The following is a 64,615-nucleotide window of genomic DNA, read 5'->3' as shown; positions in this document are numbered from 1 at the left end:
GTTTTCTTGAGCTTCTCTTTTGGTTTGTTTCCGATGTGGGACATCACAAAGACACAAATGTAATACTAGATGCACTGATAGTGATATAGTGATAGACAGCAAAGAGAACAAAGCCCAATTTCTAGTCTGACCTTGAAATAGAAATTAACATAATAAGCCCAAGTCCCATCTTAGAGAGAACAAACACTACTACCTTAGATTCCAGAACATGGCAACCAGTCAACCACCGTCATAGAGTTAGAAACAATACCCATAAGTTCCACTTCAACTTTCACGCTTGCACTTACCACTATACACGATGCACAAAATCAATCCTTCTTTCCACCTTGCACCTTCATCCAAAACAAAACAAAACCAATTAACACAACAAATTCTTCCAATTGAAGACCGTATGAGACAAGAGATGAAGAATTGAAAATGTCGAGGTAGGTACAGATGCTCGACGACCATCTCAATAGAGTTCTTCAGGATTCACGAAATCTTTTGGTTGGAGGAGATAACTTTGATTCTTGTGATTCTCTGTTTGCTTGTTCGAACTGTCTTGCATTCCCTTGATTTGGCTTTTGTTTTTCATATTATGCTCAAATTTGTTGGATCTTCTTAAGTGTTATCGGGTAACCCAGAACCTGACCCGACAAACCCAATGACCCAGGACTCAATAACCCTGTGTTGCATTAATGGGGTTACCAGACGGGTCATTCTTCTGTCAAAAAACATCATATTAGTATCCACAAACGATGTTATCATGATTTTGACAAACGATGCTTATGGGCTTGGTAGTGATAGTCATCCATAGGATTAGTATCCATAAACCCTTCATAACGACATGACATGCCATGTCAAGTGATGACAAAGCAACAATTCAAATAAACAAAAATTTCAAAATTCAAAAAATAAAATATTAAAACAAAACCTAATCTTCTCTATCTACAATTCTACTCTCTTATCTCTTTCTCCCTCTCTCTCTCTCTCCATGACTCCATCTCCTCTTTCTCTCTCCATCAACATCCTCTCTCCCTCTCTCACGACCACCAATGGATCTCCTCTGTCCGACCACCAATCGGACCACCATTGCCGTCAAAAGAAGCGTTTGGCCACCAAGAGCAAGCCCAAGCACCATTTGCGGTCAACCGTCGCTAGTTTTGCCAGAAATCCACCATGAAGCCGAAGGTGACCGTGAACAAAAAAATCGATTCGGCTGATTTCTGTGTCGATTTGACAATCCGACACCACCAATGAACTCCCCTAGGTGAGGAGCAACTGATTTCGATGTTGGTTTGATTTTCGTTTTATCTTAGGAGTTGGGCTTCATGTTTTGCTCCCTCTGTTTGTTGTGTTTGTTGGTTTTTAGTGAGTGATTTGATTGTTCTTTTGTTGGTTTATGATGGTGACTAGTTTTGCGGTGTTAATTTCAGTGTCAATCTTGCTTCTCTACCTTTTTTTTGGGTTATGTAACATTGCAGTGTGTTATTAAATTATCACGACTACCAATGTAATTATAATTCTGGTGAAATAATGGTAACCTTTATTAAGCTTATTATGCTATGAAAATGACATAAAATACAAGATTTCTTTGGTAAACAATATAGTGTCTGCATAAATACACTGTCAATTGCTCTCTATAATACTCGTATGAGATAAATACACTGTCAAATACACAGTGTAATAACCAACTAAGAAAAATACACTGTCATATGCACAGTGTAATAACCTATTAGGAAAAAATACAGAGCTAGAAGGTAAAATATGTGCAGGAGAGAGAAGCATAAAAGTACAATAAAAAAAGCAAAAAGTACCATCTAAAAAATTTTATGAGGGAGAGGCGGGAAACCTCTCCTCTATGTGGCATGCCACATAGATTATGAAACTTATGGATACCAATTTTTATGGATCTATATCATTTTCCTCAAAAGTGACATCTAGTCACATGCTAACACATGGTGCCGTGAGACCCACCAATAATTAAGAGCATCCAATCATCAACGAACACTTGGCAAGGGTAAAGGGAATTTATTCATTTTGTAGATGTTCTGGTGATATTTGAGTTGAAATCTAAGGGTTTAGTTGTAATACCCCATCCTAATAAAAGAAAAAAATTAATAAATAGACAAAAAAAATATGAACTTAATTTATGAAATAAATAAAAATGAGGGTAAAAAGAAATATCAAAAGGGTTTAAAGGATATTTAAAATCAATTTGGGGTCCAAAAATAGAAAGAGAGAAAAATATTGAGATTTATTATTTAAAAAAGACAAAAGAAACGGGTGAAGGCTTGACATTCACCCGGTAGTTTCATTTTACAAAAGAGAAAAAGGGCTTTTTCCCTTTTCTCCCTCCACCACTCAAACAGAATGAACATACCCCATTCCGGCGAGCCTCCAACAAGTTTTTCGGCCGACAAAAGTCTTCCTTAAGTGGAGTCTACACCCACTTCATTTACTTACAAAAAAAGGAAGGGATTGAGGTAAAAGCTTTGAATCTAGGGTTTGTGGGTCAAATGGGTTGTGGGGCTTTTGGTTCAAATTGAGTTTTTCTTTATCTAATAGCTCAAATTAGACTTTAATCATATTGTATTACTAGGTTCAAGTGTGGGTTTTGAACAAATTTAAGAGGAGAGTTTGATTCCTTAATTTGGTGGCACTAACAAGTTTCAAGGTAATAGTTATGATTCCAATAGTTCTAATTAAGGTTGGGTTGACATGAAAGGTAAAATGTGGATTTCTAAAATGTGATAATTGAATAGATTGGTGAACATGAAAATTTAATGGAGCTTATTTCATGTAATAGGTTAGTGAATTCAAGTGGAGCATACATTGCGTTTGTGGGGGGAATTTACGATTTTGCTTTGACGTAGGGATTTTCTCCATTCCTTGTTATCTTCGAACTTCAGAAAAAGCCTTGAATATTTCCTGCTCTCGAATACTATTCGTTTGACTTGGTAAGCTTCTTTGGGTCACTCTTTGCTTGTTCCAAAGAAGGTCGTAGCCCTATTTTTATTTCTCTCGTTGATACTTATGCATTATACCCTGGAAATGTCAAGCTTGATTGACATGTTTGAAGTACTCTTCATGAAATATTGATGGATGTGGACATTGCATTATATTTTGTGCATTATTAGTGGCATGGTGGATCACAGGGTATAGACTCGGGAGTTTCATGTTAGGTGTTGGTGGATTGGGGGTTATTGTGATTTTGAGCCAAGAGAGTTCCTTGTGATTGGGTCTCTTGTGCGGAATTATGTGATTTTTGGCCTGAGAGGGTGCCATGTGATTGGGACTCTTGAGATGATATCAGGTCAAGAGGGTGCTCTGTGTGATCGGGACTCTTGCCTGATATGTGTCGTTCTCTAGTATTACCGGTGATTCGAGTGTTCTGATGCTTGTAAATGCTCGAGAACGATGAGATACTGTTGGTTTATCATTGGAGATGAGTTTGGAGGTTCGGTTGGGTGACCGAGTGCATATTTCCTCATTGACATATTACTGCATTTACTTTATTTAAACTTTAACCTTTATTTATACTCTTTATATCCTTACTGGGCATTCGGCTCAAACCTTAGATATTTATATCCTATCAGGTGAGTTTATTTCTGATGGGAGTCCTTCAGATCAACAGGAGGGGGCATGATCGTGGTGGCCTGGACTATTGACTTACTTGTATTTTGGACATTGTTTGTGTCATGTTTAGTTTGATTTGATGGTTTTACGCATTGTAAGCATGTATTCCTGGATTTTAGTTTGAGGACCATGAGGGTGCCCTAGATGGTTGGGACTCTTGTGTTGGATGGTATAGAGATAGTTGTGGGCTTGAGGGCTTTGGTTTGGATTCCGTTTGGATATGGTATTATGTTGAGATTTTCTTTATGTTGTTTTTTTCTTATGTGGTTGTGGGCAATCCCGTTTTCCTATGTAAGGAAGCTTCCTTTACTTGGAAGAGTGTTGATGTAAGACTTACTAAGTTGTTGTAATACAAGATAGGTTACAGTCTTGCTTTCTCTGTTTTTCTAGTCACGATAGCTTGAAAACTTCTATTTGAAAGTGTTCTTTTTTGCTTATACAAGAAGCAACTAGGTTCTACAAATTGATTGTGGTATCAGAGCTTTCAAGTTCTTACCAGACCTGTGACGAAGATCGGAGATGTCGAGCAACTCGAGCCTACCAACTCCACCAATGTTCAAGGGAGAGGGGTACGATTTTTGGGCCGTACGGATGGAGGCACTTCTCAATGCTCATGATCTATGGAACTCTGTTGAGAAGGGTTATGAGCTAGTTGAACTTGCTGATGATGCCATCGTGGCTCAGATCAAGGCACAGAAGGACTCACAGACAAGGAATTTTAAAGCACTGTCTTACATTTATGCTGCAGTCACGGAGGAAATTTTCTCGAGGATTGTTGGCCTCAAGACAGCCAAGCAAGCCTAGGAGCAATTGAAGGAGGAGGTTTAAGGGCAGTGAAAGGGTAAGGTCTGTCAAACTTCTCACTCTCAAAAGAGAGTTTGAACTGTAGAGAATGAGGGAGAGTGAGTCTATAAAGGAGTATTATGATAAGTTGAGTAATCTGGTGAATCAGATGCGTTTGTATGGGGAGGATATTACTGACCAGAGGGTAGTAGAGAAGATGTTGATCAGTTTGCCAGAGAAATTTGAAGCAAAAGTCTCTGCCATTGAGGAGTCCTGTGATCTCACTAAGCTTACTGTGTCTGAGTTATGCAGTAAGCTGCAAGCTCAAGAGCAGAGAGCCTCATTGAGGAATGATGAAGTGACTAAAGGAGCATTTCAGGCTAGGCATAAAGGGGGAAGCAAGGTTCATTCTTCAAAGATAACAAGAAATACAATCAGGACAAATCAAGGAAGGGCAAGAGTGTAAATTCTGGTGAACAAACTCAAAAAAAGGGTAACTATCCTCCTTGTGGAACTTGTAGTATGACCAATCATCTGGAGAAGGACTGTAGATATAAGGGCAAGTCTCTAGTTCAGTGTTGGTTTTGTAAGAAAACTGGTCATATTGAGAAAAATTGTAAACAGAAGCAGCAGTCTTCTGGGCAGCAACCTTAGCAGCAAACAAATTTTACAGTGGCTGTACAAGTCACATGGCCAAGGACATTGATATGTTTACTTCTCTAGATAAGTCTGTGAAGACCAAGGTGACGATTGGTAATGGTGATGTAGTAGTAGCTTAGGGGAAGGGGACAGTTGTTGTTAGCACTAAAAGAGGTACAAAGTTTATATCAGATGTTCTGTATATTCCTAGCTTACTCAACAATTTACTTAGTGTGCCTCAAATGATTAAGAAGAGGTATACTGTGTCCTTTAAGGACTTATGTTGCACTATTTATAATCCTGAAAATGTTGAGGTAGCTAAGCTTCCTATGATTGGGAATAGTTTTTCCCTACAATGCTCACCTGCAATGCAAACCACTTGTGCTGCAAAGGTTGAAGATACTTGGTTGTGGCACAAGAGGTATGGACATTTTAACTATACTGCTTTGAAGTCAGTTATGGAGAAGGGCCTAGTGAGGGACTTGGCAGATATTGGGGATGCAAATGGGGTGTGTGAAGCTTGTCAGCTTGGCAAGTTACACAGGAAGTCTTTTCCAGCCAACTCAGCATGGAGAGCCACTAAAAAGCTAGAACTGATACACACAGATGTGTGTGGTCTCATGAGTGTTGATTCTTTTTAGTCAAAATAGATATTTCATCTTATTCATTGATGACTTCACAAGGATGTGCTGGGTGTATTTTTTGAGCAGTAAGTCTCAAGTTTTCAATGTCTTCAAGAAGTTTAAAGCTCTTGTGGAGAATCAATGTGGTCTGAAGATCAAGACTCTGAGATCTGACAATGGGAAAGAATATTCTTCCACAAACTTTCAGGAGTTTTGTGATGATGTAGGAATAGCTCATCAGTTCACAGTGAGCTACACTCCAAAGTTAATGGGGTCTCTAAGAGAAAAAATAGAACTGTCATGGAGATGGCTAGATGCATGATTATGGAGAAGAAGCTGCCTAAAATATTCTGGGCTAAGACAGTATATACATCTGTATATCTTCTTAATAGACTACCATCCAAGTCTGTTAAAGGTAAAACACCAATTGAAGCTTGGTTTGGCTCCAAACCATCTGCAAAATATTTGAAAATTTTTGGTTCTATGTGTTATACTCATGTGCCATCTGTGAAGAGAACCAAATTGGATGAGAAAGCTAAAAAGGGCATTTTTATAGGCTATTCAAGTCAAGCCAAGGGATATAGGGTGTATAATTTGCAAACTAAGAAGATTGTGGTCAGTAAGGATCTCATTGTTGATGAAGATGCATACTGGGACTGGGATTGTGAAAGAGTTGTGGGGTCTTCTCAGCTCAAACAAGTCTCAGTGAATTCAGAACATGTTTATGGTGAGAACCAAGACAAAGTAGTCTCTGACACAACTGATGAGTCTTCTGTTGGAAAGACTATAACCTTATCTGACATCTATGAAAGTTGTAATATGATGGTGGCAGAACCTTCATGTTTTGAGGAAGCTTGCAAGTATGAAGAATGGCAGCTGGCTATGCATGATGAGATTGATATGATTAATAAAAATTCTACTTGGCAACTTACCTCAAAGCCTCCAAATCGGAATGTGATTGGAGTAAAGTGGGTCTATAAGACCAAATTAAACCCTGATGGGTCTGTGAACAAGCATAAAGCAAGGCTTGTTGTTAAAGGTTATGCTCAACTTCTAGGTATTGACTATGGGGACACTTTCTCTCCTGTGACAAGGCATGATACTATCAAGTTATTGATTGTCTTGGCAGCTCAGAAGGGTTGAAAGATATTTCATTTGGACATTAAGTCAGCTTTTTTGAATGGAGTGCTGGAAGAAGAGATTTTTGTTGAACAACCTCAGGGGTTTATTGTTCCAGGGAAGGAGGACATGGTTTATAAGCTATACAAGGCTCTTTATGGGTTGAAACAGGCTCCTAGAGCATGGTATAGTAGAATTGACACATACTTGCTGGTTCATGGTTTTAGGACGAGTGTGAATGAGCCTACACTGTATATCAAAAGTGGTGAGCAGTGGTTGGTGATCTCTTTATATATGGATGATTTCTTTATTACAGGCAGTTGTCTTGCTGCTGTTCAATCCTTCGAGGATGAGATGAAAGTGGAATTTGAAATGTCTGACTTAGGAGAAATGTCATATTTCCTAGGTATGGATATCTCTCAGACTAATGGTGGCATCTTTCTATCTCAAAGAAAGTATGCACTAGACATGTTGAAGAAGTTTAGCAACTGCCACTAGCCTGACTTGATGTACCCTATGAGTTTGCTCTCCAGATTTATGAAGACCCCTAGTCTTAATCATCATGGTGCTGCTAAAAGAGTACTTAAGTATTTGAAGGGCACCCTTGACTTTCGCTTATGGATTGAGAAGAATGAAGGGAGGACTCTAGTAGGGTATACTGACAGTGACTGGGCTGGGAGTGTTGATGATTGTAAGAGTACCTCAGGATTTGTTTTCACTCTTGGCTCAAGTGCTTTTTCATGGAATTCAAGAAAACAGGAAGTTGTAGCTCAGTCAACAGCTGAAGCTGAATATGTGGTTGCTGCTGGAGCTACTAATCAAGCAGTCTGGCTTAGGAAGGTGCTGGATGATTTGGGGTTTGTATTGGATAATGCTACTGAGCTATATTGTGACAGTAAGTCAGCTACAGCCATTGCTGAAAATCCAGTACAACATGGAAGAACAAAGCACATGAAAGTGAAGCTTCATGCAATACAAGAAGCAGAGAAGGATGGTGAGGTGAAGCTTGTGTTTTGCAAGTCTGAAGACTAGCTTGCTGATATCTTTACCAAAGCTCTGCCCAAGATCAAGTTTGAAATGCTAAGGACAAGGTTAGGGCTTGTCAAGCAAAACCTTAAGGAGGAGTGTTAGTGACGTAAGGTTTTACTAACATGTAATACGGTGCTCTTTTGTTTGTACTGTTGGGGTCAACATTATTGGTGAAAGTTGACCATACTACATTTAGTAAGTCTTCTTTATGTTGTTTTTTTCTTATGTGGTTGTGGGCAATCCCGTTTTCCTATGTAAGGAAGCTTCCTTTACTTGAAAGAGTGTTGCTGTAAGACTTGCTAAGTTGCTGTAATACAAGATAGGTTACAGTCTTGCTTTATCTGTTTTTTCTAGTCACGAAAACTTGAAAACTTCTGTTTGAAAGTGTTCTTTATTGCTTATACAAGAAGCAACTAGGTTCTACAAATTAACAGAATGCTTGGAGTAGTACGGTTAAGGAGATCAAGAATCGTCTAGGTGCTTTTATATCTTGGCAAGTTAATCATGTTAGGAGGTCTGGTAATGAAGTTGCCCACCGTTTCGCAAGGGAGGCTTTAAAGATTGGTGATGAAACTGTTTGGATTGAGGAAGGCCCAACGTTCCTAATGCAGGCTGTCAAGAAGGATCAAAGATTCATTCGTCAAGCCTAATTCTTTGGTTCTTTTATTGTAGCTGTTTCTTTTTTCCTTTGTTGTAGTTCTTATCTGATGGATTTTTCCTGTTTTGTTTTTTCTCGAAGGTGATACTTCGTACTGTGTGGGGGTTGAGCTTCTCTCCCCCATGTGTAAGTGTTTCTTGCAAGTTTTATGGAAGTGTTGTCCCATGAATTTTTCCTGGTCTTTCAAAAAAAAAAGAAACAAAGAATGAATGGGCATGGTTTGACCATATGGTATATCCTTCTCTTTTCTTGTTTGAATCTGAATATCATATGATTTTCCATAAGATATAAAGGCTGAATTAATAAGAACACAAGAAAACATTAAAATATGTCATTTTTAAAATATCAAACCCATATTCAACTTCTAATTAGTCTTATTTTACAACTTGATTAAAAGACAACCCTTTTTGCTTAATTTTTTTCCTAAACAAATACTTGTATACCAAGAACTATAGAAATTACACTCTCATTGATTGGCCAGTTTGGTGCAACAACTTGTTAATTTGAGGCTTCAACTAAGTAATCAAAGCCCATTGAATCCAATACCATTTTTCCTGAATCAAAACTAATCTACCAACCTCAAACAACTCTCTCTCAAAATCCCCTTTAAGTTTCCTATAAAAAGAATCCCATTCTTTTTCTTACTTTCTTACCACCATTCATCAATAGAGATGGAGCTCCTCAAACCTACTGCCATATTCATCTGCTTAGGAATTCTGCTTCTGTCTGCTTCTGCATTTTCCTTGGCAAATGCAAAGACACAGTACCATGAATTTGTTGTATGTGCCAATCCATTTTATAATTACTATTCTTAAGAAAGTACTCTTTAGTCCTTCTTATGCTTATATAGTTATATGTGTGTACGTATAGGTGCAAGCAACGTCAGTGAAGAGGCTGTGCAACACCCACAACAGCATTACAGTGAATGGGATGTTCCCAGGACCAACCTTGGAGGTCAACAATGGAGACACTCTAGTCGTCAATGTCGCTAACAAAGCTCACTATAACATCACCATTCACTGGTACTAACACTTAAATATTTCAGTGTCTCATACTTAGCCGATATGAAAAACTAATCACATGTGTATATATATACATTTTGCTGACAGGCATGGTGTCCGCCAGATTAGAACGGCGTGGGCAGATGGACCGGAATTTGTGACACAATGTCCAATTAGACCTGGAGGGAGTTACACATACAGATTTAGAATTCAAGGACAGGAAGGAACATTGTGGTGGCATGCACATAGTTCTTGGCTTAGAGCTACTGTCTATGGAGCTCTAATTATTCGTCCGAAAAATGGAACCTCTTATCCTTTCCCTAAGCCAAGGAGAGAAACACCACTTCTTCTTGGTATGTTATGATTTTCACCAAATGACTGCAGGAATAACATATGGTCTTTATTTTTATATAAATGAATTTGAAAAGTTGTGTGATTCTTTCATCTGGAATGGGCTTTAATGATGTATGCTTATTAGGGGAATGGTGGGATGCAAACCCAATGGATGTTGTGAGGGAGTCAACAAGAACTGGTGGATCTCCAAATATTTCTGATGCATATACCATCAATGGACAACCTGGGGATCTTTACAACTGCTCAAGCAAAGGTTTGTGAACTGAACTGTTTTATCCTTCTATGGATGGGCCGGGCCATGATCCTGATGGGCCAAAGCCCACCAAGGTCCATTTTGAGCCCATTTCGGAATATGCAAACAGAGTCCCCTGCATGCTGCAAAATGCTCTGCTTGTATGTGATATGTGAAGGAGATGACATCCATGATTTGATTGCTATGCAGACACTTCCATAGTTCCGATTGACTTTGGCGAGACCAATCTCCTCCGAATCATCAACGCAGGATTGAACCAGCCACTCTTCTTCACCGTCGCAAACCACAGGCTCACAGTTGTTGGTGCTGATGCCTCCTACATCAAGCCCTTCACCACCTCAGTTGTGGTGTTAGGACCTGGCCAAACTACTGATGTTTTGATCACTGGAGATCAGCCACCAGGACGATACTACATCGCAGCACGCGCCTACCACACTGCGCTAAACGTGCCCTTTGACAACACAACAACAACTGCAATACTTGAGTACAAAGCTGCACCTTGTGCTGCCAAAGAGGGACTAACAGCGACACCAATTAGGCCTACTCTTCCTGCTTACAATGACACAGCAACAGTCACTGCCTTCACTACAAGTTTTCGGAGCATCGAGAAAGTGGAAGTTCCAACTGAAATTGATGAGAGTCTCTTCTTAACAATTGGTCTAGGACTCGATAATTGTCCCCCAAATTATCCATCAAGCCGGTGCCAGGGACCGAATAGTACTCGCTTCACTTCTAGTATGAGCAATGTGTCCTTTGTGCTTCCTTCAAACTTCTCCCTATTACAAGCACATCACCATGGCATTCCAGGAGTTTTCACTTCTGATTTTCCAGCAAACCCACAGGTGACATTCGATTACACCGGAAACGTTAGCCAATCACTCTGGCAACCTATTAGAGGCACTAAATTGTACAGGCTGAAGTTTGGTTCAAGAGTGCAGATTGTGCTGCAAGGCACAAGTATTGTCACTCCTGAAAACCACCCAATTCACCTCCACGGATACGACTTCTACATCATCGCTGAAGGGTTTGGAAATTTCAATCCCAGGAATGATACAGGCAAGTTTAATCTTGTTGATCCACCAATGAGGAACACAGTAGGTGTGCCTGCAAATGGGTGGGCAGTCATTCGATTCGTCGCTGACAATCCTGGTAGAATCATCACTCAGAAACTCAATATTTGGTTTCATTTCTTTGATCATGAATTTTGGAAATTTATGATCACTTCACTTGTGTTTTGTCATGTACAGGTGTGTGGATAATGCACTGTCACTTGGATGTTCATATTACATGGGGTTTGGCCATGGCTTTCTTGGTAGAGAATGGACATGAAGAAACACAGACTCTAGAGGAACCTCCAGCAGACATGCCTCTATGTTAATTAACTCAAGAAATGTCTGTTAAATTACATTATTATTGAAATTCATGTACTCCAACAAGTTTTCATCATTGTTTTTTCACATGTGATGTAATGTTCTTCAATATTTAGTGTAAAAGCAATTTTCCAAGAACTACTTCTCTTCTAATTCATGTAATTGATAAAGATCACACATATTGAGTAAGAATTAAAGACACAGCAATTGAGCTAAGATAACATCTGGGTTACTACTTGCTTGGATAGAAAATAGGCATGTATGGAGACTATTTTATGGTATAACAAACAGAAACACTAACGCACTCTAATATATTTGATTCAAGTGTTGTCTATCTTTGATTAACTTAACTATGCTAACCATCCTTACAATGTTTGGTTACCGGATTTTGCTTCCTAAGAGGTGATGTAGAACATGTTAGCAAAAAGTTTTTTTTACGTCTTTTGGATCATTCGAAATCAAAAATAAAAATCTTACAACTTTGAATTGCATGAAATTTGAGAGACCGACTCAAAACATCGATTCGCATCTAACCAATGTTATTCACTAGCTCCATTATTTTTGGGACAAAATCCATCACTCAGGCCTTCAATTTAGCAGTATTGTCATTTTAGGAATATTTTGTTTTGGTTACATCTTTTTAATTAGAAGTCTGAATCACGTTTCGTTGATTCTAATTTGTTTAGGATTTTTAGTAGTAATTTGTGGGCCTAACCCCAATTTGTCATTTTTGATATAATTGTCAATTTTAAGGTTTCTTTATTTTTGTTTAGATAAGTCTGTAATCCCGTTAGGCTAGGCATCTTTGAATAAAATCAGTCTGCCTTTCTAGTTTCTAGAGCCTTCTCTTCTATGTTTTATTGACGCAGTTCATACCTTTGATCCATTTACGTTCTAGGTCAAGAGGAGATGTTGACGGAAAGAAATCAAGGGGAAAAAAATTAAGGAAAGAATTGTTATGTGCAAAATTTTGACCAGCCCTTGATTAATTGATAGGCTAAACCATGCTTTGAAAGTTCATTATCCCTGATGAAAAGACAAATTATCCTTAAGCACCTCAAACTGAGTAGCTCCTCCTGCTCCTACATTAACGTCTCCACACTGTTGCATAACTAGGATTGACATAGTCCCCCCACAAAAATCAGACGAAGTAAGTGCATCACCAATCACTCCAAGCTCAACATGCTCAACCCACTCAACCATCTCTTGCTCAAACTTGGACTTGAACCCTCGTCGCCTTCCCACCATAACTAGGTCATACTTGTTCTTAACAGATCGAATCACTTCCATTAGTTCTACACTGTCCTTGGCTTCAACTTCTTTGCACACGACGCATGCATTGCTGCTAGTCATTTGCTTGAATTCATCCATCAAAATATCGTCCAGGATTGTCTCACTTTCGCTATAGGGCGCCTCTTGATTGGTGTCTTCTGTTGTGATGATTCTTAGTACGGTGATGCTCACATTAGGGTGTGTTGACATCCTTGCAGCTAACGATAAGGCCTCGCGATCATCAACACCACCTATAAAGAGTACTGCAATATTGCAGGAGAACTGTACTAACTGCAGTGGCCGATGGAAACCCCTATCAACCAAAATCGCAACAGTGCACGGTGCATACAAGAGCACATTCTTGTTGAAATTTCGTATTGCATTTGCATGCTTTACTTCTTGATTATCGTGGAAAGGTACGATGATGAGAGGAATCAGCTTATCTTCAGCAAATCCACAAATGCTTTCGTGCATGGTCTTGTATGGAGCAATCATTGTATAGGAATGTGTCTCCACTGGACCTCGAGAGCATTTCGTATAGTTGGCGAATGCTTTGGCAATGTGATTGGAGATGCTTCGCTTGAATTTTGTTTTGCTTTCCTGGACGAGGACCGGTGCTGCTCGGCCAATGAGGTCAACTAGATGGAAGGCATAGACACAGATGGGGCTGATGTAAGTGGGATTGGAGGTTTCAAGGAGAGTGATGATGCTGTGGACATTGTCTTCATTGTGAATGCAAGAGAGGACTCGGAGTTCTTCATTGCGACGAGTTGTCTGGAGCGTTTTTGTTCGTTTTTTGTATGAACAAGACAGGCTTTGTATCGCCTGACGATTGTATAACATCTCTACCATGGGAGTTAAAATCGCTGTCAGCACCATTTCTGATAGCGCTAGCGTGTCTAGTGACTGGGAGTCTATCACCTGTATAATAAACAACTGAGAAGTGAGAACGACAAGCACACTACCATCGCGAATTGTAGAAATACCAATGAACAAATGTACTAGGAGGGGATAGCATAAAGATTTGTCTAACCTTATTCTGTCTTGCATTTCCTAAAGCAAGAATGTGAGGAACACCCTTAATGCTCAAGATGAGACCAAGCAAGAAGGCATTCCTAATGCTGATAGTGAAGAACAGTGAAGCCACCATAGCTCCTACCATCTTCCCTAGAACTCCTGCTACAACTATTAATTGCCAAGATGCAAATTGCTTCCAATCAGTTATCAAAGTCACGTTGAGATGATAACCGACCTGGACATAGAACATTGGCAGAAAGAATTCCATGATCAGAAGCTCAGATTTTTCTACTATTGTAGCACCCAGAGGCGGTCCCTCTGGTACAAGTAATCCTGTAATTAAAGCGCCCTGAACAAACGTCCCCCCAATTAATTCACTCATCAATGACATTAACAAAGCAGTGATTGTCACTAAAATTACATAAACTTCTTTCACTGGCTTCCCTTCTGGAGTTCTCTTGACAATGTATTTTGCCGCTGGCCTAACGACCCCAATTGCCAAAACAATAAATCCAATAGTTGCTAGGCAAGCAGCAAATACTTCACTGGAACTGGATTGCATAACAATGACAGTCATGACCATGCACAACCATAAGAACATTTCATTGGTCATTGATGCAGACATGGCTAGTTGGCCGAGTTCGGAATTCAGGAGATTGAGTTCTTGAAGGGCGTAAGCAGTAGCAGGAAAGAACGTTGCACATAGCAGACTTGTGAATATGAGTATCAAGGGTGTTGCAGGAGCTATATGGATGAAGGGTTGGAGGATCGTACAGAATACAATCGTGACCAACAGAGACAATAAAAGGCAAGACACGCCAACTCTCCAAGCATTCCTCGCTGTCTCGAGGACCATAGCAGTGTTCATTTTTACACCTGTGATGAATATGAAGAACAATGCTCCAATTGCTGATACTGAATTCAATAGGACAGCCTCTTTGTGTGGAAATATTTTGTCCATCAAGGGCTTGTGTCGCCCCAACACTGATGGTCCTAAGATTATTCCACCCTGTAAAAGGAATACGATACATCAGGCGGGACGTGACAAAATTGCGACAAAATTTTCATTTCACTTCAATACATTTATCTCTCAGTTTTGAACTTCAACCTACGCCTCATTTCTTAAGTTCGAGTATCCATTCGTCCAGTATATGAAACCAAAAACATCCAACTGATCACTAAAGCATATAAATCCTTGCAATTGTAAAGTAACTAATTACAGACAATTCCTCAAAAGGATTCGTACCCACAAATGAACCATGAATGATCATGACTAAACTATACCAGAGAATGTATGAACACAGAGATTATGCATTTTGAAGACCTAAACATATCTATTTGAACAATAAAAATTGTAATTAGGCTTCTCTAAATTTAGAAGGGTTAGTTGAGCATGAAATGCATTCAATCTAAAAATTAAAGAATCAGAGAATCAGTTAAAAAAAAGTTACCAGAAGATAGCAAACGAATCTTGGTTGTCTCAAAGGCCTGAGAAGTAAATAAACGATTCTGGGGACAACAAAGGCTAAAATGACCTGCAACATGAAGACAGGTTGAATGTAATCCAATGGGTTTACTCCATGCCAGATACCTCTCACATTATACATTTCCTTGTCATAGTTTATGCAAATCATCGCCGGTACATTGGCCCCAAACACGCCGGAAGCCGTTATGTTTGCCATTTTGTGTCAGGAAATGAAACCCCAATTCAATGCTGCCTCTCAACCGTGTCATGAACTTCTCAGAATTAGGAAATTCTGAAGAAGAACATGAAGCTTCGATTGAAAGACGAGACAATTTGGGGTGAGAGGAAGATATAGAGGAAGCACAAGGGGCTGGTCAAGCTTTTGACAGATATGAAATTTTATTTCAAGTTTTTTTTTTTTTTTTAAAAAAAAAAGTTGACTTGGAATGGGATTTAACGTTAAAACATTATGAGTTGTTAATTATCTTATAATTAACTATAGATAGCTTTATTAATCTCGTCACACCATGTTTGCAAAACAAGAAGTGGCAGAAATAATCCATATGTGCCATTAAATATTCATTATTAACAATTTATTTTTCTTTACATCTCTTAACCCATAAAGAAAGAGTGGGAATACAACTCATTAGAAGATAGATTAATGACTCAAATTAGTCACCCCATGCCATGCACCCATTAAATATTCATTATTAACAATTTATTTTTCTTTACATCTCTTAACCCATAAAGAAAGAGTGGGAATACAACTCATTAGAAGATAGATTAATGACTCAAATTAGTCACCCCATGCCATGCACCCATCGGGATGTGTTTTGTTGATATAACTGCGTATTGTGATGATGTAATTGAGTTAACAAAATATATTAGTTAAATGATATAAATTTGATGATTTGATTTGTAATAAAAGTGAGACTCAATATTAATTTTGATATGAATGTGTCGTTGTAAAGTAAAGTGAAACCCCAAGTAAATCAATATATAGACATGACAACTCCCATGTCATACCAATTGACCGAATAAAAATGAATCAACATAAAAACATGGTTGTAACATCATTTTTTCTATTAGTTCATCAAAAATCACCTTTTCACCATCCATTCCCTCGTAAACGCACACCATGAAAGTGACCAAAGGGTCATTTGAGGTCATCTTGACATGGTAGATGGAATCAGATGATGACACGTGGAGTCCAAGCAGCGCTCAAACGTGTGTGTTAAAAGGACACGTATTTATTCCACCATATATGTTCATTATCTTGCTTTTATTTATTTGCTTAAAATAATATAAATATTTATTTTTTACTAAAACTAATCCTAGAGAGGGTATGTTTAAGTAAAGACAAGATTTAAATATCTCAAGACCACTTAGCGACTGTCTCCATCTCAATCAAAGCCGTACTTCCCCGAACATTCTAGATGCATCAAGTTGCGACTTTGACCAGATATTTTCCATACAACTAGAACCACATCCAATGGCGGATTTTGTAATTTTCATTGGATGCAAGGATAAAAGTGTCAGATAGTACTTGAACAGAAAGAAATCAGCTATTATTCAAGGTCCACGTGTCACTGGTTTTTTCATAAGGAAATATCTAGAGAAGGCTATAAATATCTCTCACACCTCTTCTCGTTAGAGGATCTTGATTTTTCCTGAGAGTCCCGCTCACGGCTATCTAGGATATTCTCGAAGCGCACACAAGATAAAAGAAAACCCCTACCTGAGTGTCGATTGATCTTCTTTCAAAACTGTTTGAGATACGAAATACAAAGATTACGTTGCAGAGAGAAACACTGGCAGTCATGACTACACAAACTGTTGAAAGGTTCGTTTTAATTCTGGTTTTTTTTGTGATTTTTTTTCTACAATGTAATTTTTGATTGATGTTTGTTTTTGGGGTTTCTGGTTTCTTCTGTTTTGCGTGTCTGGATTGATTTGATTGGGGGTATTTGGGTGAGAGGATTTGTTATTTGCTTGGGTTGATTTTGGGTTGCTGCAGACCTCATGAGTTGGGAAACTTGAATCCCTTCTGCCTATGTGAAATATTTTACATTTTTTTTTCCTTTTTGACATTAAATTTGAGGACTTTGTTTGTTAGTCTCTGAATTTGCGTTTTAGGTGGTCCTGGTATCAGTGGTATGTGCTAGGGTTTGGAGTTGTTGTGTGAATTCGAGTGTGTTTCCGGTTTTCTTCTTAGATTTGGGAAATTCAGTTTTAATTCCTTTGATATTTTAAGTAAATGTTGGATTTTTGGGATTCTAGTACTTGCACGGCAAGCTTTCCCTTGAAAACTTTTAAAGGTAGAGACTTGCTGCCAAAGAAATTGCTGTTAACTATATAAAGCAAAATTGGTTAGATAGTGAGGAGAGCACAATATCTTGCTAGGGTCTGGATATGTGATTTCAATTACTCTTTATGTTTTCTGCAAATTAGGAAGCATTTTTTTGTTATGTTCTTTAATTTCGAGGACATCATCTACGAATTTCTTGCCTCTTTTTTTTATTTGATAAGCATTGCCTCTTGTTATGGATAGTTATTGAGATCAAATTGGAAAGTAAGGTACTTGCGATTCAGGAGCTAATGCTACTGTTTCTGATGGTGCATTTTTCCAGGAAAAGAAAGCGACAAGATGGAACTCAGACCTTGGCAGAGACACTTGCAAAGTGGAAAGACTACCGTGAAGATTTTGAACCTAGCCAATATGGGGCTGGACCTATCCGTAAGGCTCCTGCAAAGGGTTCAAAGAAGGGTTGCATGAAGGGAAAAGGAGGGCCTGATAACTCAAGGTGTAATTACAGGGGTGTTAGGCAGCGAACTTGGGGAAAATGGGTTGCTGAAATTCGGGAGCCAAATCGCGGTCCGAGGCTGTGGTTGGGCACCTTTCCTACTGCTGTCCAGGCTGCACTAGCTTATGATGAAGCTGCGAGGGCAATGTACGGTCTATATGCCCGCCTCAACCTGCCTCACATTAGTAGCAGTTGCTTGTCTGATGATGCAAAGGATGTATCCCCGGTTGTGTCGACGTCGTACTCTTCTGTTGCAACTGCTGCTAGTTCAGATTCTACTACATCATCCCACTCTGAGGTTTGTGCAGTCGGGGAAGTGGGACAACATCCTGTTGGTACTGAGGCAGATTCTTTGAACACTATCAATTTTGAAGCAGAACACGAGTCCAAATGGGTTAATATGACTGATGTCAGATCAGGAGGAGAGGAGAAGCCTGGGCCAAATGCGGCATATGGCATCATGCATGAAGTAAGGCCCTGCATTGAAGATGGGCCCTGTCAGAGTTGTGACATTGAAACAAGAAGAAAAGATGATCAACTTGATATAGCCGACTATGGTTGGGCTAGTGGATGTGAGGGCCAGCAGGATCAGTGGCAGAGTCTGTCCATGGAAGAGATGTTTGACATGGATGAGTTGCTTGGGATCCTGGACAACCATCCTCTTGATACTAGTGAGTTGGAGTTCCTGGGCTGTGAGCACGCTAAGGTTGATAAGGCCCCAAATATTTCACACCAGCTGCGGAATCCGGATCCAAAGATTCTTGGAAGTTTGGCTCGAGTGAAGCAGGAAGACCAAAACACTGAAGGCTACCTGAATCTAGACTCGTCAGATGACTTGTGGAGTTTTTAGGAATGAGGCACTGAGATGATTTCTTTGATTTCGCATTCAAAGAGAGACGATTTCTTTGGCTTGCCTTCGCACTGAAGATGAATGGCGAATGACAGATGTGAAGGAAGGGCTTGGAAGATCTAAGATGTTGTCTGGTTAATTCTTTATTCACTGTCTTTGTATGAAGCTCAAGTGATGGAAACCATCGACGCTGCTGCGCTAATTCTCTAGAGTTTTTTGAATTGGGGAACTTAAGCAGGATAAACCTTTTTTTTCTCTTTCAAGAATATAGAAATTTTCAGTACTAGAGAAAAATTATCTATATTCCGGAAAGCAGTAATACAATTGTCTTTTGGGTTCTCGGAGATCTGTATATTAGTAGCTGAATAAGACAATGTTTACATTTATGTTTGTTAATATCTCTGCAAAATAAAACAATGTATACATTTATGTCTGTTAATAGCTATGCTGAATAAAACAATGTTTACATATATGCTTGTTCACTTGTTCCCTCTGCAAAATGTCGTGTGTTTTGTTTTTCAATTCTTCAAGTGGAAGAACTGGGCATTACGATGGGTTTCCCAACACCGATTCTTAGCAACAGAATGAGAAACTATTTTTGAGCTTATTTCAATCCATTGTGTTCCATATAATAGAGTTGCTGGACCGGGTCAGACTGGGTCTGATAACCGGAACCCGCCCGGTGTACACCCCTATCGCGTTTTGCGGCTTTCAGAATTTTCTCCTTTGTCTTACTGTTAAACCTTCAAGGCTCGACGCCGCAGCTCTCTCTTGCCATCTGGTCGCCATTCGATTTCTTCCAGGTATGTCCGTCTTATTCATTCATATCGCATTCTATCTATCCAAAGAATGATGACTACTAAATTTCTTCCGCCCCACAGTTTGACTACGCAAGAATAAATCTAAGAAAATGGTGGTAAGGATCCGATTGTCGAGATTGGGCTGCAAAAACAAGCCATTTTATCGGGTTATGGCTGCTGATAGTAGGTCTCCCCGGGATGGAAAACACCTTGAAGTATTGGGTTACTACAATCCCCTACCAGGTATCCTCTCCGCCCTCTGCCTCTGCATCTTTTTTATGCGCACAGTCCCTCTGTTAATTTTTTTTCCCTTTTTCCACTTTTGTTTCGAAAGGTTTTAGATGAGTGTGATTATCTCTGGTTGTTAAATTTTGTGAGGCGATCGAATTGAACTGGGAGCATGAATCTTAGTTTGGGTTACGGAAGACAGTGATAAAGTGTCTGTAGATGAAGATTATAGCAAAACCTGACTTGGTTGATATAAATGTGGGGAACCTTCATCTTTTTTTTTGGGTAAGTGGGGGAACCTCCATCGATTGTAAGCCAAAAGAGTTCGGGCTCTGGTGGACCAATATCATTATGTACTCCACCTTGCTTGGTTTTCTTCAGTATTACTTGGTGTTAGCTTCAATGATATGTCCAAGTAGAAAATTGGAACACTAAAAAGCCACTGCACCAATACCAATACATGGCATGTAGACATTCTCCATTTTAGAATCTAGGTGAACAAGAGACATAAACTCCATTTGGATCTCGAATATGCTGGGTGGAAAAGGAAAATACTGGAATGATTTGGCTAGGGGTCACACTTCTAGTTAGGAGCTCTGGTTTGAGTCTTCATAGTAAGAAAAAAAAAACCTGAAAATCTTACAGGTTCTGGGAAGTCAGGGGCTGCTCCAGGTGTCCAGGGTTTACCTATTCAGAGCACAAGGTTTCCCTCATTTCAAAAGTTGATCTCCAAATGCTTTATTTTTTTTCGTTTTTGTTTTTCTGATTGCAAATTTCTTTTCAAGGCTGCTGGTTCTCTTTTACCCTGTCTTTGGGTTTTGGTGCCAACAGGTAATGAACAACTCCTATGCCGCCATAAATTTTTCCATAAAATTGATAGCCAGGGAATAATTCAAAAATTTATATCTTATTTGTGTCGCTTCTCGGGCAGAAGAAGAAAGATTATTTTTTTGTTAAGAATAGAGGGTGCAGCTTGGCTTCCGTGTTTATTAAAATCAAAGTATCAATTAGAACAGAATAAAGAAGACATTAAGAAAGTTTCTTGGCCTCATTGGCTTTCTCTGTTTCTCATTAACAAAGTAAACTAGAAATCGTGAAAGGTTGCTTGGAGAAGGAAGTCATTTTTGAGTGTTTTAAGCATTTCTTGTGCCTTACCCTCACGAGTCACGACTATGAGACACATGTAAAATCTGAACCAATTAAATTTCTGCTTCGTTATCTCATCCCTATTCTGTAATCTACTAAAGAAAGGCTTTAAGATTTCCAATCTGATGTTGTCATTTCTGTATTTCATTTTGTAACCAGGTCAAGACGGTGGCAAACGTATGGGTCTCAACTTTGAGAGAGTGAAGTACGTTTTCTTTCACTTTTTTTGGCAAATTAATTTACAGCTACAATACTGTGAAACATTGTCGTTAATATTTTGAATTTTGGTCTATAGTGAATTAGTGATAAATGTGTGTGATGTGCGCCAAGTTACATATTTGATCTGTTTGTGTCTTATGAGATGTAGATTCTTTCATGCTTTTGCGCTCAAAATATGTGGAAGGTCAGACACAGGAGGGGTGAGGGTGAGGGAAGAAAAAAGGTGGCAAAGTCTTTAGCATATGAGAGATGATGGGGTTGGTTTTTTAATCATACCAGAATGCCCTGGTCGAATGAGGTTAATGTTCATAAGGTTATGTTACACGAAGGCCTGCTACTCCTTGAAATCTGTCACAATATATCACTGTTTGTCCTCCCCCTTTAGAACTTAACCACAAGAGTTTCCCAAACTCCTCAGGTCCCGTCTGCCAATGCAAGGACAAATAATTGAAGGAACAGAACCTTCCTGGATAATGGTTGCCTTTTACGACTACACCCAAAAGAACAAGCTTTCCATTGCATTAATATACTTCTTTTCCAGAGATCGCTTGATTGGCTTCAAACCAAAGCAAGATTGATATTCAATTTGAAATTTTTGCGCCTGTGCTTTGATATGGGTTAGATGTCATCCAAAAGATAACGAATAAAAAATAATGAGAAACCATGATCTCATCACCTCTCCTGCCTACTTGCAACCTCAATAAGGCGGAGTGCCTTTGATGACTTCCTGCCACGTCTTTCTATATCCAATATGTGAATTTGAAATTTCCTCAAGGTAAAGGTTTGTTTTCCAGCTCTGATCTTTTATAGCTTACAGCATTTGAGCATTAATTTTTTTTTTACATTTTTCGGTTTTATCAGGCTGGTTCTTTGTCTTCTGGTATGCTCAGGGTCAGGGAGAATCAGTTTTTTGTTGTTCTGATTTTTATGAGTATTAGGAGACAACATTTACCTTGTATGCCATATGAAGTTTTATGATGACTGCAACAATCTTATCCGCCTAATGGGAAATGATCTTAATGCTTGTTTTTATTGTTGTCCATTCTGTAGGTATTGGTTATCGGTTGGTGCACAGCCTTCAGATCCTGTCCAGCGCATTCTTTTCAGAGCTGGAGTATTACCTCCACCCCCAATGGTGGCAATGGGACGCAAAGGCGGACCGCGTGACACACGTCCTGTTGATCCCCTAACTGGACGTGTCTTAGGTGCTGAAAACTCAGCAACTGCAGACCAATCAAAAGGTGCTGAAAACTGAGGAACCATCCCCATAAAACACTTCTGCGTGCGCGAGTTCTGCGTGCTTGTGTCTTAAATTAGTTCGGCTGAATAGTGGTCGATGTTGCTATGGGTTCTTGTAATATCTGTACTGGCTCCGTTTTTCAGAATATAGTTGCGGATCAGGATGTTTCCATGAAGTCTGTCTCGTTGTAGGTCACTTCGTTATTGTAGCATATGTTCTGGTGCACTGCCTTAACAAAGAATCTTTGGTTGAGATGATGAAATTAACTATGGTAGTTCATTGTAAGTACGGGAGGCACAAGTTTAACTCTCAGTTGTCCGGGGTCATGTTGAGATTAAGAATTCTCGATTACTCAAAAAAAAAAAAAAAACCAACCCACCTTATTGGTGAGAGTGGAGAAATTGAGCATTAAATTAGGTGATTTGATTTTCGGGTAACCTGGAGCCTGGGTTCAATATCCTGGTAATCTGTGGCCCGAATCCGATGACCCAGTATCCCTTAACAAGTTTTTAGTTGGGTGGTTAAGCACTTAAGAAACACCGGGTCCGGAACGATAGCTAGTAACCCGGTCCGATATACACCTCCACATAATGAGAAATTTCATCTACACACCATAAAAACGTTATCTTTACATCATTTTTTAATTTTTTTATAATTTACATAAATATCTTTGTATACAATGACATTATTTTTTTTGTTCATCATCAGAACATCTATTATTTTTCTTGATGATAAAGTATCGATCGAACCCAATCAAATTATCATTACTATCTTTAACTGGGTTAACGTCCTCTAATTAATTTTTATATATTTAATTAGAGATGAATTCTACCATGAGATTTTAAAATGAGGTTCTAAAATGAGATCTTAACTTTTATGATTCACTTTTAAGGTTCAAAATATTTTTCACAAAATCTGAAAAAAATATATTTGCGTTTTGATCGGTCTAACGAACCCAATGATATTTTTTTGTTCGAAACAAAAATCAAATGCAACCTGCATAGTGTATGAAATATTTTTTGTTTTATATGCAACGATCAATAATTATCATGCACTTTTCATGTTGAAATGTCGTTGGGTTCATAAGACCGATCAAAATACAAATATATTTTTTTCAATTTTTTTTGAAAAAATTTTGATCCCTAAAAGGTAAAACCTCATTTTAGGACCTCACTTTAGGATTTAATAAGAGAATTCCTCTTTAATTAGAGACTATATATTTAATGTGCGTGTAAACTTAACAATAAAAATTATAATATTTTACAAATCAAGGGAATAATCGTCTTTTCACTAAACCTTTGTGTGTAGACTTCTAAATTTTTAGTGTAAACTTATCATGTTTAAAAAGTAATGTAAAGATAGTATTTTTATGGTGTGTGTATATAAAATTTTCCCATGTAATTTGCGGCCGTTTGGGTCTATTGACTTGTTGGGCCGATTGTAGTCCACTAAGCGAAGCCCATAAAACTAGTGCCCGTAGCCCGTAGGCCCGTTTGAGCAACCAGCGCATTCTAGCTTTTCGTTCGAGGCTGAAACGGAGAGAGGATTTTTGGTGGAGAAGTCAGAAGTTAATGATCGAGGGCGGACATTTCAAAGAAAGAAACTAACCTTACTCTCTCTGCTTATATTTTCTAACCAAACCAACCAACTCTCGCCATTTATATTGTAATCTGTCGATTTTTCCCCCTCTCTCTTGATCGAATCCCTGCATTTCTCGGCTTAGGTTTCGTTTCTCCGACAATGGAGTCATCCGCTGCCCTCCGATCCTTTCACTGTAAGTCTCTCACTCTTTCGTTTCCACTAACTGTAACTCTTACTTTTCGCTTTTACTACTTTGCCTGGATGTGGTTTTATTTAGTCGTGTGGAGCTTGGATTTGGATGTTGGAATGAGGATTTGAAGTTGTGTGGATCTATTTTGGCTTTGATTTGATTGCTTGTTCTTCGAGCTTTAGGAACTTGTTAGAATTTGAACCATAAGCATTGTCTTTGTGTATAGTGTTCTTCTAAGTTCAGTAGGCAGATGGATCTAACTTTGTGAGAGAATAATTGATTGTTCTAGGAAATTTATCGTGTACATATTTCATCGGGTTTTCTTGCTGCAATTCTAGTTAATTACTGAAGCTATGGCTCCCGGGAACAAGATGAGTTGCATAGTATACCGACCCTGTTTTGATTCTTTAAGTTGATAATTTAATTTACTAATTGGGGTGGTTTTGGTTGTGTAAGAGGTTTTATTTTGAGGCAGTGGCTGATTAGTTTTCTTGAAAGTTCTTTTTGCGCTGCAAAATTTATATCAGTTTATGAAGTATATTTTCATTGAAGGACTTAATTTTGAAAGAACAGGATTGCGAAATTCCTCGTAATTCCGTCTTCTCGTCCACCTTTGTTGATGCTAAAATGCACACTCCAATGAGATAATTGGGGTTAAGATTGGGTTTGAAAGAAAGGAAGACTAACAAAGGATTGATTTATGTGTCCATTTTGGTGGGCAGCTGGGTGGGTTTCACATTACAAAAAAAAAAAGATTTATGTGTCCATTAGGAAAAAGTAGAATTGTTTATGTAAGGATTGCACCTGTTTTGAACATGATTGTGAATCTGGGTTTAAAATAGAGTACAATAGGAGGAAAAAAATGAAAAGAAAATAAGAGGTAGAAAAAGGCGATAGAAAAATGATACTAGGGGGAAAAGATTAGGCAATGTTCCTTTGATGAAACCTAGCTGTAACCTTATATTTTAGAGAAACTGAGAAAGTAAATGAATTTTTGATGTACTTCTGGTTCTAGACAATAGGTCAGTCCAGAGAATTGTAATTCCTTTTAGCGACCAAAGTTTATATACTTACCAAAAAAGACGTTGAATCATACCTCTTGAAAATACAGAGTAAAAATTATGAAGATACATAATAAAATGATATGGAAGTAGTCTAACTAAAGACCCAAAAGAGACTACTGTAGTCATTTATTTTTTTGATAAACAAGATCATAAAACCTCAAGGTTCCATAAGCTGTTCAGCCAGCATTTACTCTCAGAATTTTTTGAGATTTCCTGAATTTGGAGATACTTCTGAGAGTTTGAACAAATAGGTTCTTAATGTTTGCTTCAATAGCTGACTGATGCCTTATTCTAACAGCTGTTTCTGTACAAAGATATTTGCTCTTTCAGACAATTTTGTTTAGAAGCTCCATATAGTTGCTTACATACAATATCATTTGCTCACACTCAGTAATAATGAGTCTCATGGAAGTCAGCTTCGCAATTTAATTAGTATTGTTGACGTGTTTGCTCAGCTACTTTTGAGGTGTGGGGTCTCTTTTTGTCCCACTGGGGTTGGGTGATACCCTTAATCGTGATTCTTTTAGTTCATTTTTGTTGTTATGAATATAAATGTGTTTGATTAATGCATTTTTTAACTACACATATGCTTATACCTTGCTTTTCTGCTCATAGTTCGGACTACTTGCAGTTCTTAATTCTTATCAAATTTTAATCTGTGATTTTTATGTTTAAATGCTATTTTTGGGTTCCAGTTTCTGTAGGCACTGTTTCACATATGCGATCCTTGCAAGAAAGGCCTGGTATTGTTTCTGTGCAAAATGGCAGCTGGGCCATGTCGGGTAAAATGGACACTCGAGGCTTCACAATTTGCAGAACGATTATTTCTTCTCCAATCTGGCGAAATGAAACTTTAGTATCATGTGTAAAGACGTCTGAAGCTAGTGTAGTAGCCAAGACAGATGGTGAGTGTGTACCCATTCCTTGTTTGAGTAGGGAAAACATTTTTTGTTACTTTCTGGGTGAAGCATCGATTCAAGCTGCGAGTCATAGTTGTCCAACATTGTGAGTCAGGGCTTCTATTTTTAGATAAATGAATAATGTTATAGTTTAGAGCCATCCATTACTTTTTGTAGTGATGAACTTTATAATCTTTCTGAAAAATACTTGAATATTTAGTCATTATGATTAATTTAACACTATAACATGAAGGTTACAACTATCTCCATATGCTGGCCAACATTATTGTCAACAAAGCCTTATCCCAATCATTTTTTTCTCGGCTATGCCCAAGCCTGATATAACAGGTGAGCATGTATTGTGGTCCGGTGGTAGAGTTGCTGGGTTGCAACTTTTAGAGGTCACAAGTTCAATTTCTAGCAGTGTTTTAAAAGTCAGGTTCGGGAACCGAGGCGCTCACCTGCGGGGGCCTTGTGCACGGGAGTTTACCTCTACCCAAACCTGATATGCCGGAATGTGTTTCCCTTTTTAATATTCTCTCATGTGCGAGCCTGCTTGGACTTTGGATGTGGACCTGAACTCAGGCAAGTTGAAGTTGACAACAATGTGGGTTCCAGTTCTCAAACACTTGATCAATGGGTCATATTGACAATAGTTATATTTTTTATGATATGGCAGAGTAAAATTTTTGGCGTGTATTTGGCTGTAGTTATGAGTCATTTAGTAAGTCATTCGGGTTGTGGTTATTCTTCTTGCAAGAATAACTTTTTTCGTAGGGATTGCATTCTGATTTCTGTTCAAAGACGGAGTTGTGCTTCAATTTTAGTATGAAAACAAGTTCGGTTACTAGGACTTTTAAAAAGTGCTTCCATTTGCTATTGTTGATGTATGTTTTTCTGAGCACGTAAATTTCTTTCACCCAAAAAGTATAGAACATTAACATGGTGGCTTTATCAGACATGGAAATGAAGGAGAAAACTACTCGACGAACCACAAGTTTTCCAAATGGATTTGAGGTGTGTATCTGGTTTTAAAGATTGTGCCATCCTACCTTACCATAAGTTCTGATTTTTCATATGTTCCGGATATTGTTGATTGTGATTCTGAATTACTTCATCAATGATATGGGTATCGGCATGATAGTGAATCCCAGTAATTCTGGTTTTGATTAGTTTTGCCTTGAGCTGGTTCTAATTTGTCAACATTGGATTTGAACCCCTTTTGAAGGTGCAAGAGATAAAGGAGAATGAATTAATTGCCAAAACACCTGTCTGCAGATGTTAACTCTTAAGAATTTTTGGAGTGAAATTTATTTAGTTAACTGTTGAGAGAAATTGAATTTTTATTCTTGAGTTAGAAACTTAAGATTTGGTAATAGTATTCGGTGTCCATGCAATTTCTTATTCAATGAAGGTTAGCATATTGCCATGTTTAAGATGGACTATAATAGTAGCATAATGTATGTAGAGCTTGTCTGAAGCCTGACACATTTTCAATACTTAAAACGCATGCCTAGGGCATATCTGTTTTCTCTGTCTTTCAATATTTTTTTCTTTATTATGTTACTAACTTATTGCTGCCCTTGGCCAATCTCATTTATCTTATTTTTGGATGTTCCAGAGTATATATCCATAGACACAAGGCATTGATAATTTGATATATTTCTTACTCTCCTATCCCTACTTGTTTTGGGGTCTTCTTTGTTTCTTAAGTACTTATTGATGATTGCGAAGTTATGATCAGGTGTTGAGCAATTATTGCTTATTCTAAATTTCCAAGATTTGGCAGGTCGGAGGGTTTTCTTGTCAAGTCATTTGTTTTGGTTGATATTGGTCTTGGTTCTTGTTGTCTTCAATTTGATCAGCAGGAGTATCCTTCCTTCTGAATTTGACATGCGACTCTACGTCTAACATTCTTAATATAAATTCATCAGGCATTGGTGTTACAAGTATGTGATGAGACCGAGATTGCTGAGTTGAAAATGAAGGTAAATGCAAACTTTTTAAAGCCATGGGCTTACTATCTCTTGCAAAGGTTGTCTTTTTTCCAAATGGTTTACTCAAATATTGCTGCTGAAAAGTTGTATGTTCTTCAACTGATGATAAAACTCTTGGTAAAAGAACCGCTTTATGGTGCCTTAAATACATTCCGTTGCTGGATTTCGGCTTTGTAGCTCTACCAAACATTTGTAAATTCCTCAACTGAATATCCACTGCTTCCTCATAGGTCGGGGACTTTGAAATGCATGTGAAGCGGAATGTTGGTGCCACAAATGCTCCAATGCTAAACATCTCTCCTGCAACACCACCACCTATTCCAACAAAACCCATGGATGAATCAGCTCCTGTTGCCCCGCCACCATCACCACCCAAATCCTCTCCAGAAAAGGTCAGCCCATTTAGAAACACATCCTCTCAGAATTCCCCTAAGTTGGCTGCCTTGGAAGCTTCTGGAGTTGGTGGATATGTTAAAGTAGCTTCTCCAACGGTATGTGATCTTCCCTTATCGAGGACCGTCTTTTCCAGTTAGTCTTGGTATGGAACAATTCATTGACCTATTATATGTTATCACCGCTTCTAGGTTGGCTCATTTCGAAGGAATAGAACTATAAAAGGAAAGAAGCAGCCTCCTATCTGTAAAGAGGTATGCTCAGTACACCTATATTTTGTGAGTCCAATATCATGTGTCTTTATTATGTCAGATTTTCTGGTAGTTATTGGTATAAACTATAAACATCTCAATTTGATCAATCACTTGTCGGGCTTTAATTTCCTGAAGTTTCACTTAATTTTAGGAGCTGGATCTGCTGGCATAAACTGTATTAGGGACTCCATTAAATGATAGTATATACATATACAGAACTGAGAGGATATTAGTTGACACAAATAAGTTGGCAATGCTTTGAGATACAAATGGAGGTGTCAAAATAGCTTGTCTGCTGAATTAATGTGTCGTTTTAGATTGCATTTGCTGAACATGTATTTCCTCTAAGCAAATGATACCTATTATTAAGATCATGGTTTGAGCTATGCCATTAATTGACATCAATATTTCCTAGGCTGTAGATTAGCAAGAAAGATTTTTCCTGCTCTGAAACATATTCGACATTGCTTTAATCCATATACTTTATTAACTTACAAATCAATATATTAGGGTGATGTGATCAAAGAGGGACAAGTAATTGGATATGTAGATCAATTTGGTACCGAACTTCCGGTGAAGGTGAGTCTTCTCGATTGCATTATTAGTCATGGCATCCTTTAACATAGATGCGTTACATGACAACATACTGTTGTTTCAATGAACAGTCAGATGTGGCTGGAGAGGTCTTGAAGCTCCTTTTTGATGATGGAGGTATAGTTCTATTGTCTTAGTTGTTTTCTTTGATGATTCCTCTCGTCTTATTATTAATTTTTTATCTCGTAATGTCCTGCATTGCTTCATAAGGTAGCTGCTAAAATTTTAAGTGATTCCACTTGGCAATCACACTGTATACAAAATATCATCTTAGAAGTTATATACGAGGCTTAGGCAAAAATTACGAGATTATCATAACTTTTCATATAATTTATTGGTTTAGTGTGTTTTTAAAGTTTTGAAACAAGGGCATTTTGGCATATATAGTGGCATTTGACAAAAATTACTTCTCATTCCTAAACTATCCCCTAGTGTTTCATTTCTGTCCTACAATTCATTTGTTCCTATTCGTTCCTCCCTGATCCCAGCAGTTGGTTTCAGTGCCAGCAGCTTTTTTTACAAGACTGTCTAGTAAATTTAATTGAAGCACAAACCTTCAGAACAGTTGTATAATGGAAAAGGAAGGGTTTCAAAATGGAAGAAAATGTTTTGTTCTGTTCTCCAAAATTTGATTACTTGATTAAAGTGATTGTTTCAATTAATGAACATGAACTACTATGTACTGCAATATGTGAAATCCCCCTCTTTTCTTCTTTCTCACTCAAAACATGTCATCTTATTGTTTATACTGTTGGTCTTTGGTACAGACGCGGTTGGGTACGGGGACTATCTTATTGCGGTCTTGCCCTCATTTCATGGCATCGAGTGAGCTTCGTCGCTCCCTGGTAGAAATTTTGCAGGTTTCAAGTGATTACTTATTTGAAAGCTATTTGCTTTGGAGTTGTTGGCCAAGTCTTTTTATTCTTTCCTCATTTCCTTTGCCATTTTGCAACTAGCTGTAATGTGTACTTCATATTTGTGATCAGTGACACTCGACTATATACTTATATTGATCATACAACTCTTAGGCATGTTAAGAAACAAATATGAAAGAAAATCATGCTTTACTTGCAATACAACATCTCTTGGGTATTCTTTGACTCAAAGTACATCGACCAAAAGTGTAGGCAGCGTTAGGCAATGGAGTGGCATTGTCATCTCAAACTCGGGATTAGGGGTTTCAATTCTCCTTCAAAAATATGTTAAATCATGAATTAAAATGTGTGATTAAGTATTTTGGGGTTCATAATGTAAGAATATAATAGATTTTGGGGAAATTTTTTTTTAATTTTAAACACTAAACTCTAAACACTAAAAATTAAGTTCTAAACCTTAAATCTTAATTTTTTTTTGGGAAGCCTTAAATCTTAAACACTAATTTCTAACTCTTAAACTCAAATATGTCATTTTCATAATTGGGGAGCCCCTCCCATTCCTCGGAACTCTCCTCCATCCAATGTGTACATTTTCTTGGGCCTTTCTGGTCCATATTCATGGGCCCAAAAAGGAAAATGGGACGATTTGTTAACGTCAAGTCGTCAAGACAATAAAATTTTCCTTCCTGATGCAATGCATGTGCCTGTCAATATGGATTAGAACAATGACGTGTAATGGACAAGATACGGCAGTTACGAGGATAAGGACAAGAAAGGTAGAACAGTGGACACGTGTCATACCAGTAATTTTTTTAAGGCACCAAAAACGTGTTGCATTGCCATTGGTTTCTTGTTTTTTAGTTAATAAACTCAAAAAATAAAACAAATTTAATATCTTTAAATAAATTGAAAATATGAAAGGAAGAGGAAGACGATAAAGTAAAGAAAAAAAAATATAGTGGTAAGTTCGTAAATAAGACGATAATTGATGCCATTTTAGTTTGATATCCAATTATATATCGACTGCTCCCCTCATCCTTATTCGCTGCAACTAAAAAATTCCTTTTCATAGTAAACAATGGGCGTCGGCTCTCAGAGATCATCATCTACACTATCATCAACGTTGAATCCCAACGCTCCGATGTTCGTGCCGCTGGCTTATCGGACGGTGGAGGACTTCTCGGACCAGTGGTGGGCCCTTGTCCAGTCCTCCCCTTGGTTCCGCGACTACTGGCTGCAGGAACGCTACCTCGATCCCCAATACTTTCTCTCCTTCGATGATATTTTTGATCCTGTCCTTCCGGATCTCGATTCTCTCCTTGACGACCTCGAGTACGACGAGATCTTCAAGAATCGTAAGTATAATGGATAATGGATATTAAATGCTTGATTATATGTTTCACAGTCGATCGCTGATTCTGTTTTGTTTTTTCTGCTGAGAAAGAAGAGGAGGAGGAGGATCCGCGGCGTGATCTGGTGAAGATCGGATCGGAAAAGTGGCGAAAGGGACGAATCGTGGCGGAAGCTCCGAGGTTTGCGGAGAAGGCACCGAAGATCGTGAACATGAAGGTGGTTAGTCCAAGGATGATACACCAGCCCAGGTGAATAGAGATTTCCTTATCTCGTGGAGCGACTCAGTGAGTCCGAGGAGTTGGCTCCGAGTTGGAGCTATTTCTGTACATAGAAGTTAAAACTAACTTCCATTTCCTTCACTGTACTTGAGTTATGTTCATGTGTAGCTGGCCTGTGCTTATCTTTTCTCGTTTGTAATCTCTGCTTTAATCCAATCAAAGAACAGTAAGAGAGAAAATTTGTTGTTGCATTTTGGATGATTTTTGGTGCTGGATTGTAGTAAATGGTTAAAATGGGAGAATTAGAGAAGAGACAATGTAATTTTCATGGCATCATAGGGATGAAAGAAGAAATTATACAGCCTACAAAATGCACGAACTCAACAATGGAGTTGGTCTCCCTCCCAAGAGGTTGCAGACTTGCCAATCTTTTGTAGAACTCTGATGACTTGTTCTGTTGTGACATTTCCTCTCACTATGACCTTGTTTAGCTGAGTATCCACATCATAACTCTCAATATCTGTGTCATAATTAATACCCAAAATTCAGATACCAAAAAAGGTTATCAATCAAAACATAGATGAGATGATATGATGATGGGGAGGAGGTGGACTTTGTTTTGGGGATGAGATTTCACCTTCTATCTTCTTGATGCAGTCATCACAGTGCAAACCCACTCTCAATTCCACCACCTGTTTCAGAATATTGACATTTCAACAACTATCAGCTCCAAACATCATGATTGCATTGCAGCTCAACAAGTGAAAAGGAAACTTAGAATTACTGGGACTCACAGTAGCCATGTTGAGTAGAAGAAAGTTCAAAGCAGGCAACAGTTGCAGGTTTGGCAAAGTGAATCGAAGCTATTCTGCCTATTCATATAATGGTGGTGGAAGAATTGGATTCTTGACGTGATTGATGTGAGCTTTTGATTTTATGTGTGAAAAATGGCTTTATTCCTATAAATTTGCTTCTTTCATGACTTTTATGACACTAAAGCATGACCCTGCTAGGCGTGGCCGGGACAGCTTTGGGTTCTGTTGTTTTCACTAATCGATGCAGATGAACTATCAGACAAAATTTCGAGTAAAAGACTAAAAGTCATTTGTGGTGGATGGCACTGGGAAGCCGTGAAGAACGGACAGGGAGAGTCCCTTGTCTTGGTGCATTACATTAATGCACCTTTTTTATTCTATCCTATACATGATTACTAGATTGTAGGGATATATACGATAATTTATACTCTTTTTTTGTAGGATGTTAATTTCACAAATTTTGTTAAGAAATTTCCTCCTCTTGATGGGTGGGTCAAACTTAATTTTGTAGGAGGGGGACTTTTGCGAGACTTTAGAGAGAGATGATTGATTGAGTTCTCTATTAATATTGGGATTTGTAGTATTGTTGAGGCTGAGCTTTAGGCGATATTAGAGGGTCTTACTTTGGCATGACAAAATGGGTTTCGGAAATTTTTTCTTGAGATAGATTTGCTTGTTGTGACCTCATGGCTGCAGGATGGTTGTATATCAAATATTCATATTTCTAATTTGATTTATAAGTGTTGTGATCTTTTGAAGAAAGATTGGGAGGTCAATATTTGTTATGTGTTTCGGGAGGGAAACAGGTGTGCAAATCTGTTAGTAAATAAGGCTTTTCAGCATGATCATGGAGTTTTGGTCATTCATCAACCTCCTGTGAATATTATAGAGATGTTAAGAGAAGATGTTATTGGGTTCTATTGGTCTAGGCGTGTAGTGTGGAATGCTGAGTAGTTAATTTTGTTTGTTCTTGTGGGTTATCCCGTCCTTAGTATCTAAAAAAAAATTTTGTTAAGAAATTAGATTTTAATGTCATAACTTGGATTATATATATATATATATATATATATATATATATATGAGGAATTATCTTATAAGTACTCAAAGTAATGACTTAAAACACATGTTTTCACCATTGATTTAAAATATGTGGGACCCAAAACAGTGGGTCCCACTAATCATTTCACTTAAATCAATGATCAAAAAGTTGTACTTATTTTAAGTCTTTACTATGAGTACTTATAAGAGAATTCTTGTATATATATATATATGCTACAACTTGTACTTTGAAAAACGTAAAAAATGAAGCTAATAAGAAACAAACTAGTCATAATTTCTTGAATTATCAAGTTGAAACTTGAAAACCAAATTAGGATTAACAATCACAAAGTCAAATTATGCTACAAATTGATTGTGGCCAATGGAGAGAGATTATCATGTCATGGATGGATGATGCAAAAATTGTGATTAATTAAGGGTGCCCGAGGTCCAAAACTTTTCGGAAAAATTATCCTAAATTTGTAGGATTTGGTATAATAAATGATATTTTTTTTTCCCAAAAAAATTATTGTTGTTGGGGTCAAATTTGGTTCAAGGTCCAAATCCACTTCAATAGCTCTTTATATGGAAAATGACATATTAATACCATTTTCAAAACTGCTGGACATCTACCTCCATTTCAAAAAACTTTATCCTTCATAAATCTATTTTTATTTTTTATAATATTTAAATCATTTAAATTTTATCTGATTCATTTTTTATCATTTTTTCAAGGAGGATTCGATCTAAAATGGTTTTTTATTACTTTCTTTATATGTTATATCTCTCTTTTATCTCACTACATCTTCTCTCTACTGCATCTCTCTCTCATCATAACAATTTTCTCTCTCCTACTGCATCTCTCTCTCTCTCTCTCTCATCTCTTTTTCTGGCTGTCGTTTTGGTCCAAATATGGTTGGGCATTATGCGTCTCTATGAGGGGAATCCAATGGTGATGGTGGTGTTGCGAATTGTCGTTGAAATCGATCGGATCTGAAGTTTTTCAAAACAATAACATTAGCCGACCAATGTTACTATTATAAAACGGACATATCTGGTGGCCGTTTTGAACCATATATGGCTGGGTATTGTGTGCTTCAATGAGAGGAGTCCATCTGTGATGGTGGTATGACGAATCGCAACAGCAATCGATCAAATCTGAAGTTTTTTTGAAATAGTAACACTGGCCGTCCAATGTTATTATTTTAAAACGGCCATATTCGGTGGCCGTTTTGGGCTGTACCTAGCTGGGTATTGTGCGTCTCAGTGAGGGGAGTCTAATGGTAATGGTGGTGTAGCAAACCGTCACCAAAATCGGCCGGATCTAAGGCTTTTGTCTTATGGTGGTCTCAACTTTCTGATTGTTTTTCAGGTCAAATGGACGGCCGTTGGTGATGGTGGAAGGTCGATCGGAGTATGTTCATGGTGATGTGAGCTTCAATTTAGGTTGGATACCAACGGATAACAGTAAAGAGAGATAAGAGAAGAGAAGTATAGTTGTTGTGGGAGGAATAAAACAAGGGTAAAGAAATAATTAGCATACTAGTGGTATCTTAGAGGGATAAAAATTTTTGAACTGGACTTAAGTGTCCAAAAGTTTCCCCTCTTTATAGGCCAAGTATGAACAAGTTCGTAGGCCTCACAAGACTACATAGGCCCAAAGGCTTGGCACAGAGTCAAAGTCCACCATTTCAAGCAATCGCCTCACTGGCCCAAAAGCTCTGGCATGGCTTACATTGCTAACAAGCTTTCCCCCTCTCTATAATTCACTTCCTCTCCCTAAACGCATCGCGGAGGCGGCCCCTAACACTCCCTACGCCACGTTGCTCAGTCTTTAGAGGCACATCTGACACTCTCTCGATTATGCTCAGACTAGGCGACCCCTTCGATACTCTCTTAACCATGTTTAGTCTATGCAACACCTTTGGCACTCTCTCGACCATGCTCAGTCTACACAATGATTCTAACACTCTCTCGACCATGTTCAGACTACGCGACCCCCTAACATTCTCTCGACCATCTTGAGGCTAAGCGATCCCCTAACACTCCCTCGACCATGCTTAGTCTACGCGACGCCCCTTCCACTTCCTTAACTATGCTTAAGTCTAAGCAGCGCCTCTAACATCCCTCTACCATGTTCAATCTACACAATGCTCCTAACACCCTTTTGGCCATATTCACTCCTAGCGATACCCTTAGGATTCCCTTGGCCATATCCAATATACGCGATACCCCTAGCACTCCCTCGGTCATATTCACTCTATGCGACGCCCGTAGCACTCACTTGAATATGTCCACTCTCTCTACGTGGTGGTGTCCCTAGCATTTTCTTTATCATGTTCACTCTACCTAATGTTCACTACAGAGATGCTCCCTGAAGCGTTTTATGTTGCATGAACCGCGACGATCATGATAATCTCACTCTATTCCATTTGTCTCTTGTTCTCTACCTATTCTCGATACTAACTTAACAGTCGGAGGTACATTTGTCGGCACCCACCGGTATCAACGACTCCTGAATGGTCATCTCCTCTTTACTTTTTGCATGCTTCCCGTTACGCCCTATCAATAAATTCTTGGTTATAGATTTTCTGGTCTACAATCACATTCGAAATGTTTAATGTTTTGAGCTTATATTTGACAATGTAGAATTGTTATATTTTTTCTTATTGAATTTGATTTTTATTTTGAACAAAAAAGAAATGTATGGTTGAATTGATGGACTGAATATTACACATTTATGATTTATTTTTTTATAAAAGTAAACAAATTTATCTCAAAACGCTATTACAGCTTGCCAATCCACTCATTAATTAAAGGTATAATTTTTATTTTTGCTCTTATCGTGCCACATATTATTCACATCATCACATGTACTTCCCTAACATTGAACAGCAACGCGTTGACGATTGAGTATGAATACGATCGTCCAATAAAGTAGCGCCACGCATCAATCTAGCTTAATGTAACCGCAACTCAGCGAGCAGGTAGATCTTCGTTGGAAATAACCGGTTAATGATTATCAACGTATCAGAAAACGCCACGTGCCATCTTTCTTAAAAAACAAAAGTGAAGAAGAGAGTTTCCTCATTGCATTATTCTTTTGCTTCTCTCGCAGATTTCCTCATCGAAACCCAGAACGGAACAGGATATCACAAATTGATAGAATTCGCAGCCAAAAATGGGTAATGCTCTCAGATTTCTATATGGGCATTGTTGCAAGCCAACGGCAGAAGAGGACTCCCAGTCTCTGGGACCTCACGGCGTCTCAGCCGCCACCGTAGGTGTTTCAGCTCTCGCTCATGATCTGCTTCACTTCGAAATCACCTCTCAGGTATCTTCTTTTTCTTTTTGTCTGCTTTCAATTTCGTGACTAGTCGCTGTAATTGATGTTTAATTTCTTGAGCTAATTAGATATCTTTTCTTTCAATGTTTACATGAAAATGAAAAACAAAAATGTCACAGCTAATGCAGTTTTGGAATTCTGAATCTGTATGTAGTCATATTATCATGTTGCAGAGGTGCTTTAGCTTGTAATGATACTCCAGTTGCACTGCACTCCTACAATTTCAACGAGTTCTTGAATAACAAAAGGATCAATTTTTTTTCCTTAAAGAATCATGTTGGGTAGATCTTGATCTTGATTACATAAAAGATAGGATCTTGAGTTTACAAAAACACTATACCCGGATGCCGACCTTAACAGTTGTAGAACTAGAATTATCACTGATTGGCGTGCTTGGTTTCAATTTTTTTTTTAAGGTTCCAGAAGGACTCGATAAACATGTTGTCTCCTCCAAAAAAGCGCAAGCAAATTGGTAATTACAACACCATGCTCCCTGAATCAATAATGAAAATTGTAACTTAGCTGAATTCCTCGGAAATGTCCTGCTTAATTTGTGTAAGATTGATCATTTAAGGTATAGAAAACTTTTGGAGGCATGGAGAGAGTCGAAACCCCCTCCAAAAACACCTGAAGAAGCTACAAGGCTTGTAGTTCAGACCTTGAAGAGACACCAAAAAGCAGATGTTCAGGTAAATTCTGCAGAAATTTCTGTCTCTATCCGGTAACTTCAGAATGAGCTTATCAGACTCTAATGTCAGGATTGTCTCTGCATTTCATGGTTTCTTTGTAGGGTTTATTGGCCTTTTATGGTCTTCCTCTTCCTCACAATGTTGAGGAAGTCTCCGTTGGATTCCCAACAATATTGCCAGATGGGGTCAAGTATGAGTTGCAGACTCTACCGGTTGATGCAAAAGCAATAGCAGATGGGGACACCATAACTGTGTATGTTAGTGCTGCGGATCCCCGGGAATCAGCAAACGTTCCTAGGGACGTGCAGATAGCAGCTGCTCAAAGATCGAAAGCTCGTGAAGTGAGGGATTACCAGAAGGCAGATGCTCTTCACCAGAAAATCATCGACGCTGGATACCGGTAGGTTATCTAGCTTTATCTGTCTGCGAAAATTCCCTTGAATACCGTTGCCCTTTAAATTATCTTCTGGGTTTAGGGTACTACATATTGAGAACGAGGAAATTCTTGCTCGGAAGTATCGGATTCGACTGAGGTACTGGTTTTTCCATAAGCTAGATCCTTTCAATTTAATGACTCAAAATCGAAGGTTAGTGATTTTTGGTTGGAAAGAATGCAGGGGTATAGATGCACCGGAGAGCAAAATGCCATATGGGCAAGAGGCAAAGGATGAACTGGTCAAGTTGGTTCAGGGAAAGTGCTTAAGAGTTCTTATATATGAAGAAGATCGATACGGACGCAGCGTGGGAGATGTGTATTGCAACGGCAAATTCATTCAGGTACAATTTCCATCTCAAACCCATAGAGATCTTAATCATCGACCAGTATTCTAATATATCGTGCAAATTAGGAAGTCATGCTGAAGAAAGGGCTAGCATGGCACTACACAGCCTACGACAAGCGCTCGGAATTTGCAGCAGTAAGTAGTTCCACAATGGCCTCGCGCTTTCTTGCACTCAACTGACTAAACCATATAGCTAATATCTAAAGTTTCATATATGTAACATATCAGTGGGAGAAAGAGGCTCGAGCGAAACGAGTTGGGTTGTGGGCTTCATCAAACCCTGAGAAGCCGTGGGAATGGAGAAAGGACAGACGTGAAGGCAGATAGCATTCCCCTAATTAAAGAAGCTAGCATTCACAGGCCATGCATTTCTCTACATATCCTCCGTCCAGAATTTGATAGGGAAAGGGCATGAGAAGTTCAATGAGCTCACAAGCACGTTTAATTATTTAGGCAGATGTAACTTATTTGAATTAATAATGCAATAGAAGTTACTTATTAATTGTTAAATGTGGATTTTTTTCCTAAACATTAAAGATATGATATCCTCGGGATATTCAGGTTCTGTATATGCATCTCCAAACAGGAACCATGGTCTGCAGCTGCGTGCCTGGTTTATGGCTACTGATACGAGATGATTTGAGATAGGAGTTGGCTTCATAAACTCCTCGTTGATAATCTTCCACTAATTTGCAATCATCTTTTCAAAATTGTCAATCACCTCCTCTCCGGAGAGATTACATTGTTAGTGTCACTGAGATTGAGTGTAGAAGAATATATGGGAGAATGTCTTAGTATTATTCCACTAACAAGTTTTGGCTACACCATAGCCTTAAAAAGAAGAACAGCAGAAAAGATAAGTCCCACGTTTACAAGTTCTAATTACGTGGGATACTCCAAAATAACAGGCCAAACCTTAACTAATGTTCCTGAACAATAAGGATTATTTTACTAAACTACAAATCAAACTTCAAAACCAACTAACTATAAAATATCAACAACTCAACTAGTTCTGAACATACTCCGAGCAAGTCACTCATCTTCACAAAGACTTTGAACTTTAATGGCTTCGTCATATAATATCTGCAATCTGTTCTAGAGTAGGACAATGAACCAACTTCACAATGCCCTCCTTAGTAAAATGAAATATTACATCTATATGCTTGCTCCTTCCATGCATCACAGGATTCCTTGAAAGTTTAATGGCTGAACTATTGTCACAAAACATAACTGTAGAATCATGTTGACAGTGACATAACTCCTCGAGTACCCTCCTTCGCCATTAAACTCGGCTATAAACTCGACTTCTGTGGTTGAAAGGGTGACCATAGGTTGTTTCTTTGATGGCCATGAAACAACTCCGCCACCTAACACAAAAGCATACCCAGATATGCTTTTCCCATCTTCTAGATCACCTGCGTAATCTATCACTGAATGCAACAGGTTCTTTATCTCCTCCCTTCATGTAGAACACTCCAAGATCGATTTTTCCCTTCAAGTAGCATAACACTCTCTTAGCAGCATTAAAATGAAGCTCAGTGGGTCTATCCATATATATGCTAATTAAACCCACAACATATATGATATCAGGACAAGTAGCTGTTCAATACATGAGGCTACCCACAATTTGTTTGTACACAGTAGCATCCACTCTCACTCCTCCTTCATCCTTCGTGAGTTTTAATCCGGGAACAATTGGATTTGAACAGAATACATGTACTCATTTTGAATCTATCCAGCACCTCTTGAGTATATTTCTTCTGTCCAATGAAAATACCTTTCGAACTTTGTAGAAATTCAATTCCAAGGAAGTACCCCATCCTCCCAAGATCTGTCATATCGAATTCAGTTATCATAGATTGTTTGAACTCATCGAACATGGAGTTGTCATTACCGTGAAAAGTAGATCATCAACATATAGGCAAACAATCAAGAGCTGACCTCCTCCTTGCTTTTATGATCACAGTAGGCTCATAGGGACATTTTTTGAATCCATTCTTCAAGAAATACGACTCTATGCGACTATACCATATGACTCTATGCGTCGACTATACCTAGCTCGGGGAGCTTGTTTTAGTCCATATAAAGCCTTACTTCGCTTGTATACTTTATGTTCAAGTCCCTTGCAAAAATGCCGATTTCACATTGAGTTGATGAATGATCCATTCATTTTGAGCTGCAAGTATGATCACTAATCGAATAGTATCCAAACGTGCCACCGGAGCAAAAACCTCAGCATAGTCAACCCCATATTCTTGAGCATAGCCTTTAACAACCAACCGAGCCATGTATTTATCTAGCTCACCGTGCTCATTAAGCTTACTTTTGTAGTTCCACTTAACCCCAATTAATGTCTCTCCTTTTGGAAGCTCAGTCAACTCCCAAGTATTGTTCCTCTCTATTGCCTCTATCTCTGCATTCATTGCTTTTCTCCACTTAACATTCTTCACGGCATTACAAAAGGAGATGTGATCACTATCAACAAACATTGCAGCATAAGCCATACTTTTTTCATCTGATAAGCCTCTCCTTACTCATAATTTCTCATCCAAATAGGTTCTCTCCTTACTCTTGTTTCGGCATTCCTTGGTAGACTTTCTTCTATTGACTCAATTGATGAACCAACAGAAGAATTTTCCTCATTAGATGAATATCAGAAGAAGAATTTTCCTCCTCATTGATCTCCAGATTGACTGCTACTGCCTTTGTTTCTTCCTGGTCAGAAGCATTCCACTTCCAACTCTTGTCTTCATCAACCACTACATCATGACTCACTATGATCTTTTGAGTAGTTGGATTGTAGAGTCTATAAGCCTTGGACTCTCCGCTGACTCTGAGTAGAACACATTTTTGGGTTTTGTCATCAAATTTATTTCTTTTCTTGTCAGGTACTTGAACAAAGGCCAAGCTCCCAAATACTCGAAAATGATCAACAAAAGGTTAGTGTCCACTCCATGCTTCTTCAGGTGTGATGTTTCTCATAATGAGTGTTGGACTTCTATTCAACACATGCACACTCCAGCTTCAGGCCAAAAGACTCTGGGAACTTTTTTATCTGTAAGCAAACTTCTTACCATGTTCATAATGGTACGATTCTTCCTCTCGGCAATGCCATCACCATTATCACTAGACCTCTAATGCATGAACCGATTTCTTTTTCGGCAAACAATTTAAATCTCTTGAATGCATCAAACTTCTCAACCAATAAATAAACCCAAGTTTTTCGACTCATATCATCAATAAAGGTAACTAAATACCTCTTGTTCTTGTTAGAAGCCGCAGTAAATAGTGGTCCACGTATGTATGCATACATAAGCTGAAGTGTCTCAATAGCTCTCCATGCGCTTTCTTTGGGAAACAGATCTCGATGTTGCTTGCCTACCAAGCATTCTTCACACATTTTAGATGGAGATTGAAGTTGAGGAAGTCCAGTTACCATTTCCTTTTGCTGAAGAGTCTCAAGTCCTTTGAAGTTGAGATCAATGACCATATCTCTGGTGCCACAAGCTTGCAATGTCTTGACTAGAAGAGGTCAGACACGTTTGATCACTATTGTGAGCTTGAGATTGAAGAGAAAAGATTCGATTTGATGCCATCTTTTTTTGAACTAGAAGACCCTTCCCAAGCATGAAATATTTTGCATGTATAAGAATAGTAAGACCTCTCTCTTGTAATTGCCCAATTCTAATTAGATAATTTTTCAACTCAGGCGTAAAAACACTCTTGAAATTATATGTGCAATGCCATTGAGTTTCCCTTACTCATCATAGGCAGACTCGAATTATTTCCCAATTTCATAGATTCTCTAAAGTTTTCATCAAGCTTTGAAATTAATTCATTTTTGCCACTCATATGATTTCCTCCTTTTTTGCTTGCAATGGAGAGAGGTGAGTGTAGAGGGAAAGGTCCTGCCATTGCCTTTGCTGGTGATGGGATGGGGGAGGAAGAGCAAGTGGAAGGATTATTGGGTAGCAGTGGATAGGAAGAGGACGTAGGAGTAATGGGCCCTTTGCTGGTGATAGATGGGGGGAAGAGCTAGTGGATGGAGTACTGGGCAACAATAGATAGGAGGGAGGACGTAGAAGGAGTACTGGGCCCTTTGCTGGTGATGGGATGGGATGGGGAGGAAGGGGAAGTGGAAGGAAGCCCATTTCTATCAAGTCAAATGGGAACAATTAGCCCATTACTTACGAGCCAAATGCGAACAGTGAGCCTATTGTTTGATTGAATCTTGAAATTGATTTTTTTTCCCGCTCCATAACCAACGCTCTATAGACGACAAATAGTTCGTCATTAGTTATATCTTTTTTTAAAACTACATGAACCAATTTTATCCTAAACCATTTTAAGCAACTTTTGATTTCATATGCTTTGGAAAAATAATTAAGGTTCGGCCAATGTTGTGGCTCATCATTTAGCTAAGCCAAATAGGAACAATCAGCCCATTTCTGTCAAGCCAAACAGGAACAATCAGCCCATTACTGACGAGCCAAATGCGAACAATCAACCTATTACTAATGCATATGAGGTTTTAGAGATGGGTTATGGTTGTTTTGAGTAGTTGATTTATGATTTCTGGTTTTTGCGCAATGACCAACGCTCCATAGACAATAAATAGTTCACCATTAGTTACAACAAATAATTCATTCTCAATTTGTCGTAAGCAGCTAGTATACTTAGTGTAAAAAAAATTGACGGGGCCTGTGCCCCCATTGCTAATGGGTTGGGTCCACCACTGCCTCTTCTCGTGCCAGCCTGTCAGGGTATTATGCTATTCTCGTGCCTTGAAATGATGTTAATCTTGGTATCATGGATTGTTCATAAATTTCTTTGGAATTCATTCACTAAGAATTGAGAATGAATGGATTCTTCAGATATCTATATGTATATGTTGATAATATGATGAAGCTTCAAAACTACTAAATATTGTTGCTTTGCCCCCTACGGCTACTTCTCTTAAGAATATTAGAAGATGGTTTCCCTATTCCTCTGGGAGAACTAGCTAAGCCGGAAAGAGTAGTTCAAGTTCGATCCTTTGCTGGAGGAGGGTTACGTATTAATAATAAATTCTTATTAATTTACAAATTACTACATGGTGAACAATAATTAATTGATGTTTTAATGAAAGAAACTAGTATTCATAGAAGATTCAGTTGTCCACACTGTAAATAGTATTCAAGCGATGCATTCTCTACATACCCTCCCCTCTGTTCAGAACTTGACAGGGAAAGCACATGAGAAGTTTATATCTGCTCACAAACACGTTTAATTATTTAGATAGATTTATTACAAGCTTGTAATGAGGGAAGTGATCTTGCGCAATATTAATTGTTAAATTTTGAGTTTTTCTATGAACATTAAAGATATCAATTCCTCAGCATATTCTGGTTCTGTATATCCATCTCCAAACTGGAACCATGGTCCCATGCTCCGTGCCAGACCGATGGCCACCGATATGAGATGATTTGAGATAGGAGTTGGCTTCATAAACTCCTCGTTGATGATCTTCCACTGTTTTGCGATCATCTTTTCAACGTTCTCAATCACCTCCTCTTCTGAGAGACTATATTGCCTCATATAGCATTCAATACTTGAAGCAGATTGCCCAGTTGTTTGCTCTCGCTTAAAGAAGACAGAAAAAAACAAAACAAGGATTTTAACGATTACATAGTAGACATCTATATATATAATAACTAGTATATCACATACCTTATGGGATAGGATGTCGTTGGTAAGACGAAGGATTATGCTGACTGCCACTATAATTCTACGACTACTGTGAACCCATTCAAATGCATCAGCTTTTGCATTTTCCATCCCAACAAAAGATGCCGCAGTCATTAGATGACCAATAGCTAAGACAAGTGCAGTCATCATGTATTCATTAAATGAGGGAACGTATCCTTTGTCAAACCACTGAGTTTCATTATGATAGGCATCTGAACCTTCCTTAGTCTTGTTTTCGCAAACAAAACAAAAGTTAATTAATTTACTCAAATCAGTTGAAGCAATAATGAAAAACGCTTGCTCTATGTAGGATTGGGGGAGGACCAGTGCACCAAAAACATTTTGAAAAATCATATATAGATGTGTAATATTTTTCATAATAAATCCCATGACATTTTTTCTTTTGAAATTTTTTTCAAATTCAACATAAAAAAAATTACAAATTTAAATCTTAAATCGTTGGATATAAACTCAAAATATTCGGTATTTTGATCGAAAAAAAAAAAAACATTAGATTCATTATGCTAATAAATACTATTCATCTATTACTTTTCAAAATTTTCCAAGATTTTTTTGGGTGCACCATTGAGAACAGTGCATAGTGCACTTGTCCTCCCCGAATCCATATATATATATGAATTCGTTATTAGCTTACAAATTCCTTCAGGCGAGGGACACTATAAGGTCTTCCTTCAGCGGTCATTTCCTTGTCTAATTCTTCATAAAGATTTAGGAGAATGTGATAAAAATTCTTCAAATAATCGGGCACTAGATCCATCGCAGACATATCCCACCTGAACGCGGATGTATCAATTAGTATCACGCTATTATATTTTGGAATAATAATATTTTATTCCAATGATCCACTCTAATTTTTTTTTTTTAAATCCATGAGGTCCATAAGATTGATTTAATTAAGAATAAATTATTTAAAATATCTTTCTTATTGACCATACTACCCTCAGCCCTAACTTGTTTTACTTTCAAATTTCAACAATTAAATATATTATCTGATGATTACCCTCGGCCCTAACATGTATAAACTCTAAACATTTTTTTAGAGTAATGTTATAGACTCCCGATTTATGACCCTTATTTTACTCTTAGTATTATATGACATGTGTGATAATCATTGACTGTAAATATACATATAGAATTCACTTAATATCCAACATTCTGCATAAATTGGGGTATCAAACGTTTCCTTTTAATTAACTGATACGTATGATATAATAGACACCATCTCGGCTTGACTTTCTTACACACTTGTCCAACTAATTGAGTACCAGCTGGTAACCTTATTCAAACGTCAGACTTCACCGAATCTTTAACTAGGGAGAGAGAAAAAAATATATAATAAATGGATGTCAAACCTTCGAATGGCGTCTGCAAAACCTTTAAGTTCTTCAGGTGTACCGTAGGAGTCGTATACATCATCGATCATAGATAGCAACATCATCGTTTTGGTAAAAGTAATTCTGGCTCGTCCATAACGTGGGTCGGATGTTGATACTGCTCCCCAACAATCCATCTCTACGATTCTATCTCTCACAAAAGAGCACTCGGAAGCTAGATTGGTCTCCTTCCACCAACTGCGGAACAAGTAATTAAATTACTAAGTTGCATTCTAATACTGTGGTTCTGAGGTTAATTATGATGGTGGAAGTAGCATCTAATATATACACACACACACACACCTGGTGACATAGTAGAGCTCCTATTGGTATAGTAATTGCACTCGATTGAAGTCCAACTTTGCGAATTTGAGAATCTTGTCATGCCTGCACTCCTCCTCCTCATAGAAAGGAATATACTTTCTTGCCTCTAATCTTGGGATCGCCTTGTGGAAGGGCTGCTCCAAGGCATTCATTATATGTTTTGCTAGATGCTGGCTTGTCTCCTTCGCCAAGGCCGCCTTCAAGTGAGTTGTCGTAAGCGAAAGGGCTTTGCCTAGAATATCTTCTCCAAGCAGGCTAACATGACAAGCTTCATACAAATTCAACATTGCTTTTGTATCGCTCACAAGATTTGCCTTCAACTTTCCTTCACCATCCAGGAATTTATTGAACACAACTGATGATTCATAAATCACATATACAACAAGTCATAATCTTTACCATAACAAGCTGCAGATATAATTACTATGTATATAACAATTGATGTGTACCACAAGATATATCATATCCATACTGTCGACATAACCGGAACAGACGAGCCATAGTATCCAAATCATAGTCATGATCACGGAAAATGTTATCTTCCCCGTAAAATAAATGATGCAATAGGAGTTCAATCCTTAGTTTCATAGTGATATGCCAGGCCGAGCCTACATAGCAAGTCAATCAAATGAATATTCTGGACTGGATTGCTTGTTGAAGCCATTAACATATCCTTCACTTCTTTTAGAACATTTACCTCTCTCGTGTATGATTCATATTCCTGCATATCACCATGGAATTAATATTGATTTATGCATAATGCAACACACACACATTGTAGAACCTAGGCCACACAAGAGGGGGGTGAATTGTGTCCCCAAATTCCTATTAGGAATCCTCTTCAATAAAATTGTTACACAAAACACAGACAAACAAGATTTGGTCTCTAAAAATCCTAATCAGATTCAAACTAGTACTAATATAAGTTTATCTCACATAGAATCACGGAGGTCAAATAGAAGCAAGTATATAAGATATAAAATCAGATTAAAGCAATAAAACAAAACTATAAAAGAGTAGAGTTGAGAGAGATGCAAACAATGATTTACAGTGGTTCGGAGACTTCACCAAGTCCTCCTACTCCACTCCCTAAGCACCCTTGCTTAGGAGTTCAATCCACTACGTAAACGGTGATTTTCCGCAGTTCACCACCGAAACTCAGAGGTTTTCACAAGTTCACCCTCCTAACTTTTACACACGTGGTTTTACAGGCTAACCACAAAACTCTCACAATCCTTACAAGGATGGTATACCCAATTAAGGGCTTTTACAAGTGTTTGACTCAGGTTCTCTCTCAGTGTTTACAACAGCAAACTAGGAGAACAAGGATGATAGCTCACGGGTAGGATATGTGAATGAAGTGTATAGGAGCTTTAAAGAAGAACAATCAATGAATACAAGTATGTGATACTCTTTGGTAGAAGAACTTAGAATAAGCTTGCTTGCACTTGGAGAGATTGAGAATAGAAAATCGGTTCAAGAGAATAGCATAAGTTCTTCAAATCTTCCACTTACTGAATATGTTGCATATATAGGTGTGCCACATAAGGTTTGAAAGCCCTCAAAAGTCTCCTCACGATTTCAACAACTTTTTCCTCTTGAATTTCACCAATCAAGCTTTGTAATATTGTCTCCATAAATTCAGCAATTTCATCCCACATTTACCTCTTCATAGATTGGGAGACTTGACTCCATTTTAGTTCGCATAAGATGGAAAACAAATCAGCTTTGACTTTGATGTAGACTAGCTAGGGATTTCTCTTTCATGAATATGGAAAGTATCTTCAGATTGCCTTGAATTTAATCTTCATGAAATAGGAAATAAAATCATCTCCTTTTGACTTGATATGATCGGCTGAATTCAAATCCCTTTCTTTAGTTAATTGGCTTCTCTTTGATAGATATGGAATGTAGCTTTAAACTTCCTCACTTGCCGTGTACTCATTTGTCTCAATGTAGACAAGGAAAGTCTCACGATTTGATTCATTGCTTGGCTGGTCTTGACTTGCATCATCTTATTTGTTTCCTTCTTAGCCGACTTCATTCTTGCATCATATGGGAAGATCTCCTTTAAATGCTTCAGTGATTTATGCTTTCTTGAATATTTGACTGAGCTCTCATGAATTACTCTTCGAAATAGCTTCCTTGATTTCAGATTTTAAGTATGGAAAGTGGAACTTTCACTTAATCACAAAATATTCTCCACGTCAAGTACGCATAAGGATGGATATTGAATTTTCTTCATATGCTTGGTTCACATACCTAGCATGAATAAGGAAGTAACGTTATTTCTTGTTTGTTTGTTTTCACATAAAATTTCCTTCTTCACTTTGTCTTCAAATGGCAACCTTGAATAATAATTCAAACGTGCCATGTCATCTACACAAATATAGCATGCTTCGCCACCTCACTTGCCAATATGGCATTTTCCAAATTTACTCCAATTTGCATCTAGTGGATTGCCAAGGGTACTTATGAATTTCTTAGCAAGCCCTAGGTCTTCCAAGACCATTCTTGGACTGCCGGATAGCTCACATATTCATTGGAGTATTTAGACTTAACCTGAAATATTCTCAAAAATGCTTGTAAGCTCGTTTGAGGTTCATGCTTGAAACATAGGTTAGTTATGATCAAATAATTAAACTTCTAGCATATATAGCATTATAAGTATAAGCAATTCGCAGATAAATCATGTAGTTAAGATATAATCATAGTTCACACTCAAGATCACGTATTCAACATGTATTTTGGTGAACCATCAAAACATGCTTTTTCACATTTTAAAACATATTCAAGTCGATTATGCTCACACATATTTTGACATACAATCATCAAAAACACACATATATGCGTCACTACTTGCTTGGTGTAGGATGGTAAACCTCGAGGCACTGCAGACAGTGTTGTCATTTTTGTTCTTACAAATCGTCTCAGATGATATGAGTTGCAATTAAGAAAATCAAATGATGCTATTTAGAGAATGTTAGCGGATCTTTTATCTTACGCCCTTTTGGAGTTTGAACAATTAGGATAATCAGATTTATTAATTATTTGGGTGATAGCATACTTTGTGAATCAGATTTTATTAATTATTTAGATAAACTTGTATATTGTGATTCTCGATTACTAAAAAATAATTTACTATTATTATTATTATTATTATTATTATTATAAAGTAGGAAGCAACAATGTTAAAAGTAGAAAGCTAATAATTTTTTGGAATCTATGTATCACCAGAAGATGCCGTTAACTTCTTTTCACATACAAAAAAAAAATTTACTTAAAATATATTAATGGTTCTATTCTTAATATAGTTTTTAAACCCGACCCGCGCATCGAACCGTCAAGGCTGAAGGTTCAAGGGTTTCGAGGTTCAACCATTATGATGCAGGTTGAACTGCATATTTTTTAAATAATAAAATAATAAATATTTAGTTATATATTATATAATTATTAGTAATTTAGTATATACTATATAGTATATAATATACTAAATAAGTATGTAACTATATATACTTAAACAATAACTTCATTAGTTCATTAAGCAATAAGCCAATAACACTACAATTTAATATATATGAGATATATTGTATTATATTACATCTAAATATATTGTATATAAATATTTTTTGAGAAGTATATTGTATATACATTATATAATATATATTACATAATATTGTATAATGGAGTCTTCTAGAACTAGACTCCTATATATATTATAATCAAAGTCTATAATACAGTACTATTATAATATTATATTTGGAGCTTTCTAGATGTCTTGCTAGCTTTTTCCCTTCGTTTTCTCTTCAACAAAGAGAGAAAATTATAAAAAAAAAAAACCAGACAGAGGCATAACCGACGTTCATCACCACCGAAATCTCCTCAAAGTGAAAACTCTTCACTGTACCTCTCCACTTCCCTGCCGAAGTCTTTGTGCCCCCCTCTTGCTCATGGCCTGGACTCTTGCTGCCAATATCACTCATCTCTGATCTGCATCGCCATCACTGATCTACTCCAGTTTCTCCATCTCGCTGATCTGCTTACCCAACACCAATGGTGTCTCTTTGTCACCAATCTGCTTTGTCCACCATCGTTGATCTGCTTGTCCACCGTCGATCTAGTCGATCAAGCGGGTTTTCATTAAACCGCACGGTTCACGGTTCGGTGGTTTTACGGGTTTAACTCGCGGTTGTCCACGGTTCATTGCTTAAACGATCGAACTACATGAATCGGCCCGTGTATATCTTCGGGTCACGGGTTTCACGGTCTGACCGACGAGCCGATCCGGGTCTGAAAACTATGATTCTTAACAGCAAGTCTTAATTTATGAGTATAATTAATAATTTTAATATGAAAATTTGAAGATTGCATATGACATATCCTTGGATTTCTTTCATGAACTTACCAAGATACCTTCTTATTTTTTTTCTTTTCTTTTTTTCAACTTGGTTTGTGTTCTTCGGTCTTTATCATCGTTGGGTATGCCCTTGTATAATTGTACTTTCTTTTTAAATTTTAAAACTCATTTATCATTAAAAAAAAGAAGAAGAAGAAGAGAATCACAAGGAGGAGGAAGACTTTGAGATTTTCTATTGAGGTGGATGTAAGAAAATCCAATTCAAAAAACTTTGTGGTAGCGTGTTGTTTGTTTGTGGCCTCATATCTAGTACGATTTGGTTCTTAAATGAATCATTTATTATTGAGAGGTGTTGGATCTTAAATTATAAAACACTTTGTTTTTCCTAAATTTTTCGATGTGAGATATTTATCTTAACAGTAAATGGACTGTTTTCTAGAGAGTTCATACAACATCATAGGTCTTCAATAACATATAAAATTGTTGTAGAAGTTTAAAAAATCGTTATTGTAGTTTAGATTCATATCGCATATCTAAAGAGGACGTTTGTATGGTATCGTTCTTTAATTATAAAAAAACGGTTATTTTACCTGCTACACTTGCTACCACTGCCTATTCATATATTGATGCGTATCAGGTGGCTATTTTTTTCATAGAGAAATATGATCGCATGGCATAGATGGGATGTCATAATATTTACAGAATGAAAAGTCATGAATACATATTTCTGTGAAAATCAGCACATTGGCTCACCACTAACTCTCATGATTTTCAAAAATGTTAGACATCTCAGTAAAAAGTATCTCAGTTATCCTAGTAGTGGATCCTGTCCCTTGATTGATATAAGTGTAAGGGCCCACAAAACCTTGTGATTGAATTAGAAAATGACACATCCAATACTGGAATTACTGGATAATTTTACTAGGATCCCTATCACTTCTGCATGATTTTAGCCTAATTTTGATGTTTAGGTCCTAAATTTCATATTTTATGTTTCCGTTTGTTTTGGACTTTTGTTTTCAATTTTTAATCTTTGTGATTGGTCCTATTTCGTGTTGAACTTATTTCCTTGTGAAAGCCCTAGGTCCTTGGGGTTTAAAGTGCTTCCTCTTTTGCTTTTGCTTTTGTTTTTGGTATTGATTTTGGGTGGTATTGAATAGAAAGAAAAAAAAATCCTAAGAGTAGGGTTGTCCATGTTTTTTTTTTCCCCCGATTTTGACATAAATTTACCCAACCGATCAGTTGATTGTTGTAGATTTTTCAGTTATCGGTCAGTTTTTTTTGTTGGTTCTTTAAAGAAATATAAATTTTTTGAAAAATAATTGACCGATCATGTAACGACCCGTCCCGGAGGGGGTCTGCGGAATTACTAAATTAATCCCAAACACATAAATTCCATTCAAAATCATCCAAAGTATTTATTTTAATTAAAAATAAATTCCAACATATCCTTAAATATAATAAATAGGATAAAAGCATACGGAAATTCAAAATAAGCAAAACCTACACTACCCATAAACCCACAACCATATCCATGGGAAAATACTCACGCCTCAAGAGGCTGGCCGCCATATGCATGCTCACCTGAAAAGCAGTCCAAAATAGAGGTCGAGTTGTTTAGCCCAGTAGGGGTATATTATCCAATAACAACCTGGTTACCCAAGAAACGGATACCTAAGTGAATCAACCACAAAATAGTCATATACAATATGAGAAAGAAAGTAGAACAAGTTTACGAATAAGGCAAACAACTCAAAGTGATGCAAAGAAGGGCAGAGACAATATGAAAATAATCATGCGACAATCACCATCAAATATGCATATATATAAGTATGCAAATATATATGCAATCATACATCTCCACCCAATGTGCATAGCGCTATAAATCATCCACATCCAATCAACATCACACAGTAGTTCGGATTCCCCCTCAAAGGTCGTGACACTCAAATACCCTGTACTATCAAATGAGTAACAGATAAAGGGGATAAATCCAAGACAGTGATCACGTCTCATGGTGGTGATCACAACATGCCAAGCAACAACAACAAGGCCATCATAATAACCCAACTTCACAAATCCACAATCCAATCAATCCATACAAAGTCAGCAAATATCATGATGCATGTATTTCAATAAGTTTCCCATGCACCTAAAACCAATTGCAAAAGTAGTTTAAAAAATATGTTATTTTTAAAAAATATAATACAAAACTCTACGAAGAGTCGTAATCAATTCAAATGATTTTATTCGAATATCCAAACAGTGCATGCTTAACTACATGCCGAAGGGAATATAATCAAGCTCGAAGAACTACGAATCAATGGATAGGCAACAAACAGCAATTCAATGAAATGGGTATTTAACAAGCAAAGAAATATATCACAAAATTTTCAGAACATAAAGTATCGGACACTAGAGGCCAATAAGTGGAGAACCCCTACATGCCATGAAAGGATCAAAAACTATCAACACAACAAGGGTCCAATCAGATACAACATGATACTAATAATTCCTAATGTAGATGATATTAAGGAATTTAGCAAACAAACAAATAACAAGAGAAATAATATCCTAGAATTTTACTGAAAATGAAAGATCGGGTATTTAAAAGTCAAAGAGATCAGAACCCCTAACTCGATAGCAGTGCAAAATCGAATTACACGTCTACAACGTCTCCTCAATCCCCTATAAAATACCGACATATCACAGGTGATTAAGTAGTCTGATGCACTAAACTATCCAAACCAAGGCACTCTATCCAATTGTTCACATGGCCCAAGATCCAAATTAGGGATCAAGCCCACAAGGAGCCCACTTGACCAACTTTCCCAGGGCCAGTGTAATCAAATTAATAGCTAAGGAGCTTAAACAATAGCATGGACCAATTCTTTATTCAAGTGGCATCTCTTCTTTGGTTTCCTCAGTTGCAAACAAAACTTCCTTTTCAACTCTCTGAGAGGCTCCTCTCTTCTACACAAGACCCACCAACCATTTCATCCACCTGAAAAAAAATTAACTCGTTGTTGTTGTTTGTGGTGGTGGTGGTGTCGTTGGAACAGTTGAAAGAGGAGGGGTAGAGAGGGGTTTGGAAGGAGGAGGAAGTGGGGGTTGTGGGAAGTGTAATGTGTGTGTGTTTTTTTGAAAGAGAAGTTTATCATGTGTGAATATAATTATTCTCATCATATTTATTATCATAAACATTTGTATGAAAAGATAATTTTGGAATTTCATTGTGTGTATTAAAAATTTTTTATGGTATATTAAGTAAGTGTGTGCAGTGAGTCCAAACTTGTATGTAAATATCGACTCCCTTTATATATATATTTTTTACATTTCGACCAATTGGGTTTGTGTGAATGAAATGCCATGTTTCATTTGCAGCTCACTTCTCTAACCTTTGATTCTTCTCTCATCTTCTTCCTCTATCTTCTTTCTTCTTCATTGCTTTTACCTGCAACAATATGCAAACTGTCAAAATATATTAAAGACCAAACTTTGTCATCTGCACAAGTTGCCCTAATAGGCCTCACACATGGGCCACAACTTAATACAAGCCAGCCCACAAGTTTTGTGATTAATCTCATCCAACATATTTGATGGTGAGAATGCATCATGGTCGGATATTACTCCAACTCAAATCCCTAGTATAATCCCTAGTATAAATCCAAATTGATGGGCTATATATGTAAAAAAAGTAACATGAATAAACTCTTTCCATTTTGATGTTTGATTAGTCTAAGGGAAATTACCCAATAATGGGAATAACACAATCGAAATTAACATGATAAGATGGAATCTAGCTAGTCATATCAAATGGGGTTGCAAGTTCTACAAATATCGCAAAGACACATTTGGTATACAAATATACTCATATTCTTGAGAATAAATTCTCACATTCCTATTGTAAGAATAAACATTTTCAACTTATGCCTTGCGTAATATTCTTACATTCGATATATTCATTTGACATATTAATTTAATTAAATAATCTCATCCATCTCACAAACTTAACATAACAAGTATATAATTGTCCATGTAGAAATTTACACGAACCACACATCAGTAGTTGGGGTCTATGCTGTGACATAAACTGTGAATCTGTGACTTGCAAGAACAAAGGGAGGGCGACCATTTGTGGCCCGAGGACACTCCAACGTTCAAGTCAATGTCTTTCTCAAGAATCAATCAAAGTATCAAATATCGTAACTCAAAGCGCGTACCTCGTCTCTGGTTGACCGTCACTGTGAGACAACATTTGTTGGGATTATCTTATTCTGGTGGTTGAATATGTTAGGATCTTGCTTTTATATTGACGTTGAGGTTGTTGTGATATGAGAAGTTGGGATTTGAGCTGGATTTGTTGAGACATGAGACGTTAGGATTTGAGTTGATTCTCCGTCGTCTATTTAGATCTTGACTTGACTTCCTAGGTTGACTCTAAGAAACTTTTCTGCATGAGGTCTTATTTTATGTTCTGCCTGTCATGCTAAGTAGGCATAGCATTTTTTATTTTTTTCATACACAATAATATAACAAGAAGGTCATACACGATTTTAATAAAAGAAATGTAATAAAGTTTGGAGGCATTTCCTAATCCAATGAAATTTTGTAGCGAAAGTTAGCAAAAACCAAACTTTCTACCAATATTTTTCTGTTGAACGTGTATCATATATTCCATAGCTTATTAAAGCTAAGAAGTTGAAACGATAAGGACGCCAAGTTATTAATTAATTTCCCAAGTAATGTCAAGAAGAAATTATTAATCTTTGAAATGTGTGATAACTACTTCACATTCTTTCCACTTAACATTGGCATTGGCAGAAATAACAGAAGTTGTTAAATTTACTATTGACTGACTATAAATAGTGAGCACAAATATGCTATCCATATGTTTTGAACCCCGCATCGTGGGCAGAAATTCATAAGTGGTTAGCCAATTGAGTAGAGAATCGACGTGTATATAAAATACTTTTGACAAAAGTAATTAATAGATCTTACCCGGTCTTTCACATAAGAGAAAGCATAGGCTCTTCCCTCATCTTTTGACTCTTTCTCCAATTCATCAAAGAAACTTAAGAGAATCTTGTATAGAGGTCTCATATACTCTGGCAACTCATCCATAGCATCAATGTCCCATCTATTTAAATGAAGAGATGGAAAAAGCAGTAGTCTGTTAGAGGATTATTAGAAACAGAGTTGCAAGTATCAGACCTCTCCACTGCATTCGTAAAGCATTCAAGCTCCAAGTGTACCATATGCATCAAATGTGTCATCCAGAATTGTTATTAATTTCACTAATTTACCCATAATAATCCAAGGACGAGCATATTGAGGCTCGAAAAATGTTCCAATACCAACCAAGAAACTCTCCAGGAGTCTATCTCTTGCGTAGAGAAAGTTCGATTCAATGTCAATGGTGTCCTTGTACCATCTGCAACGAAATTGAACAAAAAAATGTAAGTCTACTGTTATAAATCGGATAATCGAAGAGGTATTGAACAAATCAATGTGGGTCTGTTCTGGACCCTAAGACCCACATTGCTTTGTCCTTAAAAGGGCATTCCAGATTGAGAAATATTGAATGTTTACTTATAAACCATATCAGTGACTCACACTTAACTAACGTTGGATACAAGTTTGATCGACATTTACCTCGACAAATGACATAAATCCAGCTTGTGAAACAACTGTACTCGATTGAAATCCATTTTGGCAAACATGAGTATTGAATCATTCCTTAAATCATCTCTTTCGTAGAGAGAGATGTATTTTCTTGCTTCGATTCTTCGCAATCCCTTATGAAAAGGCACAAGCAGTGGTTCACTTATATATCTTGCAAGATGAGGACTTAACTGAGACTTCAGGTGTCAGGTGAGTCCTTGTGAACTCAAGGGCTTCATCTAGAATGTCTTCTCTTCATCTAGAATGTCTTCTCCATGTATGCTTACATGTGAAGCTTCGTACACGATAAGCAATCCCTTTACATCGCCGGCGAGGCTCTCGTTGAAGCCGGCTTCATCGTTGTTGAATCCTTAAACACATCTGATTTAAAGTTAGGGATAAGTATGGAATTAGCCCCTCTACTTTGCTCTCTTGGTCAAAAAGACCCCTAAACTCTGTTTTGGATCAAAAAAGCCCCTACACTTTGAAGAATGGTACAAGTTAACCCTTCCGTCAATGGGCCGTTAAAAAATGTTGATTTGACACAAATTATCTGACATGACATTCGAAAAAATAAACAAAAAACTCTTATGAAAATGACGGGGAAACCACCTCCATCAAAACCTATCAGATGGTGACACATGGCTAATTTTTTAAAATAATTTCTCAAACGTGCCATCTCCGACGATAATACTCCATCTCCGGTGAAACCTTATGAACAACCAAACCTCAAAATCAAATCAAAAGCAGAGTCACCAGCATTCTTAGGGTTTAAACCATCCCTAATTGAATCGCCTAGTAGTTGTTTTCCCATCATATCTTTAAATCTCAATTCCACTAAACCTAGATTTTCAAATCCCTTTTCCCACAAAGAGAGAAGAAGAAAGCAAAGCGAAGGCAAACAAGAAGAAATTGCAAGAAGGATTGAGGTAAGAGTGGAATGCTAACCTCCCAATCTCCCAATCAAGCTCTCGATGCCCACAAGATTCACCAACATCACAGCAAGTGACGATAAAGACGATAAAGAGAGGGGAAGAAGAGGCCAACAAGAGATAAGGATATGGGTTGATGGGATTCTTTTGTTTGTTGGGTTATAGGTACTAGTCGGTGGCAGGTTGGGAGGCAAATTGTGCTAGTGTTTCACGGCTGTTGGAAATTGTGCTAGTGCTTCATGGCTACCATTGAAGAAGAGAGAGGAGGAGAGAAGATATTAATTTAATATAGGATTTTTATTAATTTGACATGGTTTTTGTCTTTTGACATGTCATTTACACAAATTTTTTTCCCTCCAAATCAAAGCCACATAAGATATTAAAGTCCGCATCAGCATTTTTTAACAGAAGTTTTAACAGAAGGGTTAACTTGTACCACTCTTCAAAGTGCAAGGGCTTTTTGATCCAAAACAAAGTTTAGGGGCCTTTTTGACCCAAAAAGCAAAGTAGAGGGGCCAATTCCATACTTACCCTTAAAGTTATTGCAAATTCTCAGGGTCTGTTTACAGTACTTATTTTCCATGCATTATCTATTTTCATTTTTTGAAAACAAAATTTTTTTTCAAAAACGAGTTTGGTTGTCCATTGTAGAAAACACGAGGGACAGGTAAATAGTCAAATCACTTAAAAATAGACATTTTTTGCTTTTCGTTTTATGAAAAATGAAGACCCTTAGTGACACTATGTGTATATGTGCTTGGCGTGTGTGTTTGAGGTTATAGACATACCAGAAGACATTTTGTAACCATGTTATCTGAAAACTTGAAACAGGAGTGCCAGAAAACTTCAAACAGGAGTGTCGTAGTATGCAAGTCATTGCAATTTTCGTCGAAAAAGATTATTTCAACTTCAAAGATTTGCTTCAGCTGCTGTTGAATTTCATGATCAAAGTGATATGATAATCCCAAATGACATAACGAATCTATCAGAACAATCTTCTGCATTGGATGATCGCTTGGAGAGGTCACTAACATTCCTTAACCTCTACTTTCAGTGCTTCTATTTCCTTAGTACATGAATCAATGGCCTACATGATAGTGCAAAAGAGGAACTGTTCAAGCTTCAAATAAACAATATTAATCATAGAAAACAAAAAACGGTCACAGAGATATTGCTCAACAAAAACAAATTATGCTAGCCAGTAGCATATATGGTTAGTGCAAACCAAACAACTATTTCTCGGCTCCACTTCCCAGACTGTTTTGAGACTATATTATGGTCAAATGAAAATTGTTCCATTTCAAACAATTTTGGAACCATTGACATTTGTTCCCAAATAACCCTCACATAATTATTGATATGCCCTAAATACCCTCATAATTTCTTCACAACCAATGACCATATGGTGGATAATTATTTTTTATTTATGAAAAAATGTATGAACTTATTTGGATGTATTTATAATTGTAAGACGAAAGAATTATGAAACTCTTTTATTTAACTATTTATAAATATTTTTAATTAATAATCCTTGTTTTAGAAATTAATTGTTTATTTATTCTGACATTTATATACATCTATTACAATAAAAATGCATAATACCCCTGCATGTAGTTTGCCACAAAATATTACCCACCAATAAAAGTTGAACCAAACACTACCAACCATTCATACAACAAATCTGCTACCATTATTGTCTAGCATATTTGCTATCACTATATCTGCAAGCATTTAGGCAATTGATAAAATTTTCTGCCAAACAAAGTCTAAGTGTATGATTGCTATATTTGTTTTCTATGTTTTTTTTTCGAGAAATGAAAAAAAACCAAAAATGCATTTAATTGCCCATTTTAGAAAACACAGGCAATTAAAAAAATCACTTGAAAACAAACAAACATACATTTTCCTTATAAGATAGAAAATGAAAAATGAAAAATTGAAACAGAAAATGAAAAACAGAAAACAACCAATAGGACCTTTGACGGATCGAGTTTAACACAAGAGGGGGGGGTGAATTGTGTCCCCAAATTCCAATTGGAATCCCTTTTTCAATTTAAACAAATTAATGGCAATTAACAAGTAGCACACAAATTTGGACTCTAATGATTTTCCTAATCAATATTCAATCCAATGCAAGATGTGATACAATATAGTGAATGACCAAATATCAAATAATCAAGAATTGCACAAAACAGATTTTCAAGCAACACACTGCACACAGATTTTTCAACTCAGATTTTACCTATCAAATGATGTCGAAATGCAACGAAATTTTATATGTAATGTCACAACACACAACACCTTAATAAGCACTATATCAAAATTTCAGATCAAAATTCAAAGTTTAAGGCAGTCTGCTAATCTCGGACAGATTAGGGTTTTGAAAATCCTGCAGTTTGAAACAAGTAGTAAATATAAACAAGTAAACAAAGAAATCAACACAGCGATTTATAGTAGTTCGGAGACCCTTCTCCTACGTCTACTACCTAGATTCACCAACCTAGGATTTTCCCAACTCCACTAAGGTGTGGTTTTAAGAGACCCACAAAACTCCTTACACCAAGGGTTTCTAAGAACTCCCTCAAACTTCAATGTTTACAATTTCCCCTAACAAAGGGAATTTCTCAATGGGATTTTCAGCCAAGGTTCTCACAGGTTACCTCAAAGGTATTTGGTGTGGAACTCTCAAGATTACAGCAACACTCTCAAAGATAGGATTTTAAGAACAAGAGAGGTTTAGATTGTAAGTAAACAAAGCCTAAAGGATATAGGAACTTCCCTTTTGCAAAAGCAAGAGTAGTGAGAAGTCCTTGATTGTAGAGGCTTGTATTGGAGATGATTGTTGTAGCAAATAGCAAGAAAGCTTGATGATTGATGAACTTGATAGCAAGAGGTTTCTCTCAAGGATAATTTTCAATTTGCTTCTCCAAGTTGTATGAAAGGGAAGATCCTCTTTTAAAGGCAATTCTCTCCTATGCTTGCAGCCATTGGATCAAACTTCAAGAGTTGATCTCTACCATCCATTGCAGCTCCTAATCTTGGTCATTGATGATTTGAGCAAACAAATCTCCACCATAGAGCATATAGACGTTGGAAGCTTGAGAGAAGTCAAGTTGTACATTTCTTCCATAAGTGTTGTCACAAGCACAACCCTTTGATCAATGTATGTCTTCAAATCTTGACCATTCAAACTCTCTTTAATTCTCAACCATGGATGTAAATTGTACTATGCCATCTTGTCCCTTCATTTTGAATCAAAGACTTTAAAAGTGATCCCTTTGTCAAGGATCTTGTTTGATTGCACCAATCCTAACTTTCTTGGTAGCACATGTCTTGAGTGAAAATGTCAAGGATCTTGTTTGATTGCACCAATCCTAATTTTCTTGGTAGCACATGTCTTGAGTGAAAATGTCAAGGATCTTGTTTGATTGCACCAATCCTAACTTTCTTGGTAGCACATGTCTTGAGTGAAAATGTCAAACAAGAATATATCACTAATGATAGAGAGGACAAGGTTTGTCCCACATGTTTGAAAAGAGTTGTATCTCCATGAAGACCACAACCAATAGCCTCAATGTTGGATTCATTCAACTTGATTAAATGCCTTAGTGGAAAGTTGGCAAATATAGGATTTTTCATAGTTTCCTAGAGCTCCAAGCTCATTCTTAGAAACAGGACTTCGACCACTCTTGAACATACTGAATTCTGAGTCATATGAGACCACAATAATGATTAACCTACAAGGAAATAGGAGGTAGAACTCCCCAATTGCATGTAAGCTCAAAGAGCTTCATATAGAGCGCATAGGTTAATTACATTAGAAAAACAACCCAGAAAATTCATATTACTGCATGATAAATCATTTTATATGTATTAGAATGTTCATGTAAAATTTCATAACAATCGGAAATCGTTTGGTCACTCAACCAAGCAATTAGATCACTAATAGTGAAACCGATAAATTCTAAGTGTAAATTCAAAGTCATTTTGCAAACTCAGTGTAAATGACCTTTTCTCTTGAACTTTACTAAATCAAATATGTTCATAGTGATGAAAATAAGATGCACACGAAATTTCATTTAAATCGGAGTTCATTTGGTTCACCACGTTCACAAAGAACACATATGCACAAAATTAGGTAAAACCTAGTTTTGGCGGAATTTAAGCATATGACCAAATATATATGTGATGCACTTAATTTCTCATGATTATAGTCCTAGAACATCTATTAAGCCTTCATGTGCATGTGGTTCAAGTTTTAAGTCATTTGGACCTAAGTTGGTTAAGATATGATAATTGGAAAATTGATGCTCTAACTTAGTCCATGTATGTTTGTTTTCAAAACTTAATTTCCAGCACTATCTCAAAAATATATAGTCATTTAAATTCAATTCATATAAATCAAATATTGCTTTAATGTTTCATTATCATTTATAATTGATTTAATATCATCAAAATTAGACATATAGGACCATAGGTCCAACAACCTTTAGGATATCCAACACTAGACTTTTTATTTTAACAGGTTGTGTAGTCCACAAGAGTTAGAAGGAGTGCTAGTTTGCAATAGGTTAGCTTATTAGGTTGAACTAATAATTTAACATACCAAGTCGTCCAAGGAAAACGAAGACGAAGTAAAGTCATATTGATTCCATATTGACGGAGAAAATTCGCCAACGAGCGAGAGGAGGGCTGAGAGCTTGGCGCCATTGATATCAAGAAAAGCTTTGTTAAGAAAGAAATTAACGAGTAAGGAATGCTAAACAATCATACAATTGCACTTGCATTTTATAAACAAAGATTCAGAAATAGAAATTATCATAAAATACTTCAACTTGCATATGCGGGCAGTCTAAACGATATTTTTTACCCATTCTAGAATCAACAGTGCTAGAAGTCCCAACAACTAAGATCTCAATTGGTAAGGTGTATGGACAACATTTAAAGTGCATGTGAAGCCCATCACATGCACTTTAATTTTCTTCCATGCATCTCAAAACGAATAATAATTTACCCACCAATCTCAAATTAATGTTATTAAATGTAAATTGGAAAAAGTATGATAGAGGCCCTTCTACTTTGTAAAATGGATCATTTGAGCTCTCTTACTTTTTTTCGGGTCATTCAAGCCCCTCTACTTTGAAGAATGGGCTAAACAAGCCCCTCATGCTTACTTCCGTTATAACGGTGTTGAGTTGGTCGTTAAATATGTGACATGTAATTTTTATTTTTTTATTATTATTGATGTGGACGACACATGGCATTGACCATTAAAATGATGACACGTGACATGAACCACTAAAATTATCTTGAAAACTAGATTAAAAAAAAATCCCCAAATTGAAGAACTCAAATTGAAGAATACGAAGCAGATGAAATTTTTCAATCAAAGTTAGAATTTTTTGAGATCTAAACCCAGATCTATATAGTACTACACTCAAACCTAAAGTTCTAAACCCATATCTTGATCTAAACCTACGTATGGAGTTTCTATGGTTGAATGGTATTGGACTCAACGAGAAAATGTCATCGTGAACTCCGGCCCTTGATATGGCTACTTGAACTCATACTTCAAATCAATGAGTGAACTCTGGCTCTTGATATGGCAAGCTGTAACGTCACCGGCGAGATTCCGAACAATGAACTGATCTGAGAGATCTCGCAGAGCTTCTTTGCGTTGCAAAATTAAGTTAATCATGTGTTTAGGAACCACCTCCTAACTGCCTCTAAACCCCGACCATTTGCGTCGAGAAGAAATTCCCCATACCGAAAAGTCATTTGGCTTGAATTTAAAGAAGAAGATGAAGCAGAAGAGATTAGAATGTTAGGGTTTGATATGAGACTTTGGTATTTTTATATATTTTTTTACACTAATGACACGTCATATATTTTTTACATATTACAAATCATTTATATTTCTTAAAATAAAAGCCATGTCTTTTTCTTCTTTTTTTTTTCCAAATCAGCGTCTTTTTAACGTAAGTCTAATAAAGGGCTAACGGAACCCATTCTTTAAAGTATAGGGGCTTGAATGACCCAAAAAAAAAAGTAAAAGTGCTCAATCGACCCGTTTTACAAAGCCGAGGGGCTTCTACAATCCTTTTCCCTATGTAAATTGATCCCACACACTATTATCCATGGGGGCCCATATATAATACATCCAATATTTCATTGGATTTAATGAATCCTACGACTCTATGATTGACATTTTTAGGGCATTTTAAACGTGATCCATTGAATATAACGGTTTCTATTAGATTGGTTAATTTGTTTTTTCCTGAAAAGTGGGCAATGTGTGATAATGATATTGGGCATGTTTGGGAGTGTTGTCAACTGCTGTGAGGTAAAAAACTGTGGTGCTGTGAGGTGAGTTGGAACGCAAAAAATTGTTTGGCGTATCATTTTTAAAACTGTGGTACGGTGCTGTGAGGTGCGTTTGGCGTATCTAAATTACGATTATATTAGATGACTAATAATATTAATATAAAATCACTTAACGTTTACCTTGTACATTAATCCAAAATAAAATAATTGACCTAATTTGATTACCTAGAACAATTCAACATATATTGTAAGCGTTTGGGAGTGCTGTGAGGTGTGGTGAGGTGCTGTGAGGTAAAAAACTGTGGTGCTGTGAGGTGAGTTGGAACGCAAAAGCTGTTTGGCCTGTCACAAAAAACTGTGGTGCTGTGAGGTGCGGTGCAACTGAACGCAGTTGAAACACACTGCCAAACATGTTCATTATCATCATGTGTCTCATTGTTTGAGTGTAATTGGATGGGACGGGTCTAGGTTGCGTGATGAAATATTGGATGGATGGACGATATTATCATCATGCATCTCAAGCTATCCGAGCAGACGTACCTGAGCTTTTGGGGGCTCGGACCAATTTTAAAATATGTGTTCTCTGGAGAAAAATTTAATGTCGTATATTACTTAAAAGTATGAGTCTTGTAGTAGTTTGAAATATAAAATAACTAATTGGTACAATCAATTCCATCAAATCACTTTCAATAAACAATATAACTAACTCATTAGCATTTTTTGTAACTACTATAGTATTAATAGTTTAATGTTTTTTCAAAAATATGGAACCCTAGGGATTTGTGTGCCCTGGTGTCGCAACCGGGGTCACGACGCGGACCGGCATGGGAGGATGAAAAAATGTTTAGAGTCGCCACCAATTGATTTAAAGTGCAATTGGACACCGTAAAGACCTGCGAACCAGAGAAAAGGGTACGGGGATCGATTGAGTGTGGGGAAGGTGTTAGGCACCCCACAACTCCCGTTTGAAAACGGTTACCCTAATTAATTTCATGGCTATCTTATGGATACTTGCTCTTTGCAAGATATAATTGTTAAAGTTTGAATTATTACTTTCAACACACTTATCAACTTATGATAGTGTTTAAAAAAAAAGCTTGGAATATTACTATCAATTTATGATGGTTTTTATTTGGATATAGGTTTGAAATAACACTATCAACTTATGATAGTTTTGGGAAAAGATTTGTAAGAATACTATCAACTTATGATAGCATTAAAAGAAATTGTAATATTACTAAAACTTATGATAGTTTTTATTTGGGGACACACTACCAACTTTTGGTAGATTTAATTTAAAACACCAACTTATGGTGT

The 64,615-nt window shown here is 37.3% G+C and overlaps 8 protein-coding genes and 1 long non-coding RNA gene across 12 annotated transcripts; 6 read left to right on the top strand and 3 right to left on the bottom strand.

Annotated features, from left to right (window-relative positions):
• The first annotated feature begins 9,140 nt into the window (after positions 1-9,140).
• On the top strand, positions 9,141-11,639 carry LOC120015529 (laccase-5-like). The gene is made up of 6 exons (XM_038867989.1): positions 9,141-9,248; positions 9,340-9,491; positions 9,579-9,823; positions 9,949-10,077; positions 10,267-11,226; positions 11,325-11,639. Exons 1-6 carry the CDS (start codon positions 9,141-9,143, stop codon positions 11,453-11,455), a joined length of 1,725 nt encoding a protein of 574 aa, XP_038723917.1. The 3' UTR covers positions 11,456-11,639.
• Positions 11,640-12,416: 777 nt separating this feature from the next.
• On the bottom strand, positions 12,417-15,540 carry LOC120014816 (cation/H(+) antiporter 15-like). Its single transcript, XM_038866891.1, has 3 exons — positions 15,188-15,540; positions 13,753-14,745; positions 12,417-13,640 (listed from the first exon to the last, which is right to left on the bottom strand). Exons 1-3 carry the CDS (start codon positions 15,416-15,418, stop codon positions 12,468-12,470), a joined length of 2,397 nt encoding a protein of 798 aa, XP_038722819.1. The 5' UTR covers positions 15,419-15,540; the 3' UTR covers positions 12,417-12,467.
• A 1,309-nt stretch (positions 15,541-16,849) lies between these two features.
• Positions 16,850-19,325, top strand: LOC120015328 (dehydration-responsive element-binding protein 2C-like). The gene is made up of 2 exons (XM_038867706.1): positions 16,850-17,044; positions 17,832-19,325. The coding sequence occupies exons 1-2, from the start codon at positions 17,022-17,024 to the stop codon at positions 18,853-18,855; spliced, it is 1,047 nt and encodes a 348-aa protein (XP_038723634.1). The 5' UTR covers positions 16,850-17,021; the 3' UTR covers positions 18,856-19,325.
• Positions 19,326-19,498: 173 nt separating this feature from the next.
• Positions 19,499-22,773, top strand: LOC120015329 (30S ribosomal protein S16-2, chloroplastic/mitochondrial-like). Its single transcript, XM_038867707.1, has 4 exons — positions 19,499-19,658; positions 19,737-19,898; positions 21,189-21,234; positions 22,299-22,773. The coding sequence occupies exons 2-4, from the start codon at positions 19,766-19,768 to the stop codon at positions 22,501-22,503; spliced, it is 384 nt and encodes a 127-aa protein (XP_038723635.1). The 5' UTR covers positions 19,499-19,658; positions 19,737-19,765; the 3' UTR covers positions 22,504-22,773.
• A 1,270-nt stretch (positions 22,774-24,043) lies between these two features.
• Positions 24,044-30,552, top strand: LOC120014369 (biotin carboxyl carrier protein of acetyl-CoA carboxylase-like). The gene is made up of 9 exons (XM_038866305.1): positions 24,044-24,262; positions 26,019-26,228; positions 27,181-27,239; positions 28,157-28,210; positions 28,450-28,710; positions 28,804-28,866; positions 29,377-29,445; positions 29,532-29,577; positions 30,228-30,552. The coding sequence occupies exons 1-9, from the start codon at positions 24,229-24,231 to the stop codon at positions 30,287-30,289; spliced, it is 858 nt and encodes a 285-aa protein (XP_038722233.1). The 5' UTR covers positions 24,044-24,228; the 3' UTR covers positions 30,290-30,552.
• An 813-nt stretch (positions 30,553-31,365) lies between these two features.
• Positions 31,366-32,157, top strand: LOC120014455 (protein EARLY RESPONSIVE TO DEHYDRATION 15-like). Of its 2 annotated transcripts, none has more exons than XM_038866416.1 (2): positions 31,366-31,690; positions 31,783-32,157. In XM_038866416.1, the coding sequence occupies exons 1-2, from the start codon at positions 31,414-31,416 to the stop codon at positions 31,938-31,940; spliced, it is 435 nt and encodes a 144-aa protein (XP_038722344.1). In that variant the 5' UTR covers positions 31,366-31,413; the 3' UTR covers positions 31,941-32,157. The 2 variants fall into 2 exon arrangements, with proteins under 2 accessions (XP_038722344.1, XP_038722343.1); XM_038866415.1 differs by having other exon boundaries at positions 31,375-31,690; positions 31,780-32,157.
• Positions 32,158-32,213: 56 nt separating this feature from the next.
• On the bottom strand, positions 32,214-32,995 carry LOC120014456. 2 transcript variants are annotated; one of them, XR_005471565.1, is made up of 3 exons: positions 32,701-32,995; positions 32,544-32,598; positions 32,214-32,426 (listed from the first exon to the last, which is right to left on the bottom strand). It is a non-coding gene; the product is annotated as an uncharacterized LOC120014456 (long non-coding RNA). The 2 variants fall into 2 exon arrangements; XR_005471564.1 differs by having other exon boundaries at positions 32,544-32,754.
• Positions 32,996-36,851: 3,856 nt separating this feature from the next.
• On the top strand, positions 36,852-39,145 carry LOC120014616 (staphylococcal-like nuclease CAN2). Of its 2 annotated transcripts, none has more exons than XR_005471591.1 (8): positions 36,852-37,093; positions 37,522-37,577; positions 37,680-37,794; positions 37,896-38,194; positions 38,271-38,327; positions 38,412-38,571; positions 38,647-38,711; positions 38,805-38,888. XR_005471591.1 is itself a non-coding variant. In XM_038866620.1 (8 exons), exons 1-8 carry the CDS (start codon positions 36,941-36,943, stop codon positions 38,901-38,903), a joined length of 1,008 nt encoding a protein of 335 aa, XP_038722548.1. In that variant the 5' UTR covers positions 36,853-36,940; the 3' UTR covers positions 38,904-39,145. The 2 variants fall into 2 exon arrangements, 1 of the variants encoding a protein (XP_038722548.1); XM_038866620.1 differs by having other exon boundaries at positions 36,853-37,093; positions 38,643-38,711; positions 38,805-39,145.
• A 4,762-nt stretch (positions 39,146-43,907) lies between these two features.
• LOC120014131 (probable terpene synthase 6) lies at positions 43,908-50,004 on the bottom strand. Its single transcript, XM_038866052.1, has 10 exons — positions 49,862-50,004; positions 48,433-48,540; positions 47,997-48,165; positions 46,634-46,742; positions 46,471-46,560; positions 46,085-46,376; positions 45,677-45,895; positions 44,959-45,097; positions 44,286-44,531; positions 43,908-44,198 (listed from the first exon to the last, which is right to left on the bottom strand). Exons 1-10 carry the CDS (start codon positions 50,002-50,004, stop codon positions 43,908-43,910), a joined length of 1,806 nt encoding a protein of 601 aa, XP_038721980.1.
• Between the last annotated feature and the right edge of the window lie 14,611 nt (positions 50,005-64,615).

Source organism: Tripterygium wilfordii, chromosome 14 (assembly GCF_013401445.1).
Source record: "Tripterygium wilfordii isolate XIE 37 chromosome 14, ASM1340144v1, whole genome shotgun sequence".
Taxonomy (NCBI): domain Eukaryota; kingdom Viridiplantae; phylum Streptophyta; class Magnoliopsida; order Celastrales; family Celastraceae; genus Tripterygium; species Tripterygium wilfordii.
Note: the sequence above shows the minus strand (reverse complement) of the source record. Positions and strands in the feature narration are given on the sequence as shown.

Bases quoted from the DNA above. Each gene is read 5' to 3' on its own strand.
- LOC120014616 (XM_038866620.1), top strand. From the start codon at position 36,941: ATGGGTAATGCTCTCAGATTTCTATATGGGCATTGTTGCAAGCCAACG. The intron at 37,795-37,895 runs GTAAATTCTGCA...GTTTCTTTGTAG, and splicing joins ACCAAAAAGCAGATGTTCAG to GGTTTATTGGCCTTTTATGG. The intron at 38,712-38,804 runs GTAAGTAGTTCC...GTAACATATCAG, and splicing joins AGCGCTCGGAATTTGCAGCA to TGGGAGAAAGAGGCTCGAGC.
- LOC120014369 (XM_038866305.1), top strand. From the start codon at position 24,229: ATGGAGTCATCCGCTGCCCTCCGATCCTTTCACT. The intron at 24,263-26,018 runs GTAAGTCTCTCA...TTTGGGTTCCAG, and splicing joins TGCCCTCCGATCCTTTCACT to TTTCTGTAGGCACTGTTTCA. The intron at 28,711-28,803 runs GTATGTGATCTT...CACCGCTTCTAG, and splicing joins TTAAAGTAGCTTCTCCAACG to GTTGGCTCATTTCGAAGGAA.
- LOC120015529 (XM_038867989.1), top strand. From the start codon at position 9,141: ATGGAGCTCCTCAAACCTACTGCCATATTCATCTGCTTAGGAATTCTG. The intron at 9,492-9,578 runs GTACTAACACTT...TTTTGCTGACAG, and splicing joins TATAACATCACCATTCACTG to GCATGGTGTCCGCCAGATTA. The intron at 11,227-11,324 runs GTAGAATCATCA...TGTCATGTACAG, and splicing joins ATTCGTCGCTGACAATCCTG to GTGTGTGGATAATGCACTGT.
- LOC120015329 (XM_038867707.1), top strand. From the start codon at position 19,766: ATGGTGGTAAGGATCCGATTGTCGAGATTGGGCTGCAAAAACAAGCCA. The intron at 19,899-21,188 runs GTATCCTCTCCG...TTTTGTAACCAG, and splicing joins TTACTACAATCCCCTACCAG to GTCAAGACGGTGGCAAACGT. The intron at 21,235-22,298 runs GTACGTTTTCTT...TCCATTCTGTAG, and splicing joins CTCAACTTTGAGAGAGTGAA to GTATTGGTTATCGGTTGGTG.
- LOC120014131 (XM_038866052.1), bottom strand. From the start codon at position 50,004: ATGAGTGATATTGGCAGCAAGAGTCCAGGCCATGAGCAAGAGGGGGGC. The intron at 46,561-46,633 runs GTAGGCTCGGCC...TTTACGGGGAAG, and splicing joins TCATTTGATTGACTTGCTAT to ATAACATTTTCCGTGATCAT. The intron at 46,377-46,470 runs GTACACATCAAT...ATGAATCATCAG, and splicing joins TGGATATGATATATCTTGTG to TTGTGTTCAATAAATTCCTG.
- LOC120014816 (XM_038866891.1), bottom strand. From the start codon at position 15,418: ATGGCAAACATAACGGCTTCCGGCGTGTTTGGGGCCAATGTACCGGCG. The intron at 14,746-15,187 runs GTAACTTTTTTT...TTCCTTTTACAG, and splicing joins GATTCGTTTGCTATCTTCTG to GGTGGAATAATCTTAGGACC. The intron at 13,641-13,752 runs GTTAGACAAATC...TTTATTATACAG, and splicing joins GAAATGCAAGACAGAATAAG to GTGATAGACTCCCAGTCACT.
- LOC120014455 (XM_038866415.1), top strand. From the start codon at position 31,414: ATGGGCGTCGGCTCTCAGAGATCATCATCTACACTATCATCAACGTTG. The intron at 31,691-31,779 runs GTAAGTATAATG...CTGCTGAGAAAG, and splicing joins CGACGAGATCTTCAAGAATC to AAGAGGAGGAGGAGGATCCG.
- LOC120015328 (XM_038867706.1), top strand. From the start codon at position 17,022: ATGACTACACAAACTGTTGAAAG. The intron at 17,045-17,831 runs GTTCGTTTTAAT...GCATTTTTCCAG, and splicing joins ACTACACAAACTGTTGAAAG to GAAAAGAAAGCGACAAGATG.